At 39.6% G+C, this 61,183-nt stretch overlaps 1 protein-coding gene across 2 annotated transcripts; it reads left to right on the plus strand.

Moving 5' to 3' along the window:
- Positions 1–3,174: 3,174 nt before the first annotated feature.
- Positions 3,175–60,259, plus strand: Ube2q2 (ubiquitin conjugating enzyme E2 Q2). Of its 2 annotated transcripts, XM_085688779.2 has the most exons (13): positions 3,175–3,507; positions 16,482–16,583; positions 21,505–21,609; positions 30,166–30,222; positions 37,643–37,783; positions 40,722–40,806; positions 42,351–42,411; positions 43,053–43,143; positions 47,388–47,446; positions 50,651–50,699; positions 51,109–51,204; positions 56,235–56,301; positions 58,580–60,259. In XM_085688779.2, the coding sequence occupies exons 1-13, from the start codon at positions 3,313–3,315 to the stop codon at positions 58,609–58,611; spliced, it is 1,140 nt and encodes a 379-aa protein (XP_085544905.1). In that variant the 5' UTR covers positions 3,175–3,312; the 3' UTR covers positions 58,612–60,259. The 2 variants fall into 2 exon arrangements, with proteins under 2 accessions (XP_085544905.1, XP_085544906.1); XM_085688780.2 differs by lacking the exon at positions 21,505–21,609.
- The last annotated feature ends 924 nt before the right edge of the window (positions 60,260–61,183 follow it).

Raw genomic sequence — 61,183 nt, forward strand, 5'->3', positions numbered from 1 at the left:
AGCCTCACGGATGGGTATAGACTGCTCTACTGGATTCGGCATAGGAAAGTAGGAGCTGGGTCACTTGGAAAAGTGCTTGTCACATCAGCACGAAGACCTCAGTTTGAACCCCAGAGGCCATGTAAAAGTCTGGGCACGTGTGGGAGACAGAAGGATCCTTGGCTTAATGGCCAGCCAGCCAGTTTAGAAGCATGTATGTGCAAGTCCCATGCCTGTAAGGCACCCTATCTCAAAAAGCAAGATGGACATCTCTGTGGAATGACACCAGAGATTGAGACCTTGGTGTACGCCTGTGTGTGTGTGCGCACACACACACAACACAAAAACATACAAACAATAATTTTTTTAAAAAAACAAAACTAGGGGCAGACCAAATCTAGAGAATCTGGGTTTATTGTCTCCCCTTAATGGTGATTTTTGTCCTCTTAAACCAGCATTAATCCTTTTGTATAGTAATGCCAAACTATTTTAAAAGTGGTGACTTTCACCAGATGAAACTATAGTCCCTGGCGTATATGTCAAGGCTACAAAATCTAGTCACAAATGACACATCTCAGCTTGATCTCTCTCCTGTGACTGTAGTGTACACAGGAGGAATGTCTACTGGGAGGGTTCCTGACAAGGTTCCCATGTCTCAGAAGGAGACATGCAATAATAAACCTTTCAGTCTCTGGATACTTTGTCTGGTAGACCCATTTACCATTTCAAAGATCTAAGTTCTTACAGTTCCTTCTCTCTCTCTCTCTCTCTCTCTCTCTCTCTCTCTCTCTCTCTCTCTCTCTCTCTCTCTGTTTCTCGAGACAGGGTTTCCCAGTAGCTATGGAGCCAGTGGTGGAACTCGCTCTGTAGACCAGGCTGACCTTGACCTCACAGAAATACACCTGTCTCTGCTTTCCGAGTGCTGGGATTAAAGGCATGTGCCACCACCACCCAGGAGAACTTGATGATATTATTAAGCACCAACCCAACCAATTCTGCAGACAACTTTGGTTTTTGATATCTCATTACATGAAGCAATATATTTCTTTATTGTTTATGCCATTTTCAACCCCACTCTGTTATTTGCATCACAACACACCAGGAGACAGTATTTTCCTTTTGATATTTTATACTAACCTTCTTGAGTTCAGACACTCTCCTCATCTTATGCTGTTAGGGCTTGGGGCACACAGATTCCTATGACAAAATAATTATGTGATGAATATTTGGACACATCTCTGAGATATCCTAGGTAAGATCAATTGCAGTATAGAAGCTTTTTATCATCTTATAGCACATAGAGATGACCAAATAAACCTTAGCTTGTTTAGCAATACCTGGTTCTGACTAGAATGGTCCCCTTTGTCTCCAATCCTTGTTTATAACTACTATGTCTGTTAGGATCTTGAGGACCAGGAACTGAAAGAAAAAAAGAAATGACAGGTTACATCTGTGCCTAGGGCAGCACTCACAACAGTGCAGTATGGTACTTCCAGCTCAGAACCTGGACTGGAAAGTCTTCTCTCAGCCCGGCAGATGGTGGGTGCTGCAGCCACAAGTCTCTACAAGTTTCACAGGGGAAAGTAATTTTCTGGAAAGATAAGACTGCAACATTTTTTAGGTCCTCAGTGAAAACCAAGACCCATCTGAAGCACCACAACATGGTACCTCAGAAATGAAAATAAAAAACCCCAAAATATCTCTCTGTGTTGTTATCTTATAATTTAAGGAGTCTGAAGTAGGAGGCATTTAGGCAGCAAGGCTAGGTACCTCAAGGTCAGTGTAAAGAGAAAAAGCAGGGTCCCTTATCTAAAATTTTAGAATTTAAAAGCTGGACATAGTGGGTCACACCTTTAATCCCAGCACTACAGAGGCAAAGGCAAGGTCAGCCTGGTCTACAGAGTGAGTTCCAGGACAGCCAGAGCTACACAGAGAAACCCTGTCTCGAAAAATAAAAACAAAGAATTTCAAGATGGTGACAGCAGGGCATTAAACTAGGCCCGGGGGCCTTACTAAGCTAGGAGCCCTGGGTACTGTATAGGTTACATGCCCAGGAAGCTGGTCCTATCTCTGGAACACAAGACTACATTTATATGTGCCTTCCCAATTACATGGTATTCCTTTAGACTGCAATGTAGTCTTTCTTCTCTTAGTGAGGGCACCTCGAATGTGCCAGGAACTGTGTCAAGCATGGGGATTCTGGATAAGAGCGAGTATTCACTAAATGACACTGGTGTTACTAGGCTCTCTCCATCCTGGGAATGCTGCTCTGCATTAGATTTCAGTATAAGCAAGTGACAAGCAACAAACAGAAACAAGTTAACGTAGTGACGAGATACAGGGTATCTACATGGCTCCTTTAGCTTGATCGGTCTGGAAGGATCAGTTTGACACATTTGAGCTGCGACTTCAACAAACGGGCCAGCCCATGCAGCACAGCAGGAACTCAGGACGCCGAGTCTCTGTGTCAGCGTGAGCACAGAAAGACTGAAATAATGAAGCAGAAGCACGCAGGCTCCATCATCATCATCATCTCTGGCAAACGGGAGCGAAGGAGGGAGCACAAGTGGGGCGAGAAGGACCTTTCAGGAGCCACACTTAGAAAAGTGGTGGGTGGCTCAGCGCTGAGCGAGAGCAGCAGAGGTGAAGCAGCGAGGCGTGCAAGCATCCCTCCTCTCCCCATCCTGGCCGCGCCCAGCCCAGGTGAGTGGGTGGCCCGCGGACAACCACGCGGAGGAGCCACCTCCAGGGGCCAGCGCGCTTCCTGCTGGAGCCGACGTGGCCGGCGCGACAGGCCGCGCACGTGTCTGGCCGGAGGCCCGGGCGCAGAGGCGCGCGGGGGCTTCAGGCTCGTCCGCCAGCGTGTGGTGCCGCCGGCCCAGATCCTCCGGGCTGCGGGTGCCGGGCGCAGGAGCCCCGCCGCGGCGCGGAAGGGGGCTGGGTCATGAGAGGAGGGGGCGGGCGGGAGCGCGCACGGAGCTGGCGGGAGCGCGCCGGGGCGGGGGCAGCCCTCTCGCAGGCGGCGGCGGGGGCGGCGTCGCTGTTGCCCTTTTAAGCCGCGGGGCCACCGCCTCCTGCGGGTGGAGTCGGTTACAAAGGCAGGAGCCGACCCCGGCTCCCGCACGCCCGTCCGCTCGCTCGCCGGTTCGCCCGCCGAGGCCTCGCGCTCCTCGCCATTTTCCAGCCGCGCTCGGACGCGGGTCGCGGCGGCGGGGGAGAGGCGGAGCCGCGAGAGCGCGGCCCGGGCCGGCCCCGCGGGGCGGTCGCGGCCGTGACGGCGGCTCCCGGCCCCGGCTCCCTTTCCTCACCCCTCCCGCCGGAGATGAGGGGAAGATGTCCGTGTCAGGGCTCAAGGCCGAGCTGAAGTTCCTGGCGTCCATCTTCGACAAGAACCACGAGCGATTCCGCATCGTCAGCTGGAAGCTGGACGAGCTGCACTGCCAGTTCCTGGTGCCGCCGCCGCCGCCGCCGCCGGGCAGCCCGCACTCGCCGCCGCCGCCGCCGCTCACACTCCACTGCAACATCACGGTGAGGCGCCGGGCCGCAGCCCCTCGGGGCCGGGCGAGGGCGGACGGGGGGCGCCGCAGTCCCGGGACAAAGGGCGCCTGCCCCGGAGACCCCCGGCGCCCCGGGCGCGGCCGGTTGGCGGCTGGGCCCCGGGCCCGGTCGGGAGCTCGGGGCTGCCTGGCCGGGAGGCGGCGGAGGCGCGTCTCGGCTCTGCGCGGGCCGGCTTGGCGCTGTTGGCCCCTCGCGGCCCCCGTCGGGCCCCGAGGTCGCCATGGCCGCCCGTAGCCGGCCTGCTCTGGGGACCGCGGCGCGTCGGTGGGCTCCGGTTGGCAGTCCAGGTGGAGAGGCGCTCAGGTCTTTTTTAGCTCATTTCCCCGTCAGGCTTCAAACCCCTCGTCCTTGCTTGTTGGACCAGTTTTTTTTTGTTTCTGTGTTGGTCTCTGAGGACAGAGCCAAAAGCTTTTGCATTTAAGGAAAAAGTTTAGGACGCAGTCCCGGGGATGGTGTGAACCATCGTGTAGCTCTGACCTGGCTCTGCGCTAAGGCGTTTCGGAAAAGCTCATGGAACCTTCCACGCGGCAGGTGGTGTGGCGAGTGTGCGAGCTGTCCCACTTGTGCGGAAGCTTGGACATTACCAGGAGGGGAAAGGAGATGCTTTCCAGTTTACTACCCGGAAAGAATCAGGTTGGAATAGAAAGCTGGAGAGACACGTGGAAACTTCTTTCTATTTTAGCGTAAAGCTCATTAGAAACACTCAGCTTGGTGAAATATCGAATTTTCAGTGAACTCCCTCCCCCATCGAAGTGTATCATGAGGCAGGCTATTTATTGTTGACTTGACGTTATGTGCAGAATATATTGTATTACAACAGGGTGGAAGTTTAAATATGACTAAGATTCCTTCTGTTGATTCAATACCTAACTCCCAAGTGTGGGAGTTTGCAAAGGCCTTGGCGTTATGCTAATTGACCTTAACATAGTTACCAGATTCTACAGGAAAACGTGGATACTGTTTGTACTGTTAGCTATTGTTATGCCCGAAAAACCAAAAAACTGCCTCAGTGTGCTTTAGTGAGGAGAGAATGCACTTTCTGAATATCTGGTTATGTTGTGGGTATTGGTGTTTGAGAACTTGGCAAACCAGTGCCTACTTGGAGAACTCACACTTCTTGGAGAGTTTTATATAACCATGACAACTACTGCGGTGTTATGAACTCTAAAGGGAGCATCTAATTTTGAGTAGGGAGCTGTGCCTACTAATTTTTTTGACAACTTGGCAAAGGTAGAGCCCTAGGGGAACCTCAGTGGAGAGAAATACCTCCTTAAGATTGACCCGTAGACAAGCCTATGGGGGCATTTTCTTCATTAATGATTGACGAGGAAGGGCCCAGACCATTGTGATGGTGCTGTTCCTGGACAGGTGGTCCTGTAATGTATTAAACGAAGTGATCAAGCCACAGAGCCAGTAAGAAGTGCTCCTCCTCCATGACTTCTGCTTCAGTTCCTGTTTGAGTTCCTGCTCCGACTTCCCTCAGTGAAGGCCCCTTCCCCGGCAAGTTGTTTTATCCCAGCAACAGACACCCTTAGACAGGAACTGAAGGTGTGCCTCAGGAAGCTTGGAGGAGCTGGACAGGTGAGTCCAAACTCGGAAGGCTAGAGAAAAGGTGTTCCAGACAGAGGAAATTCCACCCGGATGAGACACTGAAGCTTGAGAGGGTTGAGATCTTAGGAGTGGACAGTTAATGCACAGACTTGAGAAACCCAGGGTTGTAGGCTGGTGAAGATTTCCCAAACATGGAAGGTAGACAGTAGTAGTCACTGTGAAGTAAGTGGCTAAGTAGATTGGCCTGAACAGTTGGAGGGTATTATTCAGGTAGAAGTTGAAGGTATGACCAGGAAAAGGTACAACTGATCTAAATGATAGGGTACTAAATTTTGTAGACTGGGGAGCCACACCTTCATTCTGGTAAGTTGAGAAAATATGTCTGCTTTCAGAACTTTTAATAGTGGTGTGATGTTAGAAAATACATGAATGTGTGGTTTTATATATTCCAGTGGATGTTGGCAGATGCTCTTGGCATGCTGGCATTTACTACCATGGGTACAGGGATGCTAGTGTTGTGTAATGTTGGGCAGTTTGCCATGTCAAAGCATTATCTGACCTAAAATGCCAGCAGCATCCCATGGAGAACCATTTTGGAGGCATATAGGACAGAGAAAGGATAATGATGACTTGGATTAGGCAGTTGCAATGGAAATGAAGACTCAGATACTAGGTGAAAGGATGCAGTGGTATGTATTGGTACTAGTGCAACGTTGTTGACCAGCTAGTGAGTAATGAGCAGACGTTACCAGAAGACAATTACAAATTCTCAATAGGAGTGTATGTTAACTTCACTATGGAAAACTAACAAACACCCAGAGCTAAACAGAGACATTGTGTACCCAGGCTCGCTTATTTATGTGTACTCCAATCTTATATCATGGTGTACTCCTGTTGGATTAATTTGAAGTGTGCTTCGGACATACTTTTTTTTTTTCTGTTAACATTTTGGAATGTGCTTATAAAAGGTATACTTTTAAAATAGTGTTTTGATAATCTATGGGACCTGCTTATTTAGTTTTTTTTCTTGCTCAGAAGAGAAATAGCAAGTAAAAATGTGGGTGGAATTTAAATACAAGGACCCTGTGTACTAGGTTGGTGATTTGTTATTTTGTAAAAAGTTGTAGGTCCTGAGTGTAGTGAGTTTGACCCATTCTTTTAACTTTCCTTCTTTAGATAGCAGGAGTATTTATTGAGCACTCTACACACCAGGTCACCAAGCTACCAAAAGGCATCCTTGTGCAGTTTCTGTGATGTTTAGTTGATGACATCTCACTTTTATATACTTATGTACACTTTCTGAATACTCCTCTGAGGACACTGTGCCCACTTTTGCTCCTAACGTTCTGATCAGCTGTTCTTCCTCTTGTAGAATGTGCTCCTGACTCCTGCCTTGTACTCTTCCCAGTCTGCCTGTTCCATGGTTGATTGCCCCTCAAGACTCTTTGTGGGTCATGCGCAGTTCATGGTAACATTTCCCGTTCCTCCCTTTAGGTTTTATTTCTGCTTTATGGTTTCTCATGTTCTCTCATAGTTCTGATTAAAATATCCTTTCTCCAAGCTAGTTTTTAATGGTGTCAGGAGAATATTGTGTAATTATAATTTTGTGCTTTATTTTTTTCTTCCCATTCATACTTGTGTTATTGACTATAGCCGCTGAGGACTGAACCTAGGGCCTTGCACTTGCTAGGCAAACTCTCTACCACTGAGCCAAATCCCCAACCCCTGACCACTGTTCTAATTATATTGTGTTTTAGAAGAGAATTTTTCCTATCTTGAAAGCTAACTGCTAAGAATTTTATCAGAAAGAGTGAGAACATCAGAAAGTATCATAGGTAGTAGTACACAAATGCTTAAGATGTCACTGAGGACTTGATAGGAAATCTGTAATTTGGCTACATATGAAGAATAGTGTCAGAAGTAAAAACTCAGGTGTTTTCCTTTCTAGTCCATGGAAATTGGGCTGTTTTGTCTTCTTTCCCCCGTCATGTTTTATAAATTTGTCCTGCTCTTGAATATGAACCTCAAGGAGTCTTTATTTCATTTCTGTGAACTCATGAAAGGTTATCTGTTATATAAACTTAGGTATTGTTTTTTCCATTTCAGTTAACAGGCTTGGTTGTCAGTCAGTACTAATACCCAGTTGTTATAATCATACTCAAAGCAAAGCAGCTTCTTTAATAGCCTGTATGACTGTTTTGGGAGTTGGGATATGGCTTTCTTTTAGTCTTTTAAAAAATTACTTAAGCTGGCAGTTCCATTATGTTTTTTTGAAGTAAAGGGATGTTGAGATAGGGTCTCCCTATATTGCCTTGACTGGCTTGAAACTTGCTATGTAGACCAAGCTGGGCCTGAAACTTCATACCTGCCTTTAGAGTGCTGGGGTCATGGATAACTGTGTCTGGTTCCATTGCTTCTTGTATAGACTCATTGGAATTTTAGGAGTAAGAGTATGAGTGTGTATGTGTTCATGTGGGTACATGTGTTTGTGGATACAGGTGGAGGCCAGAAATCAGCTTTGGGTGTTTTTGTTTTGTTTTGTTTTTTGGAGCTCTCTACCTTCTTTGAGACAAGGTTCTTCTTTGGGGGCTCACCAATTAGTTAAGTGGCTAGCCAGTGGGCTCCAAGGCTCCATCTATCGTTACATCTTTGGTGCTGTGCTTAATAGAAAATGTCCCTGCCCCCCCCCCCCTTAACATGGATTCTGGAAATCAAACTCAGGTCTTCATGCTTGTGTGGCAGGTACTTTATAGTCTGAGCCATCTCCCCAGTCCCTGTAATGTGTGCGTGTATGTAGGTCAGAGGACAATCTTGGTTTTTGGTTCTTCTTGCCTTCTGCCTTTTAGAGGCAGAGTCTTATTGTTTGCTGCTTCACTGGGTACACCAGTATATAGGCATATTCTCCTGTTTCCACCTCCCATTTCGCCAGATTAATGCTGGCTTGGATTATATAGGCAAGGTGCTACCTAGTTTTGGGGTCTAAACTCCGGTGGTCAGACATACATGACAAGCAGTTTTACCTACTGAGCCATCTTGCTGAGAAAGTTTTTCACTATTGTGAGGCTGGATAGTTGGCCTAGATAGTTGGCTTATGAGCCCAACTTGTTTCTGTCTCCCCAGCCCTGGGGTTATACAAATGTACCACCACATCTGTCTAGCTTTATGTGCATTCTGAGAATCAAATTCAGGCTGTCATGCTTTTGTTGCAAACTATCAACTGAGCTGTCCATCCTCCTCCACCTCCTTTTTAAGAGTCTTATTCACCATAGTTCAGACTGGCCTTGAACTTGCTTTGTAAATGAAACTCCTCTCTGTGTGCATGCTGTACCACACACCCAGCAGCAGCTGGAGACTCTTGGGAGTAAACTGCTGTTTCAGAGTTAAAAAAAAAAATATCTCCCACAGGAAGTAGATTAGTTGGTATAAAATTGAAATTTTATTCTTTATATTACTTGTATACATAGATTGGTGTTTCTTCATGAATGATTGTCAGGCTAGTTTTGGTGAATAATTTTTGTTTAGCTAATTTTTTTCATTATTGCTAAAAGTCTCTCCCCCAACAGCAAGCTACTAAATTAACAAATGTTAGCTGTGAATCTGGGAGGGAGAGGTTACTTAATTTTTAGGATCTTAAATCATTTCATTTATTGTGTTTGTCCATAAAACAGTCTCTTTTTGCTCTGGAATATTATTGGAAAGCTTCTTCTCGACAGTACTGTACTATACCATACAAATGAGAAAGTGATAACCACTATTTTAAAAATACTTTGAGCTGGATAGCTCAGGGGTAGAGTACTCCATCTTGCCGAGCATATGCAAGACCCTGAGTTCAAGACCAAGCTACGAAGAAAGGATGGACATAAATTATCTGCTTTGTAAAATCTTTTCATGGGAAATAAGGCAATGCTGTTAACTTCATGTTTTGTTTTTCTGGTCTTTATAAAGATAAAAAGTAGTTGAGTCAAACTTACATGAAGGAAATAATGAACAAAATGACTGCAGAGTCTGAGAGTCTTTGGCTTGTTCTCTCACAGCGGATTGCCTTTCCCACTGAATTTGTAGAGAAGCTGCTGGAGATACCAGAGCTGTCGTGTTAAGCTCCTGAATGGTACTTTGAGACCAGAAAGAGTCATTGTTTTCATTTGCTTGACCAGCTAATAATATAGGATCAGATTCCTTGTGCTTATCTGGCTTCTCCATCTCTGTTTTTATGCACTTTCTTGAGAGAAATGAAATTATGGAGAGGTTGGGTTTCCTTTTTGTGAATGATGGTATATACCTTGGTAACCTTTTTTTAAATTTTTATTTATTTATTTATTTTTTGTGTCTGTAGTATGGGAGTGTTGAGCTTAGACCTGGAAAGGGGTAGTGTTAGGTAAGGTGTAGAGATTGCATGGAAATAGATATTGCTAAATATAAAACATTACTGGAGAGAAACATAACAAGGCTTCCCCCTTGACCCTCAAGGCTTTTGTACTAGAAGTCTCTAATTGCTTCTAAAGATAATTATGTAAAACAGTGCCTAATCAGAACTGCTGAAATCATCCAGAGAATTTGCAGCACAGTTGATTTCAGATCATCTCCATTATTTTATTTGCCTCAGTTCACTTAGGAAGATGTTCTGAGTAGCTGTGGTTTGTTCTCTACTTTGGATATTGAAGCAGTTTTTAGAACATGATGCAGTTTATGCTGAAAGTTGTTTCCAGTGGTGGATATTTTGTAACATGGTAAACAAAACATTGTTATTGTGAGAAATTTAGAAACCAGAGAAATCAGAACTGGGGGGAAAAAAACAAAAAAACCACCTCTCTAATTTTAGCACCCATTGCTCTGAATTTTGGTGTCGTATCTTTCTGATTATCTTTTCCCTCAGTGTTATGTGCTGATTTTTTAAATTTTTTTTGAGTCAAGGTCTCTCTGTGTAGCCCTGGAACTCTGTTTAGACCAGATGGCCTCAAATTCACAGAGATCTCCACCTCTGCCTCTTGAATTTGCAGTTAAAGGTATATATACTATCATACCTGACTACTATTTTGAAAAATAGTAAACGAGATTGTTTTGTGACATTTTTCTCACTTAGCAAACTGGATTTGCTAAACAAAACTGGATTTGTTTCCTGAAGTCCTTCTCCAGTGTCTCCTCTTCTGTGATATTGACAGAATCATCTAATGAATTCTGTCTCCTAGTATTGGACATGCAGGTGGTGGCTTCTTCTCTCCCCCCTCCCCCATTTTAAGTAATGCTCTGAGCATCAGTAGATGGAATCCTTGTATATATAGGCAATATCTTTGGAAATTTTCCTAGAGGTGGTTGCTTGTAATTGTTGTTGCTGATTTGGTTTCTGAAGGTAGAACAAATTATATTGTACTGTATAGAAACTTTTTTTTCCAGCTACCAGCTTTTAGTTATCAGATTGGTAAAACTGTTAGCATTGGATAAGGACTGAACATCACCACAGTCATGACAGTCACCACAGACATAACTACATGTCATGACAAACATAGTTATCTACAGCCCTCTGGGAAGAAATTTGACCTTGTGAATTCTCTCATTTAGGGCAAGGTGAATACTGATTACCCCAGGCTAGCCAGAATTATACCTGTGACCCCAGTTGTCCCAGAAAAAGATTTTTAGTCTGAGAGAAGACACAGATTTTCGTGGCTTTCCCACCTGACCAGCTCACATCAGTGGGAGTGGCTAGATTGCGTTCTGGCTAGTTTTATGTCGACTTGGCACAGACTAGAGATATCTGAGGAGAGAACCTCAGTTGAGAAAATGCCTCCATATATATGTACGCACGCTTGTAGAGCATTTTCTCAGTGATTGATTGTGGGAGGCTCCAGACCATTGTGGGTGGTGCCATCCCTGGGCTAATGGTTCTGTGTTCTGTAAGAAAGCAGATTGAGCAAGCCAGTAAGCAGCACCCCTCCATGGCCTCTGCATCAACTCCTGCTCCCAGGTTTTCTGCCCTGTTTGAATTCCTGCTTTGACTTCCTTCAGTGGACTGTGACTCAGAATATGTAATCCAAATAAACCCTTCCTCCCCAAGTTGATTTTTGTACTGCTGTTTCATCACAGCAGTAATAACGCTAACTAAGACAGAGTGCTAGAGTTCTTTGGCTAGACCTTGTGTCAAGGGAGGGAGTTAGCAAAGCCTGTCCCAGTGGAACATGTAGGTTAATGGAGAATGGAGAAAAGGATATGCTTCTTCCAAGGAGGAAAGGATTGATGAAGGATAAGGGATTTGGCAGGAGAGAAGGTGGGAAGCAACAGTTCTCAATATTTTGGGGGTCAGGACTTAGTTAAACTCATTTTTATCAGTTATACTTTTGGTATTTATCATTAGAAATTATTAAAACATTAACAACTAAAACCAGTCTTACATACTGCAGGTTTCTTTGGTGCATGTTCTGTCTTTGTTTCTACATTTAGTTTGTTTGAATTTTTAAAAATATACTTTATTAATTGTATTTTATGTGTATGTTTTGTCTCTATGTATGCCTGTGTATCATGTGCATGTCTGGTGCCTGAAGAGCCAGAAGAGAGTGTTATATTTCCTGGAACTGGAGTTAGAGATGGTTATGAACCACTCTGTGGGTGGTAGGAATTGAACCCAGATCCTGGAAGAACAGCCATGCTCTTAACCTCTGAGCCATCTCTCCAGTCCAGTTTTTTCATGCTTTAATTGAAGTAATGTGAACAAAACTCAACCTCAGATACCTGGTTGGAAAAGAAATATTTTAATAGCAATAGCCTCTTTAAATAATTGGGATCTCTATTCATATTCTGGGAACGAAACCTAGGGCCTCAAGCATGCTAAGCAAGTGTTATTACCACTGAGCAGTTTTCCCACCTTGTGAATATTTGTTTGTGTGTGTGTGTGTGTGTGTGTGTGTGTGTGAGATACTTCACAAAAACTTGATCTTATTCTTGCATGCTATTATAGTATCATTCATTGATCATTGGGAAAATATTTGATTGACATATCTTCTAGATATTGATAAGTTTCACTATACAATCTAATCTCACCACCAGTCTCTTCATAATACTCTGTGAAACTTCTAGCTTACACTGGTGGGTAAGTGTCTCAGGGTTTGAGTGTTTTTCTCTAAAGTTTGACTTTGCTGTTGAGAAAATGTACCATCCTTTGTTTTGGAAGTGACAGGCTATCTCTTATTTTTGAGAAGACATCTTCCCAAAAGCCAAGTTGGAATAAGCCTTGCACCGTCATCTTTTCAAGTAAAAGTATCTGCTCATGTCAGTTCATGTCAGATGAGTCACACATGCCTACTCAAGTGTCGTCCGGGGTGCTCGGGTCTACTCCTGTTTCATTACACAATAGTAAAGGTATAGAAGATGTAATGATATCACTCTCACTGCTTCGTCACAGGCGTTCTGAAGTAAAACCTGATCTTTTCACAGCTTCGTCTGTGTAAGTACTAGCAGTGCAAGATTCCAGCCCACTGGAGTTAGGACTTCGCTTGTGCAAAGGTAGTGGCAGTTTTACCTCTGCTGAATTTCTTGTGCCCTAGTGAAAATTGAGTAGAATAAAAAAGACCATCAATGGTGTAGTCTTCTTGTAGTGAGGGGTCTAAGGCCTCTGAGAAACACTGAAATGAGTGCTTAGACTTGCTGCCCAGCCTGTCTTTTCATGTATAGGATTTAAAATACAACTGCTCAGGGGAACTGATCTCTCTCTAAATATTTTTAATGTGGTGTGGGTATTTCACTCTACATCAGTAGCTCATATGCTTATTCATTTGGACATTTACTAGATAAACACTAATCTATACAGTGAACTTGTAGATCTATTTTTAGTTTTTAAAAGCTAAAGAAAATACAAAAACCAAGCAGTAAAAATGGTCTAGATGCTATATTCCCAAACTAGGCGGAAGAATGTGAAATTACACTACTCAGTAAGTGCCTTTCTTTAAGAACAGGATTAATTCTGAAGATACTTTACCTTTTAGCCTGTGAAGAGATTTGGAGCCAATAAAAAATGAATGAGAGCCAGGTGGTGGTGGCTCACACCTTTAATCCCAACACTGAGGAGGCAGAGTTGTAGGCAGATCTCTGTGAGTTCGAGGCCAGCCTGGTCTTCAAAAGCTAGTTCCAGGACAGACTCCAAAGCTACAGAGAAGCCCTGTCTTGAAAAACCAAAGTTGTGTGTGTGAGGGGGAGGGGGACAGAAAGAAATGAATGAGAACACAAAAATAAACCAGCCATTGCTGGGCGTACATGTAGCTACCACTACTGACCACTAATTTCAGTAGTTTTTTTTTTTTTTTCCTAGGATTTGGTAAAATGCTTTAAAAATTTTTAGTTTTTGTGCTGTTAGTTCTGTTATAATGAGGTCATAGTTCCTATATAGTGCTAAAGAACTATTTGTGTAATACAGTTTTCTACCACAAAAGTGTATTCAGTAGCTAGTATCCACCAATAATGTATTTTCCCAGAGTCCCAGTAGAAAACAGTACAAAGGAGAAAAAAAAAATGTCTGTTAGTGGATTAAAGGATGTAATGCTTCCTTCATTAACTCACTTAAAAAAACTTAGGACTGTCTAAAACAGTGACATATGCTTTTCTACCATTAGCTTAAAAAAACAATTCAATTTCTGCATATATATTAAGCCATAATATATATGCGTGGAAATTTACAAAACTTAGAAATCATAAGCTCTTTCAAAAGACAGTTTACACATCAGGATCCTTGGTTTAAACGGTGTTAACTCTTGTTACTGTTTCAAAAGACACACACATATGTGCATATATGTGGAAACCCAAGACAGATACTGATAATTATCCTTGGTCATTCTTGCATTTTACTAGTTGAGGCAGGGTCGTCCATCAATAGAAACCAAAAAAAAAAAAAAAAGAAACTTAAAATTAAAAAAAATAGTAGTAGCATTTCTCAGTAGTACTTTGTGTGCTAGGATATTAGAATTTTATTATTTGATTAGCAATAGATGTATTTCTTTCTAACAAACTTAGAATTTTGTTTTTCTTAATTTATTTTATGTGTATAAGTGTTCTGCCTGCATGTATGTTTGTGTACCAGGTATGTAATGCCTGCAAAGTCAGAAGAGCGTTAGATCTCCTAGAACTGGCGTTACTGGTGGTTGTGAGCACTGAATCTGGGTCTCCTGGAAGAGCAGTCAGTTTTCTTAACTGCTGAGCCAGTTAGACCTTTGGGGAAAAAAGGAGCGTGTGTTTGCTTGCATGAGTATACCATACGTGTTCAGGAGCCTGTAGAAGCCAGAAGGTGTTGGGTTCCTTGGAACTGGAATTGCAGCTGACTGTGAACTGCCTTGTGGGTGCTGGGAACTGCAGCAAGTGCTCTTTAACCTCGGAACCATGGCTTCAGCCTCCTAAGTTTAGAGTCTTTAGACAACAAACTTTACTCAGTTTCTGTGGATCAGTATCTGTGCACCATTTTCTTGGTTCTCTGGCCTGTGCTCTTTCCTGGTGCAGGAACATGGTGGTGGAGGCTACAGTGATCAGAAGGCCGGAAAGGTCATAATTGTTGGCAGGATTCTTCTCATAAACTGTTGGCTTAATCTGTCGACTTTGGTTTCATTCTTAGAGCTCTTTTTCATTTTCTTGTGGCTCAGAACTCTCCATGGGGTAGCTCACCAGGATTAATTGCAAGACTGGGAGATAAGCAAGGCAAGAGTTGTATTTTTGTAACTTGATTTCAAAAGTAATATTGGTACTTTTGCTGTATTTAGAAATGAGTGACTAAGTCCAAGGAAGGGGACTTTTACAGGGGTGTGAATACAAAGAGGTAAGAATTAATTGGGGCCTACCTGCTGTCTAAAGGCTACCTGATAGAGTGTTTGAGAATACCATTGATGATGTCCACGAATAAATGTCAAATGTCTATTAAAATGGCTAACTCAGAAGCCCACTTCTGTGGCAGGTGAAATCTGAATGAGGATTGTGGCAGCCCTGTGCTGCTGTTCACTCTGCTTCTAACACCTGCTTTATTTAGAAAGCAATCTTTAATGCTGATGGAGTTCAGTGGTAGAGCATGAACCTAGGCGTGGCTTTATATTTGATCCTCAACCCCCCAGAAACAAAAGAGGTAGGAGAAACTATCAGCATCAAGAAAAGGGTTAGGCAAGATCAGATGAAGGTAATCTTAATTTAATATGTCAGTTTGTTATAAAATTGTATTCTGAAGCCACCCTGTAATCCTAGCACTTAGGAAGCTGAGGTAGAGGGATGGTCAAATTTGAGTTTACATATTAAGACCTGGCTTCAGAAAACAAAAGGAAAAACCAAAGAAATAAACTACATTCTCAGTTACAGTCTAAGAAGGGATGGAAAAAATAAATGGAGTAAATTCCACCTTTAGATTTCATTTTCTTTATTTTTAATTATGTGTTTGTGGTATGTGTGGAGGTGGAGTGGTGGTATATGCACATGAGTACAAGTGTTTGAGGAGTCTAGAGGTGCCATATCCTCTGGAGCTGGAGTTACAGGCAGTTGTGAGCCACCTGACATGGGTGCTGGGTATTGAACTTAGGTCCCCTGGAATGAGTAGTACATGATCTTAACCACAGAACCATCTCTCCAGCTCACCCCCACCTCCCTTTTTGAGACAGGGATTCTGTGTTTATCCAGAATGGCCTCAAACTCATGGCCCCTAAGGTTTCCATTCCCAAGCCTGGCACAGTGTAATACATTTTATACTGGTGGAGGAAAAAGAAAACCTCCAAGTGGGTTCTGTAATTACACTACTTAGAAGGTCAGAACACTGTGAGTAGAGCGTCTTGAAAAGTAGTGTTTAGAGCATTTGTGAAGATTTGGAGATGTGTATTCCTTGTATTTATTTTAAAAATTCAGAACTAGATATCTAGATAAAATCTATAGCATTATTAAAATGTAAAAGGTACTGTTCAAATGTATAGACTGAATTTTAAAGTTGGGATTTCTTTTTAACTTGCCTTTTCACTTTGAGAAATTATTGTGATTTCATGTTTTCAAGCCCTGGAAAAAAGGTGAAAGCTAGAGAATTCAGGTCAGGATAGACCTGCTATTGCAAGTCTTCCGTGGTGCTTGGATACGTTTTCTCCTCTTTGATAAAAGGAACACTTAAGGTATATTTGATTTTTAGTCATTCTGCTCATTTGGTAAAGCTCTGTTGTCTGATTTTAAACTTACAAATTGTATAACATGGACTAGGCAAGATTAAACTGTTAAACTTAGCAACTTTAATTTTTAAACTGCACAGAGGAGTTTGGTCTCTCCACATGAATTTCAGTGTTGCCTTTCTTCCTTTGATGCATTTTGTGTGGATCATAATCTCCTTGTGTTTAGTGGTGTGCTTTTAACTGCATATCTGGGCTGGTCTGTTTGTAAGTGTGTTTCACCTGTTGTCTCGATAACAGGAATCTTACCCATCTTCTTCACCAATATGGTTTGTGGACTCTGATGACCCAAATCTGACATCAGTTCTGGAACGCCTAGAAGACACTAAGAACAACAATTTGGTAAGGAGATGAACCAGTCTTTCCTTTTTTCCTTCTCATGGTCTTATAATAGAAATTAAGTATTAAGAGGTAATATGATAAAAGTTTATCAAATTAAACTTTACTTCATTTATTTCCTTTTCCTGATATTTTCCATTCCTTCTTAGATCGTGACACAAGTTGTTACAGCATATTTAATAATTATAATTTTAGGTACAGCTTTTGAAGTCCATTTCCCTCTTTCCATAGATACAGTTCCTTTTTACATTAGGAATTGAGGTTCTTTTTTCCTTCATTCTAAAAGTTAAAGTAGACATTTTTGATAGACTGTGTGACTGTGAAGGGAGGTCATGAGAGAATGGCATCATTTAGTGTTAGGAGTTCCTTTGCTGACAGGGCTCACGAGTCTGCAGTAAAAGCCAAATTTACTGAAGAAAGCTTTGTTTGTTTGTTTTTGTTTGTCCACCTGTCCACACATTCCAAGACCCCTATTAAAAATCTAGGTCTGTGAGTAACTCTGAGCTCTATATAAACAAGTTTTCTTCAGTACATGGAACACTAAGAGATTAGTAGTAGCCAGTAGTAAAGTAGAACAGTGATATCAGGCTCCATGTTAAAAAGAACTTTAAAGGTTGTCTACTTCCAGTTAGTGTATGTGGACCTTGATTATTACCCCTGGAAAACTGAAATTGTAGAATGCTTGTCTGGGAGTAAAGGGAACAGCTGTGTAAAGAGATTTATCTTTTGGGGCTGGAGAGAAGGCTCAGGAGTGTAGAGCACTTCCTGCTCTTGCAGAGGAGCTGAGGTCAGCTCCCAGCACCCAAGTTGGGCAGTTTACACCAACTTGTAACTTTAGCTCCAGGGGATCTGATGCTTTCTGGTCTCCATAGGCATTGTACTCAGGTGTACAACACACACACACACACACACACACACACACAAATCTTGTAAAAAGTATCCTTTTTTTAAATTAAAAATGCTTATTTACTCTTTTTAAATTTGAAAGTTACCCATTGTGAGAAAACTAATAAGTTGTAGACAAGCAAAAAGAGAACATTTAACGTTCCTATAATTTTCTACCTAATATAACCACCATTGACACAATAAATATTTTTCTACCAGTTTTTTCTTTGCTAGCAAAATACATATACTATTTCATATGTCTTTAAATAGTTGGGGTCATAGTTTGTAGTCTTACATCTCCTTTCAAGTTACTTTATTTTTCCATTAAATCCTTATGATAAAATAATTGTTCTTTGTAGATACCGTGTTTTTTTAAATACCCCTCTCAGACCCCTGTAAAGAGAACAGCTAGAGAAAAGCAACTAAATTGTTTTCTTGAAGTGTATTTTATAAAAATATATATTTTTCCAAATGTTGCTAATTACCAGATAAAATGCAATGTTATTTTATTGATGATTACAATAAAAACTAAACACCTAGAGAATAAACTTAAATGTTGGGAGACTTACATAAAGAAAACTACAAATTTTTGCCCAGCAGAATGTAACGACTTAGATATTATGCTCCTGGATGGGAAGACAGATGTCTGAGATGTTAAAAATGTCATTTACCTCCGTGTATTTATATTTATAAATCTAATGCAATATCACTAAAAATTACTTATTTATTTTGACTTTTAAAGACAGGATCTTGCTGTGTATTTCTGGCTGGCCTGGAACTTGGAATCTTCTTGCCTCAGCCTTTCCAATATTGGGATTACTATGTGTCACTATGTGTAACAAAACCAACAGATTTGTTTGTGGTGTTGACAGAATGACTCTAAGAATAAATAATAAAATACAAAATTTAGAAAGGTAAAAGATTTGTCCAAACAGATACTAAATGAAATAAAATATTGAATATATTGGAACTAGACCATCAGACAATAGAAGTTCAGAAACAGTCATGCAAATGAGAATTTCGAATAAGTAAAGCTGATATTTTAACTCAAGAAAGAAAGATCATTCTATAGATAGTTAGGAAGTTAGACTCATTAACTCTTTAACTTGTCAAAATAAATTAGAGATGATTTAAATTTGTTCTTAAAATTCGGAACACTGTGGCTATTGAAATGGCTTAGCAGGTGAAGGCACTTGCCTACAAGATTGAGAATCTGAGTTCAGTCTCTGAGTCCCATATAGTAGGAGAGAAGTTGTCCTCTGATCCCCACACATGTGTTGTGCACATGTCGTTCATCCCCTGTAACCTCCATAAGTGTAAAAAGTTCAGGAAAAAGAATGAAGAGCCTAAGTTTGAAAAGTTTTAAAAGAGTTTAAATCTTAAGAGCCATGAAAGTAGGAGGTAAGTTAGAAAAGCCAGGCAGGTACGTGTTGACATCTCCAGCAGAGGTGTTGGGAAAGACAGACAGACATAGCCCCCCTATTCCTCAGATTGCTTCTGAGCTAGGCCTGGTGGAGTTAAGGCATGGAGATTGCAAGTTCAAGGCCAAACTGGTCAACCAGTTGAGATCCTGTCTCAAAAGTAAGAAGATGGTTGAAACTATAACTCAGTGGGAAAATGCTCACCTACCTTGTACAGGATCCAAGGCATAATCCCTGGTACTATCAAAAAAACAAACTTGTCAAGTTAACTGGAACAGGACTTAACATCGGACCTAATTATAGAAAGTAAATACTGAAGGAAAAAGCAACACATTTCACTCATGGCCTCTGCCAGTTTCTCATAACCTGGTTTCTAGAGAGAGGAGTTGTTTTGTTTTGTTTTGACTTTTAATTTACTTACTAGAGTCTAGACTCTGCTATTTTATGGACACTTATTTATTACTTGTTCAATTCAGTGGCTCCTTTTTTTTTAATTATCCAAATTGATTTTTCTGTGGTTGAAATATTCATCTTGAACATGTATTACTTAATGCCAACCGATAAAGAATTTGTTAAATTTAAAAAGGTGACATATAGTTAAATACTCCACTGTAGTAACAAGGAGTGCAACCAGTCTTTCCCCATAGTACACATAGGACATTCCAAGACACAACAAGTAAAAATCAAGGCATAAAATATTGAGTAATTGTCCTCTTTTGTATACAGTGTTGTAAAGTACATATTAGTGCTGGCTTTCTCTGTGCCTACTCCTTCCTTCCCATAATTGTAGGAAGCTGTTAACAGAACACAGAAAAATATTTTAAGGATATTGATTGGCTTCTCTGAAGCTCTGTGATAGGGGATGTGTATTCAAAGACAAATGTGTTTGTCCTGAGCAAATTGCTAACCTAGTGGGGACTTCTATGAGACCACCATTCCCTGGCTCTATTTCTTATTATCTTGTCTTGGTCTCCTGAGATGCTCTTCCTTGGTATGTCTCTTTACTATCTTTTTATTCTGTGCTTTCTCTGTGCAAGCTCTTTTACTCTCATTACTTAAGTCATACTTTATTATTGCAGGGATTCCTAAATCTGTAGCTCTAGCCAAAATTTGTCTTCAGAGTTTGAAATCCATACACTTCCATATATAGATCCTCTGTGTCCAGGGGATCTTGCTTGGATGTGCTATGGGATGTGAATATCAGTTTACGTTAGTCTCCATCAGCCCGTCATGCTTTCCCTCACTCATTCTCTTTGTAGAAATGAAATAATGATACTGGTCATCTGTGCCTGGCCCTGGGAACTTTCGTTCCCCTAACCATAAACTCTCTAGTAAGTACCAAAGACTTGTCCATCTACCCTCTAAGTATTTAGTCCCTCCCTATGATCTTAGTTTCTTCCACAGTCCCTGAAGAGGAGGAAAGTGTTAAAAATTAAACTTCCTGGAAGATGAACACCCTGTTTTTCCTGTTGCTTGGTATGATGCCATCACACTGCTGCCGCCTACAGTACTCCTGCAGGATCCTGTGTCAGGATCCGAGGTCAGGGCTTGTCCTGCTCACCCTGTCTCATCTCATTATGTACTTAAACACATTCTAGCTTACTGGATGGAGAGCAAATCACAGTGGTGGGCCCTTTACTTCCCTTCAAGCATGAGGACATTTGTTTGGTCAGATTTAGTGTTTAGCCTTCCTCATGTCCACTTGGTCCTTATCCACTTTGGAAAGGCTTGCTCTTTGCTGGGTTTAACCCATTCTAATCCCGTTTCTGTTTTCTTAGTCCTCCATAGACCTGCTTCTTCCTCATATCTTTTCTTGGTCAGAGACACTGAGCTGTCCAGTGTAGTAAGCTCCTATCTAAATCAAAGTATTGCTCATCTTCTATGTTGGGAAAAAGCCCTTAATAATAAAAAGTATGTCTACACACAGTTTGCCTTATTTACTTCCTTAAAGTATATATACCTACAAAATTTAAAATGGAAATTTAAAGAGCTGATATTAGTTTTTCTAATGATTTCTTTTCTTTTGGAGAATGTTAATTTTAATTTTAATTTACTCCTTACTGTCTGTCCTGAGACAGTCTTTATTTCCTTGTTTTGCAGATGGGGAGACTAAAGCCAGGAGCTTAGGTATACAAGGTTATTTATTTCAGGGCTCAATCTCCTAGGTCACACTTGTCTTTATAATTTTAAACAAATATCACTGTTGCATATCTAATTTCATAATCCACATGCAACATTTCCTTTAGGTTTTTTATAGTTTTTTTATAGTCTTATGAATGCATTAATGTTCTCTTGTCTAAAGCTGCAAGTTTCCGGGATGTTAGCAACTAGACACTAGACAATGTCTGAATCTTCTTTCTGTGCCTTTTTGTTGGTGTTATTTTCTAGTTACCATGTTGTAAGGACATACTAAGCTGTAGTAACTCTTTAAGAATAGTGATTTTCTTATACCAGCCGCTCTAAAATGTGTAAAAGACTGTTACTCCATCCGTAGGCTGCAGCTGAGCAGGAACACATTTTCATTTCCTTCTGGATTGATTAACAGTAGTTGTAGCATTGTTCAATGTCTTCTAAGGGCTCTTTAACATAATGCTTATTTACTGAAATGTGTTTTGTAGCTTCGTCAGCAATTGAAGTGGTTGATATGTGAACTCTGCAGATTATATAACCTCCCTAAGCACCTGGATGTTGAGATGCTAGATCAACCACTACCCACGGGTCAGGTAAAGTAAACATTCTCTAGTGTTGAGCTGAAATCAATTGTCTTAATCACAAATTAACTAGGATGATTCAAAATTATTATACAACCTATTTGGAAGTTAGTTTTGTGTCCTTAGTAAATTGCTTTAGGTACTAAAACAGCCTTTTCATTTCTTGGAGTTGCTTGTATTTTACTGTGACAGGTGAGCACTTGCTCCCAGACCCCACTAATTTGGTTTCTGTTAAAATTTCTGATTTCTGTGTTTCTTCTTTGATTGTTTGCTTGTCAGTTACCTTCCCTTGACATACCATGTCCATAAGTCTGTTTGTGCTTCTTAAGGTCTAATGCAAAGGTACCTCTCCTAAGCAATGAAAATTTCCACCAATTGAGCAGTCACTCATGACTTCTAGACTTATCTGTTTAGCTAACAGTTACTGACTTTTTATTATAATAAGTCAGGATTTAGCTCTTATATTACCTACCTACCCAGTGCTTCCAAAACATTGTTTAGTTATGAACGATCAGTTTGCCATCAGGACATTGGTGTTTTCTGTTAGGGCATTTCCTTACCTGTGACCATGTTTTGTTTCTCAGTGTCTTTTATAATAATACTTCTTAGCTTCTAAAGTTACATTCTCTTTCTATGGTTTTCTCTCTTTGGAGCCATTGGCTCTTCTGTATTAGTTCTTATGAGCCATTCTCTGGGCTGACTGTACAGTTGTCACCTTGAGATCTTTCTTGTAAACTCTCCTAGAGTGAATCCATTGATTCCTGGATCTCATGTCATCTCTATTGGCTTTCCCTCTCTTGTTTGTCTCTTATTACATTGTCAGATAAGAGCCAAAATATGAAGGAATGGCTTATTTTCTGAGTTAGCGTTTGGAAAATCTGGTTCAGAGTTGGGGTTTCAGAACAAGCCCACACTGGTCTTGAATCTTGGTTCTGCTTACTAGCTCAAGTTCTTGGGTTCTTGAGCCAGTCTCCTAATCACTCTGATCATTTCTCATTTGCAAAAAGTAGTTTTTTAATAGTAGTTTGGCAGCACTGTGGGATATTCTGGAAATAAGTGGTCACTGAAGTACATGAGAATTGTCTGGGACATCCTTAGTATTAACTGCCGCTATGTTCTCTTTTTACTCAATGTTTGAATTCATACATCTAGGATGGAAATTTTGCTTCAGAATTTCAAAAGTGTGCTGTTACCGTCTTGCCAGTGTTGCTGCTGAGGCTGATGCCATCCGGAATCTTACTTATGCATGCCTTTTTCTCTGGAAGCTTCAGGGAATTTGTGCTTTCTTTGGTGTAATGAAATATTACAATGGTGTCTTTAACTTTGGGTCTTTTTTCTTTCATTGTGCTAGGCATTAGTAAGGACATTCCTTTTCAGATTTGAGTCTCGATCTTTTTATCTATTTTTGTACGTTAACTTTACTTTTCCATCTTGATTATTTGGAATTTACTGATTGGACTTTTAAATTTTCGTTTTCATTTTTTGGAGACAAGGTCTCATGTAGTTCAGGCTGGCCTCAAAAAGCCATATGTAACCGAGGCTAATGACCCTCTTGTGTCTGCACCTTCAATGCTAGAATTACAGACTTGTGCCACCATGCCTGGCTACTTTTAGATTTTAGATCTCTTGGTTTGAGTCTTTAACATCTTTTGTATTCTTTTTGTTAATTTTATTATATTTTTATTTGTGTGTGCATGTTGTGTGTGTATTGGTGCACACATTACAGGAGTTGTTTCTCTGTCCATCATCGTCCCAGGGCTCAACCCCATGTGCTTAGGTTTGCCGTCAGATACTTTTATTCACGGAGCCATTTCACTTTCTCTTATAAAATCTTGCTGTTCTTTCAACTTTTACTATTTTACATGGATAAATAGTAACTTTTAAGGTTTTAAAAAAATAAACGCTTTTATGTGTATGAATGTTTGCCCACATATATGTATGTGCACCATATGTGTGTAGTACCTGTAGAAAACAGAAAAACCTGTTGGATCCACTGGAAATGGAATTACAGGTGGTTGTGAGCTCCCATGTGGGCACTGGGAATCAAACCCTAGCCTTCTGCAAGAGCAGCAAGTTCTCTTAACCACTGAACCACCTCTTTAACCCCTCAGTTTTGTTTTTATTATATATCTCTGTTTACCGCATTTTTTCAAAGTTGGGATGGTTTTGAGGTGGATATGGTGGCACAAGTTTAGAACCTCAGCACTCAGGAGGCTGAGGCAGAGTGAATGCGTGATGAGGCCAAGCTAACCTACAGATGAAGACCCTGTCTCAAAAAGCAAAAACGGGCTGGGTATGGTGGTGCACATCTTTAATCCCATGGGGCATTTGGGAAGCAGAGACAGGCAAATTTCTTGCATTTGAGGCCAGTCGGGACTACACAATGAGACTTTGTCTCAAAAAATTAAAGCAAAACAAAACCTTAATGCCTTAAAACAGTAATTCTTGCTATTGGGTGGATTATCAAGGCTTAGCTGGCTTTATTTGGCAATTATTACACACGTTTAGCACAGTATGGCTATAGACAACTAGAGTGATCTTTATCCCCGAGCTGCACTCAGGTGTCTTTTTATCTATACCCCCCACTCCTTGTATATCTGGCATCTTTGGCATTTATTCACATGGTTTCTTTCTGTACATGGCATCATTCTTGATGACCTCTTCAGAAGGCTTCTGTTTCTTCAGAGGTCCTTCAGAACTCTCCAAGAACACAAGAGTGGGCGTTGCTGCACATTCTTAAGGCTTCAACCTGGAACAGATCCAGCGGTCTGTGAGTTAAAGCAAGTCTCAGACCAGCCCCAGTTCTCTGTGGGCTGGGATACCACAGGCTTTGAATGCCAGGGGAGTGATTCTTCTCCAGTTTCTGAATGTGCGCCTGAGATCAGGAGCTTCTGATTACCCCTTCTTCATAGCAGTCTGTATTTGTTGTCTAGGTGTGATAGATTCATGAAACTGTGTGTTTTGACACTTTGAGCCTCTCTATTTTCTATTTACTATTTTCTATTTATTTGTTTCTACTTATGTATTTTCTCAGTTTAATCATGTCTTGTTTTATACATTGTAAAGCCTGTCCTCAAATATTTTTGTATTCCTTGTTTGCTCATTCACATTTTAATTGCTTTTTACATACTTTTCTTTTGTACCAGATGAATGGTTTGGCACACCTTATAGTCAAGACCTTATAGTAATATGCTGATTCTCAGCCACTCTTCCCCCTACTTTCCTACTTCTTAGTACTGAGTGCACTTTTGTCTGACAGATAAATCTTCACAGGTTCTGCTTAAGGAGGTGGAGGTGGAAATGCTTTGTATGTGAGTCTGTAGGCTTCCATCCTGCTTGCTGTTCCTGTTGCGGTGTATGTGGTATCTTCTTCAGGGGGCTTTACAGATGTTCTTTTGTCATTGCTGTCCCCTGACCTGCAGCTTCACTGTGAACTTCATTGATTAGTTCCTGTTTGCAGTCATCTAACAGCTCCTGGTAGACCCATTCCCTTTTTTTATATTTTGTATTTATACAATGTTTATTCTTTTGTAATTTAGTGGTGCCTAAGAGATGATTAGAAAAGGTTTTAATTTTGTATCTGTTCAACTTTTATTTTCTAGAGTGTCTGTGGTTTAATTTTTTACCTACAATATATCCTGGACTTGAAGTCTGCCTTGTTTCTCCTGATTGTATGTAGGAAGCTAATGGAGATATCTAAGATTATTTGTGAATTATGTAACAAAATGCCTTGATTTTGAATCATCTTTGCATTTTTCTAGTAAACATTTCTAGGATAGATATGGTAATTTTTTCCCCTAATTTTACTTAGACTCTGAGATTATAGAATGGTTTTTTTTTTTTTTTGGCTTCTATTTCCATGTCAAGGTTATGACTTAGGAAGCTTTGCGTCTTTTTTCCATTATACAGTTTAAATTTAGTAAATTTCAAACAAAAGCAGTTTTGCTTCCATGGGACATTTGGAAATACCTGGAAGCATTTTGGGTTGTCATCCCCAGCTGTAGCAGAGAAGTGGGATACTGTTAGTATGTTATGATTTGCTAGGATGCTTTTAAAGTTCTGTGATGAGGTGTAGAACCCCACAATAGAGTAGTTGCTGATTGAGTATGTCAACATTGCTGAAGTGGATAAACCTGGTTTTAACACGGTCAAGCCTGATCCATTTCTGAAATTGTCATCCATTTCTGATGATTAACCAGAAGCTTGTCTGTTTTAATATCTTAGACCCTTGGAGGAATCAGTTCTTTTAAAAATATAGTGTGTTATCTTTTTCATCCCCCTGCTTCTCCTTCCCCCTGTATTTTAATTAGCTCTACCTTCTGCCTTCTACTTTTATTGGATGTGTGTGTGCATGTTCTGTGTGGAGGCCAGAGAACAACCCTGGTGTTTCTCAGGTGCCCATCCTTTTTAAATTTTCTTAAAATTTATTTATTTTTATTGTATGCATATAAGTCTTTTACCCTATGTAACTGCTCTGTGTGTGCCTTGTGTTCTTGGAGGCCTGAAGATGGCACCAAATTCCCTGGAACTGGAGTTGCAATGGATTGTGAGCTACCATGTGGGTGCTGGGAACCTAATCCCAGTCTGTTGCTAATTCTTTTAATTGTTGAATGGCTGTCTCTCTGGCCCTCAGCCCCGTTTTTTGAGACAGAGCTTCTCACTGGCCTGGATCTTATCCAGTAGGTGAGGCTGCTATCCAGTAAGCCTCAGTGATCTGCCATGTCTGACTGAGGCCCTGTGCTTACATGACAAGTGCTTTAGTCACTGGGCTATCTCCTCAGCTCTTAACATCAGCTTTTTAACACAGTGCAAAGCTGTATATTGTGCTTGAGTGCTAGTTGACTTCATGTGTATAAGGTTAACCCTTCCGTGTGTTTTAATAGCTTATATTTCTTCAGTCTGCTCCACCATTTAGTCACATGCCTACTAAGACTATAGTATGAAGTACAACATATGTTGAAAATATGGAAACTTTAAGCTTGGCATAATGCTTGGTTACAGTGAATCCCTGGGAGCTGTTCTTCAGCCACCCCAGGGGAAGAGTTGGAAGGTTGTTAACAAAACAGAGCCGTCAGTGTACTCCTTCAGGTCTGCATAGCCAGCCATCTTCTCCTATTTTCTCCGCCGTTATCATCATGTGTCCATTCTTGTGTAAGTTTAGTGTTGCCTGTTTTTGAACTCCATGTTGAGAGTCACACTATGTAGTTCATGTTTTCTTTTGTAGTTCCTTTTTTATTCATTGTTCAGGTAGAATGTTTACTCATTTGCTATTTGAGTGTTGCTGGATGTTTAGGCTGTTTCTAGCCAGCGCCCTCCACCTTAGAAAGAATCTTAGTAGATTATCTATTTTGTTTGTATTTCTGGATACTCCTATGCAGTCATTTCCCTGGGGCATATACATAGGAGTTACTTTCCTTTGCTAGGACATGAATGTCTATTTTTTTTTTTTTAAACCAAGAGTTATCTAGACAAAACTTTCTTTCAGCTAATTCTGGGGGTTATGTTTGCTTTTGTTCATCAGTCCATGTAGCCTCAACTGCATTATCAACAGTTACATAGACTGTGCCATTGGTGTAATTGCTCTTATTGCCCAGGCAGACCCCTAAATAATACATTCTAGTCTTATTTTTCCTAGAAAGGTTTGGTTTATGGAGAGTGTTGTATACTTGGTGTCAGATTTTAGCTATAAAGTGTTCTAGTTATAGGGAATCCACTAGTATACACAAATATGCGCTCATACAGACAGTTCTGTGTGATGGAGCTAGTTACAGAGTTCAAAGTTCTTTTTGGGTGTTTCCCCAGTTATTTACATTTTTACCTCTCATATTTATTGTTATAGATGAAACTCTAGTGACTGTGATTACTATTTCTGTGTGTTTCATTGTTCCTGTCTGAATGTTGGTTTCCTCTGTAACTGTGGACTCTGTTTTGCTTTTTAGTATTTCTCTGGAGTCACTTAATATGCTAAACTCTTTCTCAGATCTTGCCACCATTTGTCTCTTCCTTTCATGTTTTCCTTTCATTCTCTGGATGGATATTAGACCTTCATATTCTTGTCCTTTGCATCTCTCAGATGCTTTATTTCTGCTTTATTTCTAACTCCTCAGGCTGCCACTCATCTCCTTTCTCCATATTCTTGTTTAGAGGAGACAGACTCTTTGTCTTTTTACTATTTTTCTTCAAATGTTTTTCATTTCCCAAGACTACCTTGTCTTTTTTTTTTTTTTTTGTAACTTGTTCTTGGTTTGTTCTCAACAGTGCTAATGATTTCAGTAAGATTTTAACTCTATCTTGCCTCAGATCTCTTGTGTGGCTTTTCAGTGTGGCACCTTTCAGGATCAGTTTTCTATTTGTGGTACTTGGTTATTTGCTCATTTATAGGAGGTGTGGCATCAGTTAGTACAGTTACCCATAGAGCTGTCCATAGGATAGTTACTTTTCTCCGTCGTCCAGTAGTAGAACCTATACTCTCCTGAAGACAGAGGATGGGGCAGTCCTGGCAGGTGTAGTTTCCAACTCCGGAGTCTGTTAGGAAATTGCACTGTTGTGTTGAGTTATAATGAAAAGATTTCTTCTTTTCATTTTGGTTTTAACACCCGTAGTAGTTGAGAGGCCGTCACGATAGATAGGGTTCCTGTAGACTAGAGTGATCCTTAAAATTAATTGGGACACCTTAACTTAGCAGTTCCTCCTGTTAGACTCCTGTGGCTTTCTCAGCCAGGGTGACTAAGACTTTGTTAGCAACAATAGTATCCATTTGCTTTATGTATGCTGTTGTCTTGTAGTTCTGGGTCTGTATATTACTTTTCTAATGTAGCCATACTGTTTTATCAAAGTCCATCACCTTCCCCAAACTCTGTTTTTTTTGTTTTTGTTTTGAGACAGGATTTCTATCTCCTGCTCAGGCTGTCCTAGAACTCACAATGTAGCTGACCTTGAACTCAGTGCTGGGGTCCTCAGCACTGTGCTGAGGTCACAGGCTTGCCCTGCTGTTTGTTTTCAGTCTGCTTTGAAAAGAAGCCTATCAACATGTTCAAATGAAGGCTTTAGGATTTCATGTGCCTAATTGGCTTTGTGTTTTTGTCAAATTACTAATCCTTTGGGAAAGAGTATTGCTCATCTTTCTCATTTATAAAATGTTAGACACGGACTGGTTTGGTCACTTGTACATGTTGTGCTCTTCCGTGGGGAGGATTATTTCTCCTGCTGTTCGAATAGTTCTTTGTCAGTGCCCCTTCTACGTTAGCATTTCTGTTGGTGTCATTCATGTTCAGATCTTACTTAGGTAGCCATGATGGTAAGACTTCATGGGTGTGGCCTCTGTGATATTTCTAGGGAACCAAAATCTCATAGCAAACTTCTTTTTCCTTTCTTTGCTCTCACAATCTTGCTGACCTTTCTTTGCTATGCCTGAGCCTTGAATGTATGAGTTGTGTCGTAGATGTGTCTTTTAGGGCTGAACACTACCAGCTCACTAGTTTGTTCTTTGCAGTTTAATTGGTTGTAGCTTTCTATAATGGTCTTTAAGTCTTGCATTAAAGTGTATTTGAAGACAGATACTCTGGGGTAGGTTCTGAAATTAGATTTCAAAAATGCTTTTCACCCTCGGTCACTCAGACTTGTATTTGGGATCTTGGGATTATTTGGATGGCTATGTTTTCTTTTTGTTTTTGAGAAGATACCAAAAATAATCTGGTTTGGAAATGAAAAAAAGGGTGAACCACAATAATTTTGGGAACTGCTTACTTTTCTCATTTAGTCCCAAGGAAAGGAATAATAAGTGTTTAACGAGATTTGGATTTAAAACAAGCCTAAGCTTATGCTGTCTGTACCTGCACATGTTTTCCAGCTCACTGAAGAGTAATGTGCTCTGTGACAATGAACTTTTTTTTCCACTTAAGACTTGTGCTCTCGGAGCATCTAAGAACAATATACCTTGAGGCTTCTGAGATCCTGGTTGGTCTGATTTGATCTCTAGTCCTAGTTTCTTGATATTTTAGATATCAAGTTCCAAACTAAACCCACCTTTATACATTTCCATATTGAGAGCTGGCAAACTTTGCCCTGATAGGAAACTTCATGTATTACTGTTTATGAAGACTCTTTCTTAAACCCCATTTGACTCCTGTGCAAGTGAATAGTAAACCGTGTCTTATGAGAGTTATTTCATCACAAGCAGACCGACACTTCAGTCACGGCCTTATAGTGTCTGTTTCTTCGTGACCTACCTGACCTTTCAAATAAAAATGTAGGACAGATGGATTTATTGAAAGATTAAGGTTTTTCAGGTTAAAGGAGTAGATAGGTAAAGGAAAGAATAATTTGGAGCATTTATTATATGCAGAAGCCTTTGGCCATAGACACATAGCTATATAAATAAACTTTTTAAAATTAAATTATGCTTTAGTTTTTGAATTTTCTTTATATTTGATTGCTTTTGTTTATTCTTAAGGCTTCTAAGCCCTGCTCATGGGACTGCAGTGACAGTGGTTAATAGTGACCAGCTTTGTGATGTGTTCTGTGTGTCTGTGTTCTGTGTAGCTTTGGCACATTCTTTCTCTGTTTCAGAATGGGACAACTGAAGAGGTAACTTCAGAAGAGGAAGAAGAGGAGGAGATGGCTGAAGTAGGTATTTATATAAGAATAATATTCCATGAATATTTATAATTTTCTCCATTTAATTTTTATTATTTTTGGTGTGTGTGTTTGTGCTATGACATGCACTCAATGGTCAGGGGCAACATTTAGAAGTCCATTCTCTACTTTTCAAGGATTGAACTCAAGTCATCAGATTTGTAGGCAGTTGCCTTTACCAGCTCATCTATACATCTCAGTGGGTCACATCTCATAAATATATTAGTGCTTGACACATTTTAGCAATTCTTTAATCTCCTTTTTGAAGTAGTATTAATACTGAATAACATTTGTATTTCAAATGGATATTCTTTCTAAACCCTGGCTTTGCATCTATCTAAGTTATGCCTTTGAACAAATTATTTTATCTGAGGGCAGTAAAAAAAACTTTATGTTTAATAATAGTATTAGCTTATAGTTTGGTTAATTTTAGGGAGAACTACTAAGTTTAACATTTGTGTTTACAGCTGGGAAGATGCCTCAGTCAGTAAAGTACTGAGTTCAGATTTCAGCACTCATGTTTAAAATAGAAAGAGCTTGGTGGTGTGACATGCATCTGTAACTCCAGCTCTGGGAAGGTAAAGATGGGGAGATCTGTGACTCTTAGCCAACTAGTCAGCTAGACTGACTCAGTGAGACTTTGTCTGAAAAAGATAAGGTAGAGTGTGAGGAAGACTGAAAATTTGTATGAATGATTTCTCTTTTTGGGCCATCAGCTCACAAAACATGTCATGTAGACTTAATAAATTTGAAATGCTGGCCTTAACTTAGGTCTGTCCTCACTAGCTCTTAAAACTTAAGTTAACCCATATTTTAAAATCTGTATTCTCCCACGTGCTCATTACCTCATCTCTGTTTGGCCCAGCCTGCTTCCTCCATGTCTGGCCGTCCTCCTTTCATCTTCCCAGAGCTCTCTGTCCCTGAAAGGCCCACCTAACCTCTTCTTGCCTAACTAATGATCATTCAACTCTGTTAAATCAACCACAGTGAGATATCTCCATACAGTGTAAAGGAATATCCCACATTTCCTTTTTTTTTTTTATCTAAATAAAAAGGAAAGGTTTTAACGCTAACATAGTAAAACTATATATGATAAGAACAATTTCAGGTAAAAATTACATTTACAATGCCCAATCCATTTGCATTTGGCAAATTCAGAGAAAATACCCCATTATTAATATTATCATGGCAAGTCCAAAGTTTTGTGCCTAGTTTACTGCCTAGCATAACTAAGGAAAACTGTAACTATCTGTCTTTAACCCCATCAAAGACCCCACAAGGATATACTATTGCCTGAGTAAACAAGAAATACAGAGCAAACAATTTTCAGTACTATGAAATGACAGATGTCTGACTTCCCGGACAGTCACCCAAAGTTCCTCTACAACGTTAGGACATCTATATTTGGCCTACAGGCCTAGAATATCTGGGAGATTTTTCTGTGAAGCAGGAAATTTTTGAAGGACTGTCCTACTTTATCTTGGCAAAGTTAGGCAGATGCTTTCCTTTGTGTCCTGCTAGTCCAGTTTGGACAGCATACTGCCAGCAGTTGAAGCAAGTGACCTTTCTTTGCCCAGGGCCTACCTTTTCCCATAGAGAAAGCAAACTCCAAATGGAGGTTCTTTGATGCCCATCATCCTTTTTTTTCTTTTAAGTAGATTGGTGCTGCCAAGAGCAGACATGTCTTACTGTCATGAAAAGCCTTATGTTATTAAATATCTTAAATGACATAGTCTGTAGATCTCTCAAGTGTTTGAAAACCACCTATCTATCTAAAATATATGTTTGACCAAGAAAACATACCTAACATGACTGACTATAAGTTTGATTATTATAGGTGACTAACTACTAACCTGCATTTCTTTATTATTCTAGATATCTTGCTTTTTATTTTCTTGAAAATAAAAGCATAACCTCTTCTCTAATGCAACATACTTTTTGACTTCCATTTTGAAGTTAAGACATTTTTAAATTATTATAGTTTGGTTTAGTTTAGCAGTTTTCATAATCTAGTGCCTTAGGAGCTAATGTTTGCTTATCAGCAGTCAAAAAATTCAAAGTCAACAAGATACCATATAGGATCCAGACTGTATCTCTATGTGACTAATCCTTTTTATATTATTTTATTCTCTCTTTAAAGACTTTATCTTATTTATGAACTATTTTTTCCATGACTGTCTATACCCATTTTTTTTAAAGCGTACAACATTTTTTAAAACACACTATAGCTAGAGGTTTTTGTTTTTTTGTTTTTGTCTGCTGTCTTTACTGAGCGTTTGTATTGTTCTCTAATGGTGTAAGACAAATCTTAAACTGCTATGTCAGCCACTGCATGGCTCAGCTTAGCACATGGCACTGGTACATGACACTGGCAGCTGGCTCTAGCCCTCAGGCAGTAGCTGGTAGCCATGCTGCTGTATGCTGCTAAGCATCAGCCTGCTAGAGAGACTGTCGGTCGAGGAAGCTATGTTCAGCTCCTTGTCCAGAACTTTTCTTAGCTTTCTTTAGGCCCTGTGTTTGGATATTTGAGCCCCCTGTTGGGTGCCATTTATAAATGGATTTTTCCTTTTGTGCTACCAACTTACAAAAAATGACAGACTTATTATTAATTATGAAAGCTTGTACCATTGGCTCTTAAACTTAAATTAACTCATGTTTTAAAATCTATATTCTTTCATGTGCTTGTTACCTCATCTCCATTTGACCCATCCTGCTTCCTCTTTGTTTGGCTGATCTTCCTCCTTTCATTTCCCAGAGCTCTCTGTCCCCAGGTCCTACCTAACCTCTTCCTGCCTAGCTCATGGACATTCGACTCTTTATTAAACTAATCACAGTGATACATCTTCCCACAGTTTAAAGGAATATTTCACAACACATTTAGTCTCCATAACCACATGAACACAGTGTAAAAACACAATTTTATATTTGAATGAAAGGAAAATTCAAGGATATCACAGGGACTGCTTGCTGAAAATGAAGGACTTTCTTTTAGTGTGTTTTGTGCTGCTGGAATTAAAATACTCAGGACTGGGTAATTTATGTTTGCACAGTTCTGGAAACTATGAAGTTTAGAATCAGGGTGCTAGCTAGCATGTAGTGTCTTGTGAGGACTTCCATGCTGTGTTTTCAAAGGGTAGAAATCAGAAGTAGAGAACACCCTAGCCAAATGACCTGTTCAGCTTCCTTTATAGAGGGTTTGATTCCATTATTGAGAAAGGAGGCCTCTGTTATAGGCCATATTTCTTTCCACCATTTGTTTTTCAAGATAGTTTCTCTGTATAGCCCCAGTTGTCTGGAACTCGCTCTGTAGACCATGCTGGTCTCCATCCAACTCAGAGATCCTGCCTCTGCCTTGTGAGTACTGGGATTAAAGGTATGAGCCACCACTGCCTGACTCTTTGAATCTTTGCAATTTTTATATTTTATTGTGGTCTTAATTGAAATAGAATTATATTGCTTTCTTTCCTCCAACCCCTCCCAACTGCTTTCCCTTGAATCTCTCCCATGTTCTCCTACTCCCAAGTTGATAGCTTATTTTTTTATTATTGGTATGTATGAATATATGTGTTTGCACAAATATGTGTATATATGTATACACACATATACATACACATACACACACATACACACACACACACACACACACAATGAGGGGGCTTACCCCTGGGAGAGGTTAATTTTCCCTCTCCCAGCAGTCAGTAATTGATTGTGGGTCTTTGTCTAGGGGGTGAAACCCCTGAAAAATTTCCTCTTCTATTTTACATGTCCATTGATATTGTCATTGTTCTAGTCTTTTTTATTTATCTATTTTTAAGACAGACTGTTTCACAATGAATTTTTTTTGTTACTCTGGCTTTTAAAGTCTTTCTGCCTCCCTCCCCCCCCCCCCCCCGCCTTTCTGTGATGTTCCCTGAGCAAGAGATGCAGGAGCTGTGATACAGATGTTTCCACTGGGGCTGGGCTTTGCAGGATCCATTGATCTTTGCATTGTGTCCAGTCATAGTTTGCTTTGATGGTCTCCATTTGCTGTAAAGAAAGGCTGTTTTCATGAGGGGTGGTAGCTACATGTGTGGGTAAGAGGGAAAGATGATTTAGCATATAGTAAGGAATTACACTGATTTAGTAAAGTTGCAGTAGTTCACTCTTTTTTTAAAGTATATGACTTCCCTAGTTCCAGGAAAGCTGCCTAGGTTTCCAGTACCAGGCACGATCATCCGATTACTGTTGAATGGGCCTTTAGTCCAGATAGACAGCTGTTGATTGCCTAAGACATATGACTGCGATTTACTGCACCTTTATGCATATTTTGCCATAATTGAAATTGTGCCTTGCACCTGGGGAGCGTTGCTTTAATTGCTCCAGTTACTTGGCAGCTTGCATAGTATTTACTGGAACCATAGAGGGTAGACAGGACAGAGGCTTCTGGTGAGATCTAGAGACAGGACAGAGCTCCAGGTGAGATCAATAGACGGGACAGAGGCTCCTGGTGAGATCCATAGACGGGACAGAGCTCCTGGTGAGATCCATAGATGGGACAGAGGCTCCAGGTGAGATCTATAGACAGGACAGAGGGTCCTGGTGAGATCTATAGACAGGACAGAGGGTCCTGGTGAGATCCATAGATGGGACAGAGGCTCCAGGTGAGATCCATAGACGGGACAGAGGCTCCAGGTGAGATCCATAGACGGGACAGAGCTCCTGGTGAGATCCAGCTCCGATCTTTTGAGTGCTGTGTGATGTTGTCAGTAATAGGGAATGTCTCATTTTAAAATCAGCATATCACCATACCTGATATTTGGAGAGGACACACTCAAATAACAAATTTTGAAGTAACTTTCCAAGGCATTAAGTAATTGTCAGTCACCAATAGATTTTTAGACCTCGAAGCTTTGAATTTAAATTCAGGTTTTGAAATGAAGATCCAATCCTGCATTGACCAGATAAAATAAATATGAATTTCATGATCTTTAAAATAATTGGTTTATGTTTTGGATCTTATAATTTATTCAGACTTTATTTGAAAAAAATGTACTTTGAGAATATTTCAAAGCTAAAGAAGTAATCACTTTTTTGTACCTGGCAGCAGAATAATTCCTTAAATTATTCATTTAGACTGACTGGTGGGTAGACTGCTTTACTGTTTTCCTGCACTTTAACCTGGTGGAACAAACTGCATGAGAGCATTAAACTTCGCCTGTCCCAGTCGGTATACAGGGAAATAATATAAGATTGACAGGGGCTGAGTGGTGGTGTACAACTTTAATCCTGGTACTCGGGAGGCAGAGGCAGGCAGCTCTCTGAGTTTCAGGACAGCCAGGACTGTTATACAGAGAAACCCTTTCTTGAAAAACAAACCAAAAAGATTTATAGGGGACAGTAATGTTTAGGGAAGTGACTTAGGAGGTGTCAGATTAAGACAAGTAAAAAGGATGACATTTTTATTTTATTTGAATTAACATGGGTAATGTCGGGTGTGGTGTGATTCAGGGTACTGGCTGCTATCTTTTAAGGGAGAGGAGAGGTGAAGTCCTGGTGTACATAACTGGATAGAGAAGGCAAAGAGTAAGAGACAAACATTTTTGTTTCATAAGGTTGTTGATCAGGAGACCATAAGCAGAGAGTAGAGTGCTGTGAATATTGAAAGATGAGGTATATTTTGGATTTGCTGGTTAAAATACAAGCAAAGTATGTGGATGGAAATGAGTTGAGGTCGAGTTGAGGTCGGGGGAGGGTGCCATATAGCCTAAGGAGGCGGTCATTGAAATTTTTAAGAAAATAAGTATAGGATAGGAGAGAAGCTTAAGGACATGAAGCCCTGTGCAGAATCTGGTCAAGAATAGAATGTAAAGGGCTGAAGGAGACCACTGGGTTTGTTTTGGATTGAAGGTAGTCACTAACCTCAGTTCAATATGCAGGAAAAATATGCAATCCAAAATGCAGTGTTGAATAAAGACTCCTGCAGAGGTCTTGGTGACTGGATCTTAGCGTTGTAGATACTTGAGAACAGTAGGGGCAGAAAGCTTGGGCGTAGGTTTTTGTACATGTTAGAGCAGATGGAATGGGGAAGGAGCAGAATGGACTGGGAGAGTTGTTGGGCTGCGGATATCTTTCAAATTCATTTTCTGAAAACTTACCCTATTATAGAAGTCTATAGGTGCTTACCACAGATAACTTGAAACACTAAATGTAGATCTCAAAGCCTTTCTAGCATTTTCTGTTTTAGTTCTTGTTTTGATAGCATGGAGATTCTATATATTCCATGTTTTTTTTTTTAATTTCCGGGTGTTTATTGATAGAAAAAAAATAATTATTTATTTGTCTGTAGCTTGGCTAGCAAAGTACTTGCCTAGCATGCACAAGGTTCTGGCCTTGGTCCCCAAGCTTCACATAAAACAGTGTGCAGTGAAAAGGGCCAAGGAAAAAATACCCGGCCTCCTGACTAAACCAGAGACCTGATCCCAAGAAAAAGACCCTGACTTGACCCCAGGACCAGTGCTTGAAATCCCACCAATTCCAGTGCTTGCCATAGAGTCAGGCTACAAAAATCCACCAATCCCAAGCCACCCTGGAAAGCTCCCAAACCCTATACAAGCTCTGTACCCAGTGCAGTCTGCTGCTCCTCACCCCACAGGCAGGGAGTCACCCTCCTGGATTCTTTTCTTCCTAATAAGTTTCTTGAGTGAGGTTTGTTGTGCAGTGTGACACTTTTGCCGACATACACCATACAACACCATATAACCCATATGGTCCCCAAGCACCATCCGTATAAAACAGCATGGTGGCACTTGCCTGTAATCTTAGCATCAGGAGGCATAGAGGTATCAAAAGATCTGGGTCGTCTATAGCTACATAGGGAGTTTGAGCCAGCCTGTGCTACATAAGACCATGTCTCAAAAATAAAGAGAATTAGGTTGTTTTTAGTATTTTAATGGCCACATGATGGATGATCCACTGAATTAACTGTTTTGCTTTTTTTGGGTATGTGTAGATTTTGTTTTTGTAATTATTAGAATGAAATAGGTGTAGTTAAGCCTAAATTCGTGTTCACATTTCTTAGAATAAAACACTAGAGGTCAGGTTTCTAGAACAAAGTATAAATAGCTGAAGTTCTTAACACCTGTCACTAGATTGTTTGAGAAGTTCCTCATAATAGATTTTGAAAGATGGCATATTTGGCAATAGTCACAACTTTATGAAGCTTTGGAATCTGCTGTACTCAATCCAGCTTTCCTCAGAACAGAGGCATTGAAGGAGAGGACCTTCTGAATAGAATGTGGGGTTCCCTGTCCTCATAGAGTAGATGCAGCCTTCCTTTCTTTTATTCTTTTTATTCCTTTCAAAATTATTTTTTGTCTAGTTTCTTAACTAGTGAAGAACAGAAACCTGAATGAGCCTATTTTTTTCTTTGTAGGATATAGAAGACTTGGATCACTATGAGATGAAGGAAGAAGAGCCTATTAATGGGAAAAAGTCAGAGGACGAAGGGATTGAAAAAGAAAATTTGGCAATATTGGAGAAAATTAGGAAGACTCAAAGGCAAGACCATTTAAATGTAAGTATGACTAACTATCTAGAACTTGGACTCTGGTTAAATAGTAACAAGTAATAATTTGGGTAATTCATTAATATACCAGTCTCAATTGCCCCCTGTTTCCATCCTTAAGTGGTGGATTCAGTCATTTGTTTTGTTGATCTAGGCTGCTTCTCCTGATTGTTGGCAGCTACTTTGTACCCTGTTCATCTGTTCTTCATATCTTGGAAACATATGCTGCTATCTCTATATAATAATCCTCTGATGGTTAATTGTCAACTTGATATAAACTAGAATTAAGATGGGAAGAGTCTCAGTGAGGGGTTATTTACATTGAATTGGCCTGTAGGCATGCCTGTCAAGGAACTGTCTTACTAAGTTAACTGATGTGGAAAGACTCAGCCCATTTTGGGTGACACCATTCCCTAGATAGGGGAGTCTTGAGTTCTGTAGAGAAGACAAAAGCAAACCACAAGCAAGCAAGCAAGTGAGTGAGCATGTACGCGTTCATTTCTCTCTGCTCTTGACTGTAGGTATGGTTTGACTACCTATTTGAAATTCTTTTCTTGACTTATCCAAAGTGATAGACTGTGACATGGAATTGTAGATTGACATAAACCCTATTCTTTCCATAAATTAGTTTTTGATGGGGTATTTTTTAATCACAATGACAAAATCAAACCTAGAGAAAACCCCTCTTTTCATCCTATTGTTGCTTCTTTACTTGCTCCCCAACCATGGTTTCTGTATGTTCAGATTCAGCCTCCTACAGAGTATTACTGGGACTCTGTCTCCCCATTAATCTGACCTCTGTCTTTCGTGTCTAACCAACCCAGAAGTAACTTTTCTCTTTGAATTTACTTAACCCCACCCCTCACGCTCTACAAAGTCTTACTATGTAGCTCTGGCTAGCCTGGAACTCTGCATAGACCAGGATGACCTTCAATTCAGAGATCTGCCTGTTTCTACCTCCTGAGTACTGGGCTTAAAGGTATGCACCACTATGTCAGGTGATTTATCATGCCTTTTGTGAGAAGCAACATAGCAGTATGAGGTTCATTGTTTGGTGACAAACATGCTTGTGTGGCTTCTGATTGTTCAGCTTTAAAATGTAGGCAAACAGTGTATAGCCTTTGGATGATTTACAAAAAATGAAAAGTGTGTGTGTGTGTGTGTGTGTGTGTGTGTGTGTGTGTGTGTGTGTTGCCCAGATAAGGGAACTGTGTAATGGTGCTTTGGTTATCTGACACCTACTGCCCTGAATTGGAGCAGCTTATTAAACTCCATGATGTCAGGGCCTGCTGGGCAAACACTGTGAATAACTTGTTATGCAAGTTAATATCAAGAATTGTAACAAATAAAGTCTTATCCTTCCTTCAATCATATTTAATATGCTAGTTTAATTGGCACTTTTATTGAAGAGAACTTTAATTTTAAGCCCACATCTTTATTATTAAAGTAAGTTTATAGCATTTGAACTAATACTTTACTTGCTAAGTCTTATGATGGGCTCCGGTTTGTATACTTTATATAGTTAGACCAGCTACATATTATTGGATACTCTAACATGATAATATAAGACTTAAGTGCTTTGTATTACCTTCCCATTTAATCTTCATAGAATCTTCATAGCTGTTGTAAGAATTAGGCACTCTTCATATTTTATAGATGCAAAAACCAGGGCTTAAAACCAGTTCAAGGACTGGGAGATGGCTCAATGGTTTAATTGGTTGCTTCCAAGCAGAGAGTGTGAGGGTTGGTTGTTCAGATCCCTAGAAGCCACGTAAGTGTATTGTGGCGAGCCTATATTTCTCAGCTGAGAAGGTAGAGACAAAATCCCCTGAGCAAGCTGGCTCGTTACTCTAGACTGTAGTTCAATTAAAAGATCCTACCTCACTGAATAAGTTGCAAGGCGATCAAGAACGATCCACTGCACACATCAGCTTTGGGCCTGTACATGCATGAGTATACATGTACATTTGCACCTACACATGAGTGTGCTACAGGTATGCAGATTACATGTATACCATACATATATACATTTTAAAAAACTAGTTCAGGATCACATAGCTGGGAAATAGACCTTTATAACCTTTTTAACAACCTTTAAGCTTTGTGATCTTTTTTTAAAAAATTACTTTTGCTTGTGTGTATGGGGGGAGGGTGCCTGCCATAGCACACACATGAATCAGAGTACAACATGTGGGTATCAGTTTTCTCCTTGTACCATGTGGGCCCTAGGAAGCAAACTTAGGTCATCAAACTTGGTAACAAGTGCCTTTACCTGCTGAGCTATCTCAGTCTAAAATCTTCATTTTTACTTGATGAAAAAAAATTTGCATTCAGCTTCATCTTTAGAAATGTTCCAGTGCTGTGAAGAAAAACCAAGCTGTGAAGACAATGTGCCATTTTCTTATGATGTAGCTAGACCTCGAGTGTAACATCTTGTCTTATTAATTGGAATCCTGTTTCAGTCAATGCCATGTCATGGTGAGGGCCTTCTAACATTTTTAGAAGTTGTGGTTTGAAATAAGACTCATACTGAACTCTAAGCTGTAACAGAATCTGCGGTGTTCTGGACATACTGTGAGGCATCTTCATGATATGAACAAGCTAGACATGTCTTCAGTTTTTTGTTTTTCTTGATACTTCATAATTGTTTATTCAGTTGAGCTCCTTTCCTTTCCCCTCCCCTCCCCTTCCCTTCCCTTTTTTCCCCTTCTTCCCCCCAGACAGGGTTTCTCTGTGTAACCCTGGCTGTCCTGGAACTCACTCTGTAGACCAGTTTGTCCTTGAACTTAGAGATCTGCCTGCCTTTGCCTCCCAGTTGGGATTAAAGGTGATACTGTGTGGTACATCTTTACTTCTTAATGTTGAATGTTGATTGTTTCCCCAACATCATTGTAAAGTTTTACATCAGACTCTGATATCTCAAGCTTTTAATTACGTGTTGTTTCAGGGTGCAGTGTCTGGGTCAGTGCAAGCATCAGATCGACTCATGAAGGAGCTCAGGGACGTCTACAGATCACAGAGCTACAAGGCAGGTGAGGCCCTGGCTCTGCTGGCCATTTGTTTATTCAGGGGGTGTCGTTTCTCTTTTGCTTTCCCTCGTGGGAGTGATGGAGGACCATTTGGCCTAAACTGGCTTTGAACTCATTATTTTTTTGTTTAATCATGATGGGGTTAGACATGTGTGCTTCACACCCAGCTTAGATGCAATTAATATAGGAAGACAGAGTTAGAAATTTTTATTGACTTTATTTTAGGGATGCAAAACTCAGGTTTAATGAAATTCTAAAAGATGTAGGTGATAAAATGAGTTTATTTTTTGTATTTAAAAAAATTATACAAATACACCATAATTTTTCTTTTGCCTTCTTCCTGATGGAGATAAACTCATGATTTTTATCTTCTGGCATAACCTTGAGTAGTACTACTTTTTAAAATAAGTAAGGTTAATATATTTTGTTGTACGAGGAAAAACTTGTTTTCTCTCTGTTTTTCATAGTTTTCTTCTGAAACAATAAAACTTAAACATAGAAGTGGTGTTCTTTTCAAAATTGATGGATTTCCCCATTTCATAATTCTATGAGGAAAATGTTTTTTTTCAGGGCTGTAGATGTAGTTCATTGGTAGAACATTTGTGTAGTGCATGGGGCCCTGAGATTCATTACTCAGCAGTATGAATTAAGAAAAAAGTTTTTCTTATCCAGTAAGATTTGAGTGCCATAGAGCCCGAGAAAAAAAAATTATTGCAGTATTAATAAGCAAGAAATAACTAATTTATGAATAATTGACTCAATTATTCTGGATTCGTCAAAAAATAATGTAAAGTTGTTTTAAAGATTGGCTAGGGTGAGGTTAAGGACTAGAGAGTGGTTAAGGGCACTTACGCTTATGTGGAGGATCCATGTTTAGGTCCCAGCACTCACGTCAGAGGCTCCTAGCTGCCTCTAACTCCAGCTCTAGGGTGTCTGAGTCCGTGATGGCCTCCACAGGCATGCACATAGGTGGCATAGATTGATACACACACATAAAATAATACAAATAATAAAAAATAAGTTACATGTATGCTGCAAAAAGATTGACAGAGAAAAAAAGACATCTCAAAGGTGAAGATTAAAGTAATTTATATAGAAGGATTCTATACATAGAAACATTATTTGCATACATAGAAACATTATTTGCATAATATATGTTTTTAGTGAAAGTGAGTAGTAATTAGTTTTCTTAATTCATTAAAGTATCTTTTAGTTGATAGCGTTAAGCTTTTTTTTTTTGTATGTTTGTTTTGTTTTGGTTTTGGTTTTTCGAGACAGGGTTTCTTTGTGTTTCTTTGGAGCCTGTCCTGGAACTACCTCTTTTGTAGACCAGGCTGGCCTCGAACTCACAGAGATCCACCTGTCTCTGCCTCCCAAGTGCTGTGATTAAAGGCATGCGCCACCACCGCCCAGAATCCAGCTTTAATTATTTTAATAGTAAAAATTGACTGTTACTGGCTATTTAGTGTATTTAATATGTAAATTTATTTACACCAGAGTAATATATAATCAAATGAAGAATAACTAGTGTGCCTATGTCTCCACAGGGATTTATTCAGTGGAGCTAATAAATGACAGCTTGTATGACTGGCATGTCAAACTACACAAGTAAGTGCCTCTTATGCTGATCTACTTTTTACAATGAAATATTTGGTTTTCTTTTTTTTTCCTTATTAATTTTATACTTTTATATTCTGGCATTTACCTGGACATTACTACTCTGGAAGTAGTTGTTAGATTAATTAAGGGAGCTGTTTCTGAGGCTTCCTGGATAAAGTCAGGGAGGAAGGTTGAGTGTTTCAAGATAGTGACAACTTACAAACAATATGAGACTGTGCAATACTGTTGCTGTGTGAAGTAAGGAGATTTAGGCGGTACATATAGAAGAGTTAAAGAATTTTTTACAGTGATTTACTTTTCATGGTTTTACTAGTGGTAAACTTCTTTCCTTAAACTTCTTGGCTAAAATTATAATTTTAGGAAAGTATATCATCAAAAAGTTTTTGAGTTTGAAAAATTATGTGTATCTGGTTGTTGTTCTTTGAAATGACTGTTAATTTTAAATTCCCTTTGTTCCCAAGGAACTAGAGCCCATTGTGATCCATCTTTTTCTGGGACTGTGGATCACTTTAGAACTTCTGTTTGAACTTACTCTGGGGCTCTGTTGTCCCTCTTGGACTGGTTCAGTTGGAGTTTAGTAAGAAAGGGTTTTCTAACCTTGTTTGAACTGGCTTTTGTTTTATTCTTAGGGTTGACTCTGATAGTCCTTTGCACAGTGATCTTCAGATCTTAAAAGAAAAAGAAGGCATAGAATATATTTTGCTTAACTTCTCCTTTAAGGTAAGAATATTGTAATGGGATTCCATGTTCTTCTAATGGGTTCAGCTGCCTTGGAAATTAGAATATATTCATACCCTATATAGTTCAGCATTGATTGATTGATTGATTGATTGATTGATTTATGTCTCACTGTGTAGCCTTGACACTGGACCTGTCTAGTTATAGGAAATTCATGAGGCATGCATGCATACATACATACATATATATTTACAAGATGTGAGTGCTTAGACAGACGAGGAAAAATAAATGAGAGTGTTCAGAGCAGCATTGCTTGTCATAACCCTAAACCAAAATAACCCAAGTTAGAGTAAAGTGGAGAGTGTGGACTCTGTAAGATAGACAGATTGTGTTTGAGAAGACAAGTCAGCCTTCTATACAGTGTTAAGCAGAAGGAACTAGGTTCGATTCCTAGTCATTTTGTTTAGTTCCATTTGTATAGAGTTCAAAAGTTTGTAAAACTAGTATTGTATAGGACATACATTGTCAGTATAGGTAGGTGAAAATTGGTCCTTTAAATGAGATATTCTTAGGCATTATAATGGTCTTTAGCCACAAAACATACATATTTCTACTGTACTGAAATTGCATGGGGCAGGGAGCCTGGTAAAATTAGAAAAAAAAAATTCTAGGAAGACTTTTTAGGTAAGCAACAGCGAGAAGAAGGCTCAGAAACACTGAAGTTGGGGCTCATACCTGTGCAGCAGAACCAGAGAGCAAAGGGGCAATCACTATACACATTAGGGCAAGGAGCTGTCAAGTAGAAAGGGACATCTGTGGGCGTCCTGATTGCAGACTGTTCACCTACCAGAGTCTACTAGGTCACGTGGGCACCCACTTTACAATACTTTGTAAAGGTGTATATTTATGTTCCTTTCTGAGTTTGTGTTATACTTAGTAATTTTGAAGATGTTAAAAATAAAAGTTAAGAAAGAATGAATGATAATGGGCTCTAGATAAAATGTTGTGATTTAGTGTATAATATAATAAGATTTAATGATTGAGAACCTCAGCTAGATTGAGGTGTTTTGAGGATTTATGTTGAAGTGATGCAGGGCTTCTCTTTGCCCTGTTCTTCTGAGTTGAAGAGGACTAGTGTAGCAGTTGTCACACAGTTACAGTGTTTGTCCACATTCGTTTACTCAAGTGACTTTGAATTGTCTCATGCTCTTTAAGGCTTTGGATTTGTAGTCCTTTTGGGTACAAGGGAGCTGACTGTTGGGCTATGGAGAACATGGCAAGCATACAGTGTCTGGGATCTGCTCTTTGTAGTGTAAACCATTCATAGAGGGTTATAGTTAAGGACATAGTTGGTCTGCTCAGCTTCTTGTTTTGTCTTGAACAGTCATCATGCTTTCAGCAGTGCTGGGAACAGTGCCTAGTAATTTCCAGGAGACCAGTTGGAGGCTTTGACTGTAATCCTAGCCAGAAATGGTATAGAACTTGTTTATGGTGTTGGTGGTACAGTAGGTGAAACAGGACTTAAGATGTTTTGAAGGAAGAAACAAAGACATTAAAGAATATTTTCTTCATATTTAGAATTTGTGAAGATCTTTATTAGTTGAATCCCAGAGTACAGTTTTTGGAGAAGTCTCTAAGCTCTGATGTGGACTTACTTTTTAAAACTGAAGGTAGTTCTCAAGCAATCAAAAGAAATTTTATAGTTAATCATTCAGGATCATGTGATTAGAGATTGTTCTACTAATAGTTCTGTTCTTCCAAGCTGTGTGTCCCGTGTTTTTGTTATTCTGTTAAATTAGAGATAGAATTGAAAGTAAACTATCATTAAGTTGGCTGTATGTATGGGAGGGCAGGTGTCTTTCTAATTTGCAGTAGAAAATCCATTGTAGCCACTAGAAACGAGCCTCTTCTGCTGGGAGGATTGAATTTATTTATTTATTTGTTTGTTTGTGACAGGGTTTCTATGTGAAACAGCCCTAGCTATCCTGGAACTAGCTCTTGTAGACCAGGCTGGCCTTGAACTCACAGAGATCCACCCACCTCTGCCTTTCCAAGTGCTGGGATTAAAGGTGTGCACCACCACCACCCAGCCAATTTTGATAATTTTTATGCTCCTGGAAAGCTTGTGAGCAGGCAGGGAAAGTTACTGAAAGTATAGTAATTGTTTTTCGACTTTTTGTCCTCTTGGAAATAATTGAATAAAACATTTGTCCCTATCTTGCCTCAAAATGAGTTTTAAAAATAGCATCACTTCCCTTTTAATCGTGTTGTTTGAACATAAAAATTGGACATAATTTCTCTTAGCATCCCTTGGTCTCTCTTCAACAGGAGCAGGAAGTCATTTCACCTTCCAGCTGCTGTAGGAAGTTATGGGCGGCTTTACCGGCCTGGTTGTCAGGGAACTAATTTCTAACACTCTTAGTGGCTTTAGCTACTATCCTCATGATGAAATGTTTCTCCACCTTTCTAGGGTCAAAGAAGGGACAGGTTCTCTGACTAGCCTTGGAGTTCTTCAGTTTGTCTAGACTGAGATCCTCCCGTCCTTGTCTCCCCAGCTGGACTCACCAGCTGACGTACCTGACTTCCCTTGGTTCTGAGACGAGAACTCAGGTTCTGTGTTTGTCCAGGCATCTCTTCAGCATCATATTTGACTTTTTGAAGCCACATAGCTATTGTTTTGAATGTTACTATTGATATTGGGCTTAAATCTACCATATTATAGGTGATTTTCTACTTTCTTGTGCTATGTGCCCCACCCCTTTAGATTTTCTTATGACTCCCATTTCCTGCCTTTTAGCTTAGTTCTCTTACTCCCCCCATATATATCCTGAATTGTCAAAGTCCGATATTCATTTTTTGCTTTTGTAATCTCATAGCCTTAGAACATTTGAGTTCATGTACTCAACACATGGATTTACATTCTATACTTGGATTCTGGGACCAGACAGATATGGAATTTTCATGTTCCTTATTCTCAGGTTGTATCTAACATGATCTTTTTCCTGCCTAAAAAATATTGTGAAATATTTCTTTTTAGTCCAGTTTGGTAATTGTAAAATAGATTTGATTTGATTTTTCTTTGAGACAAGGTCTTGCTATGAAGCACAGACTGGTCTCAAACTCTTCCTGATTGCTGGAGTTAAAGGCATGTGCTGCTTTGGCTGGCTTTAACTGCATGCTTGAGGAACATAGACTTTTTTAGGTTGGCAAGTTGCTAACTCTGAAGATACCGTTTGCCTCTAGTCTTTCCTGAAAGTGCTCACAGTGGCCAAACCTTGAGGGGTCTTTGAAAAATCCTCATCCAGTTTCCCGGTCTCTTTCCTAAGGCTCAAGTGTGTGATCAACCTTGTTACTTGGTTTTTGGTTTTTTTTTTTTTTTTTTTTTTTTTTTGCATTTTTCCACCCTTTCTACCCTTTTTGACCTTTTCTAACTTCATTTTGGATGTTTGTGATATTTGTGATGTGTTTTTCTATTTACTGAATCTCTTTTCTGCAGTTTGTTGCTGTAGCCTTAGTCATTCATTAGGTTGTCAGGTCTTGTAGCTCCAGAGTCCAGAACCCTATGGGTTCCATTTCACTATATGCAATTTCTGCTGAGGTTTGGCTGCTTCTTCTCTTCCTTTCAGATGTCTGGTTACTCTAACATGTGCCTGCTGACTCTGGTTTTGCTGCTCTGCTTCTGTCTTCTCATTGTGTTGTCCTTTTGTCTTAAGTCTTAGTAAGATGCACATTATATGTGAAAGATTGCAAAGGGGTTTACGGTATTGTATTCTTCCCCGGGGGGATTAACATTTGCCCCTGCCAGGGCCACAGGCCGTGGGGACATCTAGAGAATCAGTGATGGAGAGGGCTGAGAGCCAGACTTGACTCCCTGTGAGGGCAGTTGGCTGGCGTTCCCCTTAGGGCCCAGGCTGGCATGCAGAAGGCCCCCAGATCTTTTTTTGGTGTGTTCCAGCCCCTCCTCTTGCCTCCTTGCTGCGAGTCTGCATTCTGCAGTTTGCTAACCTCTTCCATTCCTCTTCTGGGCCTGCCCACAGTCATGCTACTTAGTGTACAACGTGAATTAATGCAACTCTGTCCTATTCTGTCCTGACTTGAATTCCATATTTGACATTTTTATTTACCTGTTTCTTATCTTTAGTTTGGTACTAATTTCACATTTATGACCTTTGTATTACCAGATAATTAGGAGGATACTTTTTTTTTATTGATGACTTAAAAACCTTCTAAATATTGCAAAATTAAAAATGATGTTCTTAAAATTGATTAAACTTGCATTTTTCTAGGATAATTTTCCATTTGATCCTCCATTTGTTCGAGTGGTATTACCTGTTCTCTCAGGAGGGTAAGTTATATACATATTTACTTTTCTGTGATCGTGCGACCATGCGTGTCAGGTTCTTTGCAGAACTAGCTGGACCCTGGTAAGGTAGAATTTGCTGAACTTCTGCAGTTTTGTGTCAAGCCAGTTGAGGAAGTCAGAGGATTTACATTTCTAAGACATCCCCAGATGAAACTGATAGTGCTGACTTGGAGTCCACATTCAGGCTGGTGTAAATTAGTTATTTATAAGTAGATATCGTAATGAATTTTATTTATAGATATTGATCCTTAAGAATTGGGTTTTAGCTGAGTATGCCTGCCTGTAATCCCAAACTGTCAGAAACTGATGCAGGATTGTGAGTTTCAGGCTAACCTTGGCTGTACCGTGGGTCTGGGCCTTCCAGAGAGATTTAGCCATCCATCCATCCATCCATCCATCCACCCATCCATTCAGATATGGATATTAGGTAATATAGTCAATATTTATCAAGATCCTGTTTTTCGAGAAAGCATTTTCAAATATAGACCATTGAGGATTTCAGGAAAGTTATAGTTATTGTGGTTCCCATAGGCCTGTGCTGTTGAGTGCAGTCACAGTGATATTTGGGAAACCTGAGTTGACTGGAGCTGATCCCAGTGTAGATAGGTGATAGCCATACAGCCATACTGAATTTTATATTTCTTTTTGTAGTTAGGAGGCTATAGGAGGCATGGAAAAGATCAAGTTAATTAGGAAATGTTTCATAGTCCCCCATATAGGAATCATTAAACTGCTTGTAGGGAGCAGGAGAGATGGCTCAGTTAGAGAGCAGTTGTTTCCCTTCCTAGGGACCTGACTTCAGTTTCCAGCACCCACGTGAGTTGGCTTCCAGTTACATGTAATTCTAGTTCCAAGGGATTTAACACCCTCTTCTGGTTTCTTCTGGCATATGCACACACGGATGAAAATAAATATTTAAAAAAAAATTCTTTGAGAACTTTCAATTATTCAGCTAATTCCACTTTGTGTGGTGACTCCTACTGTAATAATAAAATCTAAAAATATTGTCCCTAGGCTGATCATTTCTGTGTTTGAGAGAGTAATGGGTTACATTTTGTTTAAAGTACTGGTAACTCCTAAAGACAGACTTCAGAACTTCTTAGAATAGTCTCTTGTAATATAGAAACAAATGTGCAAAGCAAATATAAATATAGATGCTATTTTTTTGAGATCACATCCTGCTACTTTTTCTCAGTATAGTCAGAATGTATATGAACTGATGCTGGGATTGCAGAATATTGCAGAACTGGCCAGTAGTGTCTGTAAAGAAAGCTCAGCTAAACAGAAAAACAGAAAATATGACCTTAAATCCATTTTTATGATGTATTGAGCCATTTAGATGTCTACAACATGATCTGGGAATACGCCTTTAAAAGTTGACTTAGCTGCCTGTGGCCCAATTCTTTGTCATATCTCCCAGAAAGTTGTGTGGTATATTAATAGGCACTTTAGACACCAGACTAAGTGATATTCTTTCCAAAGGTACTTCTTGGAGACTTGATGTGATTTTTCCAGAGACACTAAATAACTTCTCCTAAATCTGTCTTCCACAAAGATGCTAAATAACTTATTCTAAATTTCTTTAATCTTCCCCCTCCCCACACCATCGCTTTGGCATCTCAGGAGATGGTGTCCTCTGGTTTGCCGTTTGGGAAGTATTGCACTGTCAGAATCCCAAAGTTTTGAGTGATGTTCAGAAAAGCTAAAGTGAATCCTTAGGGATCTTGTTGCTACTTTTGGCAAGCTGTTACAGTGCTGTTCACAAATACTATTAGAATGAGTAGAGATCACAGGCTAAGAGCACAGAACAAAGATGTTTAGAATTGTGAAGATTCGTTTTGTTACCTTTAAACGTTCCCTACATGCTTTTGGATTAGGCAGGGAAAGTAACTTTTCTACCATAAAACTTATGGCCATTTTTGGAAGAATAATATTAGGTAACCTAGCCAAATATTTACATACACAAAATAAACATAGGGTGGAAATAATGGCGATTTTAAAACTTTTGTATCTCTTGCTCAAAACACTAGCTTTCACCTAGCCAAGTATAGCAACACTAAAAGTCTCACAGTTAGTGTTGCTATAACATTATAAATTGTGTAACAAGTCATTTTCCCTCCCCCTTTCTCTGGTAAGCATATTTAACCATGGATATTGGCTACACCTGTCATTAAATGGTATAGGAAAAGGGAAATAACAATTTAAAAAATGTTCTAGGAATGAAAGAGATGACTCAGTTGGTAAAAAATGTGTGCTGAGAAACTAGGACCTGAGCTCAGATCCCCAGGACCCACATAAAATCTAGGTATGGTGGCTTGTGCCTTTAATTCTAGCACTGGGGAAGTGGGGCCAAGGAGAAATCCTTGAAACTGACTAGCTAGCCAGTCTAGCCAAATTGGTGAGAACCAGGTTCATTGAGAAGGCAGCTGAGATTTATCTCTGGCCTTCATACCATATGTATACATAACAGATATGCACCATATAATACACAAAAGAAAGGAAAAACATTCTAGAGAGATGGATCCTCTGACCGTACTAAGAGTATAGGATGGTGATGTGATGCTAGTTGAGATCCTGTGCTGCTGTTGTCTTAGGGTTAAGTGGCAGAAACTGCGAGGCAAATTCAAAATAGCTTTGTTTTTGTAGTCTAACTCCTGTAAAGAGGAAAACTGCTGACTGACTGAAAATTTCTGAAGTATGTCTAAAACACAACTTTCAGTCTCAGAAGATAGCTTAAATTTTGTGGAGCTATGTTAGGTGGTGTGTGGGCTCTACTGTGGAGTCTCAGTGTGTTGGGGCACACTCTACTGTGCAGCCTCAACACAGCTGAAGCAGTTCAGACTGTACAGCTCTCTGCTGCTGTGTGTAACTCTGGAGAGGACAGACAGCGGGGTTCGCAGCTTTTCAGCAGGGTGCAGGGAAAGCTGCAGGGACAGAGCCAGCCAAGAAAACAGTTTTGACATTGGAAAAGTTTATAAGTATTCTGTTCAATTTGTTTGACAAGTTGATTGTATTAGAGTAATGATTATAAACATTTGAAATGGGCCCCAGTCTTATGTCCCTAACAACAGTTTCATTGTTATATGTTATCCTCTAATTTTGTGTGCGTGATTTCTTAGTAATGCTTTAGAAGTTAAGGAATATTTATATTTAGAGGATTTTGTATGCTTGCTTTCTTTTTTAAAGGTACGTGTTGGGTGGAGGAGCATTATGTATGGAACTTCTTACAAAACAGGTAACTCTTGTGCATAATTCTCAGTCTTGGTGGACTATTTCCATAAATTAGCTGGGTTCTAAGAACAAAGTTCTTAAATGTAGCAGCTTAAATTTTTTAAAAAAATGTTTTAGTAGCATCAACTTTAATAAACAAAATCTAAGGTAAACTGGTAAAATTTTATTGTACTTTGAACTCAGTTCACATTGGAACAACCACTGAGAGTAATGTCTATTTAAAATTATAATTCATTTAGGTTTAAATGTTTAGAACACAGGATTGTTTATAAGATCCTAGAAATTGTCAAATATTTTCCTCTTTGCTACAAATTTTTTAGCACTGGTTTGCTGTCATTGGGTTCTTCTGTTATGTTTCATTAGGTTTTCCTGAGTGAGAACTATGAAGACCACTGTGTTTTTTCTTCCCATAGGGCTGGAGCAGCGCCTACTCTATAGAATCAGTCATCATGCAGATCAATGCCACCTTGGTGAAAGGAAAGGCCCGGGTGCAGTTTGGAGCAAATAAGGTACTTACTTCACAATTCCACAGACATGCTGAGGAGCCCTCAAGCTAGCGTGGGTCATGTGTGAGGCATATTTCTGTCTTGATTCTAGTTTTGAAATTTAGTTATTTTTATATCTATGAGTGTTTTGCCTGGATGTATGTGTATGTGGACCACATGTGTGCCTGGTCCCCTCAAAGGCCAGAAGAGGACATTGGATGAACTGCAGTTATAGACAGTTGTGAGTCACCATGTGGGAAATCAGAACTGAGCTCTGATCCTCTCCAAGAACAAATGCTTTTAACTGATGAGTCATCTCTCCAGCCCCCGTCTCAATTATTTTTGAGACAGCTTAATTTTTATTTGATTTTCTTGTTTTAGAGAAGTGAAGGCAGGAAGCACATGTGTAAGACAAGATGCTCACTGCAGTCCCTTAACCCCACTTAGTCTTTCATATTCACAGACATGTTTAGTTTGAGCTCATTATTGTAAAATGTCACATACTAACTTCACAGTTGTCTTCTGATTGCCACACGTATGCTGAGACATGTGTGCCTACACACATACACATACAATAATAAATATTTTAAATAGTGTTAAAAATATGCTGTTGATGTGTGTTGGTGGGTGCATGTATATGTAGTAGGGACAGCAATGGGGAGGACTGGAGAGCTCTGTAAATATGTTTGTATCAGTATAGTCTGTCTTTGGAAGGACATTCAGGTATTAATAGCTATTGTTTCTAATAAGGGGTTTTTGAAATACTGATGGAGTCAGATTAGGGATGAGGTTTGAATTTTGTTTTCTTTAAATTTCTTTTGCCATATGTTTATTACTTTAGAGTATTTTAAATATTTACAGTTGGTCTTAGTCAAGAAAACAAAATATAATATTTTAAATGGCTTTGTCAGTTATTAATTGAAAGTAATTGAATGTATGGCCTTTCTAAAAGCTGAATCAACTGACATAAATTTACACGTGCTGGAAAACAAAGTTCCTCTCAAAAGACATGATAGAGGTCAGGTTGGAAGAATAGGCTGAGAACTTGGTAGCTCTGTGCAAGCAGCAGCCTTGGGAGGTGGACGTCCAGTCCGTCCTCGGTTCTCTCACAACAAGCATGGCCTTAGAAGGATGGTAACCAGGCTGTTTCCTGTTCACTTACTAGGAAATAAAAACTGTAGCATTAACTGGAGGCTGGCTATACAAGTAATAAATCTTTACAGGGTCCTGTTCATGACAAGGTAGTTCCTAGCACTTGGGAAGCTAAGGAAGATTGCAAATTTAGGTCAGCAGGCTGCACAGGAATTCTAGGCTCAACTGGGTTATATATAAGGAGACCCTATCTCCAAAACCATAAAATAGAGCACGCTAAAGTACATAGCGAGCATGTTACAGAGGGAACATTAGTGAATGGTAGTGCAGTCCTGGAGTACGCAGCCTTCGGGGCAGTCCTGACCCTGTTTGTACACTCAGGACAGGTGTCCCTTTGTTTCTGTCATTCTCTGTGGAACCCTGAGTGGTGCTCACAAGCCCAGGAAAGATCTGTTTTATTTTCATCTTTTCCGGTGCTAGGGAGTGACTAAGCAGCCTTGTCTAGTATTTATAAGTGAGCCAAGTTGCGGTGCCAAATATAAGAATGTTGATCTCCACAGGCTCTGTTGTGGTTCCATGTGAGCTGCAGTCACAGCTCTCACAGAAGCAGACTCATCCTCCACAGAAGAATGTTTCTAATTGAAGCTTGTAGGCTTCCCAAAGATTAAAATAAAACAAACAGGGAATTCAGCTAAAGATTACAACTAGGCCACCCAGGCACCAGATCACAGATAGGGGTAAGGACTGGGGTTAGAGGCTAGTGATTGAATGCTTGCTTAGCATGCGTTCAGTCCCCAATGCTGCAAAACACAAAAACAGAACAAAATAGCAACTTTAGTTATTTGAAGTGCAATATAATAGTTCTATGAAATGTTGAAGCTGGACACATGGTCACATGCCTATCACCCCAGCACTTAGAAGTGGAGGCAGGACAATCAGAAATTCAAGGTAATTTTTGGCTACATAGTGAAATCAAGGCCAGGCTGAGCTACATGAGACCCTAAAAGCCAAAGGAAAGAAAACATTTAAAAAACAATAGTTGAAAATGATCATTTAATAGGACCAGGAATGGTGTTAAGAGAGATCTGAAGAAGAATTTAACAGAACATACAGAGTAGCTTAAAATTAAAGAGAAAAACCGCAATTAAACCACAGGGAAAAATAGATCAGTCTGCCAGCAAACAAAGAGGTCTGCATGTGTTACTTTGAGTACTAGCGAGCAGGCTGTCTGGCTGAACCAACAGAGCCCTGTGCCTAGTACTGGATCGCTGTATCCTTCTCAGACATACATGGAAAATGGGAAAAAAATCACAGCAGATTAAAATAGACAAGGCAGACAATACAAAAATCTTGTGCTTTGCTACCTTCCAAACCATATTATTCAAATATGTAATAAGTTAGAAGATAATAATGAAGAGACCAATTAAAGGACAGATGAATTTGGAAATTAAGTGCCTTTCTAAATTATAGTTAAGGTTAAATATAAAGTTAAAAATAATTTTTAACTACAATGGCATTAGTAAAATTCTAAAAAACCCTCCCAAAGTTGTTGAGTGAAGCCAATCCATAATGCTGAAAAGAAAAAAAAAGAGACAGATACTCTCAGATCCCTAGTTTAGTTAAGTAAAACTGGTAAGTTAGTATGCCAGAAATACACAGTGTTCTGTAGAATTTCATATTTATACAGCTCTTTACTTAAATAAAATTTAAAAATAAAATTCTGCAGTGTCTGGGACAGCAGCAACAGTGCAGTCAGAAACTAAAGGAGGGCTCAGAACAGTAGTGAAAGAGGAGGAGAAAGAACAGCCCCTGCAGACATGGGAGAGGAAGAAGAGAGACAGGAGGCAATGAAGTTACTAGGATGGGAAAGGTGAGAGAGAGCAGAATTCACCAAAACCTATCTTGTTCAAAAATGCTGGTACCTAGTTTCTTGTATGCTAATTAAAAAAATAAAAAGCAGAAAATAACAATAGATCAAAAATCCAACTTACTGTTAAAAAGGAGTCAAACCAACTGAAACGAAAGGGGGAAATTATTGAAGGTGTAAGCAGAAGTCTGCTGCTGACCTAATGGTGCCTTAAAGTGGAGGTTAACCATCAACTGTGTCTGCCGTCCAGAATGGTAGAGGCAGAGAATGGGCACAGTATCCCATGGTCATCTGAGAGTATGTTGTGTATATTTTGTTATTCTTAGTCTGTTTCTCTTTTATTTTTCTCTTTCTGGAAAAAAATTAATGTGTATGGATTCTTTTTTTTGTCTAAATTTCTTTTATGTCAATGCACCGTATGCATGCTTGGTGTCCTCAGAGTCCAGAAGAGGGCCTCAGATCCCTGGAACTGGAGTGGGAAGCCACCATATGGGGTACTAGTAATCAAACCTTGGTGTTCAGGAAGAGCAGCAAGTGTTCTTAATCACAGAACCATCTCTCCAGCCCATGAAAGTATTTTAAAATTTTTCTTTGCTGCCATGTGGTGTGTGTGTGTGTGTGTGTGTGTGTGTGTGTGTGTGTTAGGTGCCTGATGGCAGGGCTTTAGATTACTCTGTAGAAAACAGTGTCTGTTTACACCTGGTACAGAAATGAAAATAAGTGACTCACAAATGCATGGACTTGGTCAGCTGTACTGAATAGTAGACCAGCAAATGAGACCATAGGGAGGGTGTAGCTTTAGACAATGGTGAGGGACTCCTGGGAAGCTCTGTAGGGATGCACACAGATGGCCTTGGCAGCCATAATGAAGCACTTGAGCAAGGCCTCAGCATGGCAAAGGCTGAGTCCTGACGCAACAACTCCTCTCTAGGTGTTTTTACCATTTGGCAAATGTATACAGGGTTGGTCTTTGGACAACAGCTGTGTGTGAATGCCCTTGAAAAGTACAAGAAAGTAGAAAATGTAGCTAACTTGAGTAAGGGAAATGGGGATGGGAAGGTGTTGGAGAGGAGGGCACTTGTTCATTCCTGGCTGCTCAGCCCCAAAATAATCACACAGAAATTGTATAAATCAAATCACTTCCTGGCCCATCAGCTCTAGCTTCTTATTGGCTAATTCTTACATATTAATTTAACCCATTTCTATTAATCTGTGTATCGCCACGTGACTGTAGCTTTCTGGCAAGATTCCAACTGGCTTCTGTCTCTGGCGGCTCCATGGCTTCTCTTTTTTTCCATCTTCTTCCTCCCAGTATTCAGTTTAGTTTTCTCCGCATGCCTAAGTTCTGCCCTGCTATAGGTCTAAAGCAGTTTCTTTATTCATTAATGGTAATCACAGCATACAGAGGGGAATCCCACATCAGGAAGGGATAATGTCTCCATCTACATTTTGTCATTGTTCATCACTGTGTGTTTGTTCTGCAACAGGCTGTATGATGTGCTACTGTAGGTAGGGTGAGCTGTTAGAGAGAGTGTGTCTGATAGTAATTGAAGTTAGGTGTGAGCCATTCATGCTTGCGGGACAAAATTCAGTCCCTTGATGCCTTAGACAAAATTCCTTAATTTTAGTCAAAGGAGGTGACTTGGTGGCAATTGTGAGCATTCTTTATATTTCTAACTACAAATATTTAGATGCATGGTGCCTGAACTTAGTGTCTTCTTGTCTGGAAGCAGCATTTCATGGACTGTCCTTTTGGATGTAAGGAGAAGGAAGAGTTGGGGTGTTACTCATTTAAATACGTTTCCTTTGACTTGATCAGACAGTGTGGAGACACATACTAGGATTATAAACTTTCCTGCTTGACCAGTGGTAGAAAGACTTTAAAAAACAACTCTGAAGTTTGTGGGGTTTTAGTGAAGTACAATTCTGGTTTTGTTATTCTTATAAAATTGTAGCAAATAAGGAAAGTTAGTAACACAAATCCTCTGGAAATGAAAATGTCCTTTTCAGCTCAGCAGTGATGCATCTGTAAGTTTACTCTGATGGCTTTCATCTGACTGCAGTTTTGATTTAATAATGTGTATTTCTTTTTCAGAATCAGTATAATCTAGCACGGGCCCAACAATCCTATAATTCCATTGTACAGATACATGAGAAAAATGGTATGTTTAAATCAATAAGTATTTAGTGCCATTCATGAAGTTGTACACAGCATGCTGTTGTTTGCCTTGTTTATTCCTGTATTTCTGTCTTAATTTTTTAATCAAATATAATTAATTATAGTGGGAAAAACCCTTTATTTTGCTGTATTCATAATTTCTCAATAAATCTTAACATTGCTTTCTGTACCCTGAAGACTTGACCTGAATGCCTTTGAGTCTGAACCAAGAATTCAGCTTAATGGATAAATCCCTTTGCTCACTTGAAACATATTCTGTAACTAAAGGAATTGAGCAAGCAGTGCTGTGTAGGAGCTCTCACTGTGCTTGAGCAAGCATAACAGGATCATAACCATCTGCTTCTGAAACATCTTCAGCTTCACGCTTTGGAAGACCTTCCTTCCTTCCTCTCTCAGGGTTGAACCCAGAACCCCACCAGGCAAAACATTCTATTGCTGAGATACAGGTTTACTGTTTGAACAAGCCTTGCCCTTGTTCTTGCTTTTCTTTTTCTTTTTTTCTTTATTTTTTTCCCTTTTTTGTTTCACTTTTTAAGATAGGATCTCACTAAGTTGCCCAGGCTGGTTCTGAGATCACTCTGCAGTTCAGGCAGGCCATGAATTTTGAATTCTTCTGCTTCAGTCTCCCCAGTAGCTGGGATTACAGGCCTGCATTGCCTGGCCTGGCTTGGAAGGCTTGTTTGTAAGTGCCATTTATGTGTCTTCCTAGCTCTGTGTCTTTTATTTAGTCCTATGATTTATTTAGAAAAGAAATATGTGTTTTGTGTGTATGTGCTTGTCATCACACATACCATGTGGGTTCTGAGAATCAAACTCAGGTTTTCTGACGTTGTGACAATTGCCTTCACCCCCTGAGCCATTTCTATGATCTCTTTTATCCCAGTTTCCTCATCTCTAAAGTTGGCAAAGTGTCCTTTAATAAACACAAAGAAAAAGAAGCGTACTTTGTAACCAAGTGCCCTGAACAAAGAGTTCATTGTAGCATGGGAGGGAAGCTAATGCTCTTTTGTGCAGAGTAGAAGGAAGTAACTTTCCTAAGGGTCGGTATCTGTAGTAAATGGTCTTAACTTTCTAGAAATGTGTTAGTTAGGCTGGGAAGTTAACCATGCAAGCATGAGGCCCTGAGTTTGTTCCCAGAACCCACATGAAAAGCCAGGTATGACAGCAGATGTCTCTGATCCCACCTGTGGGGAGACAGAGAACTCTCTGGCCAGCCAATCTGAATTATTGAGCTTCAGGTTGAGGCCCTGTCTCAAAAAAGGGGGAGAGCAGTTGAGGAAGAAACAGGATGTTGACCTCTGGCCTATGCACTCAAGTGTAGGTGTACACACTTACATATGTGTAGTATGTATGTTAGTTTCTAAGTTTAGATTTGTGTCTCTTGCACACTTTTTTAATGACAATGCCACTTTTTCAGTGATAGTTTTAGAAATAATACTCAAACCCAAGTCTTAAAGCGTCAAAGGAAGGTCTTACAATATGAGGTTAAGCCCAGGCTTTCATAATAACCATTTCTAGTATATCAGATGAGTGTGTTCCAATGCCTGCTGTGTGCCAGGCATGACTGAGCATCTAATTACCTTTCTATGAGAGTTTAGACTTACATGGAGTATGAGCAACAGTCCTCTTTGTTCCCTTTCTTTTGTGAGGCAAACCCTACAATTGATATTCAAAGATATTTATAGAAAATGTTGTGTGTTGCGTAAGCCTTGCATTGATGGAAGAGTAGTGGATTCAGTATCAAGAAGCAATTCTAGTTTCCAAAGTTTTACATCTTTTTATTTGTTTTAAATTGACAAAATTGTGTGCTTATCATGTGTAACTTGATGTTTGGACATACCTTATGAGATTACTAACTCTGTGATAGACTGCCTCGCATAGCTAGAATCTTATGTCATGACAACACCTTACCTACCAGTATTTTTTTTAAATTGTAATTGCCAGGTGTCTTTTAAATACAAAATTGAAACGGAAGGTTGACATGTAGACTACTGTTATGTCATGCTGTCATTATCAGCTAGGAATACCATTCATATCTAGGTGTTTGAAACACAAGTGTGGTTTATTCATATGTAGTGACTTGATACGGTGAGCAAGGTTAGTAACCAATGCTGGATTAGTAACCAAAACACAACTTTAAGTTTCTACAGTAGTGTTAAACAACAAAATTATGAGTAGAGACTGGATCTGATTAAAGTAGTGCCTTTTCCTAGTTGCTTCGAGGATTAAAGTAGTTAATGTTTTTTTCCTTTTTATTTTAGGGTGGTACACACCTCCAAAGGAAGATGGCTAACTACACTGACATATGTCTGGACCAATGTCGCTTTAAAGAAAATCGTTCCAACGTGCAGACATAAGCTTTTGAGTGCCCGTATAACAGCAGTACCGAAGACATTAGCTAATAGATTATATAGCGGATAATCTGTCAACTGACATCCAGATACAGCCTTTTAATTTTGCTCACTTTAGGTATCTTGGACTGAACAGTGGGGCCTTTACTGTATTTTTCCTATTAAGTATACACAATAGCCACTCCCTACCACCTCTTTCTTGAAAAGTGAAATCTTTTAAGCAAGCAGGGAAGTCAGCATCAGTTTACTGCAGCTGTGAATTTACAGTATCCTTCTTATATTGAGCCTATGGGGTATGAAGATTTGCAAAATCCTGTTCGTTTAGAGCCAATAAAAGTTTGTGAACTGATGGTCAATACTGGTTTAGGAATTTTAGGTCTTCTAAACCATAGCCTTTTCAGGTCTGAAATCTTTTTATTGCCAAAATTATGACAGGAAGCCTCTTCATTAAATTGTTAACTTTTTCATGGTTGTGTGAAAGTTTGAACTGTTTCTGGAAGAATGGTCTTAGTTATATTCTTTCATATTAGGTAAAGCAAAGTGAGCCGGCCGTTTGTGGGCACTGCTTTGCCCTGCTGTGCTGAACCTGCCTCCGCTTGGTTCAGCATTTCTTGGGAAGAGCCAATGTGGAGCCCGAATTTCTAAACTATGAAGTTATTTTACCTTTCTACTTATTAACGGGGTGTTGCAATTGTTGATAAACTGATAAACTCGTAAAGTGATTGGTACAAAGACTCCTTGAGCAAAAGTAACCTAAATTGGAGACCATTAAATTTTTTGCTGTAGCCATCCAGTGGCTTTTCCATCAGAAGACCAGTAAGAATTCCGCATATGTTAGTCTTTTATATGATGTGACACAAATCAATGTACTTTCCATTGTATCACTGTACCTGAATCAGTCCTCTTTGGTTGGTAATAGTTTTTTTTTTAATAATCCTGAATTTGATTTAAATATAAACTCTAGTTATTAAGCACTTTTAAAAAGAAACCCAGAAGCACATTTTCCTGCACAAACCAGTACAGAGTTTTTTTCCTTTTCATTTTCTTTTTGCTTTTGTTTTTGATTTTCGAGATGATTTCTCTGTGTAACAGCTGGCCTCGAACTCACAGAGGAGTGCTGTACTAAAAGCATGTGCCGCCATCACCTGGCTCAAAAAGTGTTTCTTACACATTTGACTTTAGATTCTTTTCTTTTTCTTTTTAAACTTTGCAAACCACATTCAGGAAACTTGGCACTTGTGCATTTTGTGTTTTTAATTTCTCCTGATTCTGTTTTGTTGGTTAAGAGGACAGGTTAAAGATACCTGGTATTCTTGCTCACTTGGTTCCCTTTAAATGATTGCCAATGGTTGGATAGCAAGTGACAAGGCAGAATTCTTCAAAGCATTATAAAGTTCCTTAAGCCTTAAGGCAAAATCTTGAATACATTATTGAATTCTTTAATATCCTAATGGCTAGCAGATTTGACAGCTGCACATTTGGCATGCTTTGTTTTTTGGATTTTATTTTTCATTGCAGATTTATTTGGCAATGTACAGTAAATTTTGTAAACTTGCATCAAGTTTATGAATAAAGAACCATTTAAAAATCGCTTTGTCACCTTTCCCTCATAAGAAATGCTGTGATTCAGGTGTCTCTAGCTCTATTGAAATTCTAGTGTAGGATATTTAAGAGAGGATGGGGTATCGAGAGATTTCATGGGTGGAGATGAAGACTGATTTAATGAGAGAGGTAGGGAACCTACTGCCTCTTTATACCTTTAATGAGAGGTATGCACAAGCAGTGCACTCAATTTTTCTTTATCCATTCCATTTACAGTCTTTAAACTCAAATGCATGTGGGTTTGGTTTGTTACTGGTTTTGTTGTTGTTGTTGTCATCAGTTTTTGTTTTTGTCCCATTCTCCAGCCCAGGCTGTCTGACTGGGAAATTGTGGCTCAAGTGCTATTTTAATTAATATCCCTAATTTTCTCAGGATACTAATAGCACACTCCCTCTATTATTCTTATTTCCCGTATACACACCGCTGTCAGTTTATCTTACAGGCTCTAGCTCAGTATGTTTAGATAATACTCTTTTTCTCTCCGTGACTGAAATTTGCCATTCATCTTTGGTTTGAATGTTTTATTTGAATGCTATCCACCCTACTTCATTCACAAACAGTGGCCCACTCCGAAGGTCCTCTTAGGTGTGGGAATCTGTTGAAGTCCTCCCCTGAAACTTAACACAGCCTTCACTTTCCCCTGGCCCTCATCACATGCCGCTGCCCACCTCCAGTGGGTCCATTGAGTAGTTTGGGGCCTGTAGTCCTGAAAGTAGGACTTTAGGATTCCCGGAGACCCTGAGACCTGCTGGGGGTTTTATTAACAGAAAGCTTTTGGGATTTCACACATTCTTGATACAGTCAAGTTTTTGGAGACTATATGCCATCTATGTTTGCTATTAAGTAGCCATAAGGTTTCCAGAGAAAGTGGCAGTTTGTTACTGAGGGGCAGGGTGCTTTTTAAGAGGTTTT

The sequence above is a fragment of the Myodes glareolus genome, chromosome 4 (genome assembly GCF_982192425.1).
Source record: "Myodes glareolus chromosome 4, mMyoGla1.1, whole genome shotgun sequence".
Lineage (NCBI taxonomy): Eukaryota > Metazoa > Chordata > Mammalia > Rodentia > Cricetidae > Myodes > Myodes glareolus.

What these genes read in the sequence shown, in the direction of transcription:
- Ube2q2 (XM_085688779.2), top strand. Translation starts at nt 3,313, where the DNA reads ATGTCCGTGTCAGGGCTCAAGGCCGAGCTGAAGTTCCTGGCGTCCATC. An exon ending in ATCACAGAGCTACAAGGCAG is followed by an intron (nt 40,807 to 42,350) that starts GTGAGGCCCTGG and finishes ATGTCTCCACAG; the next exon opens with GGATTTATTCAGTGGAGCTA. An exon ending in TGGCATGTCAAACTACACAA is followed by an intron (nt 42,412 to 43,052) that starts GTAAGTGCCTCT and finishes TTTTATTCTTAG; the next exon opens with GGTTGACTCTGATAGTCCTT.